This window comes from Orcinus orca, chromosome 9 (genome assembly GCF_937001465.1).
Source record: "Orcinus orca chromosome 9, mOrcOrc1.1, whole genome shotgun sequence".
Classification (NCBI taxonomy): domain Eukaryota; kingdom Metazoa; phylum Chordata; class Mammalia; order Artiodactyla; family Delphinidae; genus Orcinus; species Orcinus orca.
The window spans coordinates 88,416,547-88,488,635 of NC_064567.1; the positions used below are offsets into that span (position 1 = coordinate 88,416,547).

The 72,089-nt window shown below is 40.5% G+C and overlaps 1 protein-coding gene across 4 annotated transcripts; it reads right to left on the reverse strand.

Moving 5' to 3' along the window:
• Window positions 1–4,685: 4,685 nt before the first annotated feature.
• Window positions 4,686–30,425, reverse strand: SYPL1 (synaptophysin like 1). 4 transcript variants are annotated; one of them, XM_033439119.2, is made up of 6 exons: window positions 30,251–30,419; window positions 14,892–14,984; window positions 14,306–14,430; window positions 12,784–12,991; window positions 7,859–8,047; window positions 4,686–6,278 (listed from the first exon to the last, which is right to left on the reverse strand). In XM_033439119.2, the coding sequence occupies exons 1-6, from the start codon at window positions 30,317–30,319 to the stop codon at window positions 6,144–6,146; spliced, it is 819 nt and encodes a 272-aa protein (XP_033295010.2). In that variant the 5' UTR covers window positions 30,320–30,419; the 3' UTR covers window positions 4,686–6,143. The 4 variants fall into 4 exon arrangements, with proteins under 4 accessions (XP_033295010.2, XP_033295018.2, XP_033295014.1 ...); XM_033439127.2 differs by having other exon boundaries at window positions 14,892–14,952; window positions 30,251–30,385; XM_033439123.2 differs by lacking the exon at window positions 14,892–14,984 and having other exon boundaries at window positions 30,251–30,425.
• Window positions 30,426–72,089: the final 41,664 nt, after the last annotated feature.

Here is a 72,089-nt window from a genome sequence, read left to right on the forward strand (position 1 = left end):
CTGCAACAAGAGAAGCCACCGCAATGAGAAGCCCGCGCACTGCAACGAGGACCCAATACAGCCAAAAATAAATTTATTTATTAAAAAATAAATAAAATAAAATTCATATGGAAATGTAAAAGACCTCAAATAGCCAAAACAACTGGAAAAAGAAAAACAAAGTTGCAGGGCTAGGCCTACCTGATTTCAAGACTTATTATAAAAGCTACAATAATCAAGACTGTGGTATTTGTATCAAGATATGGGTCAGTGGAACATAGTGCAAAATGACCCATATGTATATGAACAACTAATTATTTTACAAACATACAAAGGCAATTTGGTGGAGAAAGTATAGCTTTTCAACAAATGGTGCCAGTACCATCAGTTACCCATAGGCCAAAAAAAAAGGAACTTTGGTCAATATCTTGCATCACGTACAAAAATCAACTCAAAATGAACCATAGTCCAAAATGTAAAACCAAAAACAATAAAACTACTAGAGAAAAAAATAAAAGATATTTATGACCTTGGGTTATACAAAGATTTCATAGATACAACACCAAGAGCACAATCTACACATGATCAATTTGAATTCATCAATATTTAAAACTGCCCTTCGAATAAGAATGAAATGACAAGTCCAATAATGGATTTGTATCTAGACTGTATTCTTTTAAAGAACTCTCAAAGCTCAATAAAAAACAAATAAAAGTAGGCAAAAGTTTTGAATAGGTACTTCACCAAAGATATACAAATGGCAAATAAGCACATTAACCATTACAGAAATGCAAATTAGGACCACAAAGATATACACACCTATTAGAATGACTAAAATGAAAAAGACTGACCATACCAAGTGTTGAGGAAGATGTGAAGTAACTGAACGTTCACACTGCTGGTGGGAATTTAAAATGGCACAACACTGCAGCAGTTTCTTAAAAAGTTAAACACTTCAACCATATGATTCTGCAATCCCACCCACTCCTAGCTGTTTACCAAGAGAAGCATATGTTCATACAAAGACTTTTATATAAATGTTCGTAACAACTTTATTTGTATTAGCCCCAAACTGGCAACAGCCCAAATATCTACCAGCAGGTGAAGGTATAAACCATATGTGGTATATCCACACAGTGGAATAACAGCTATAAAAAGAATGAGTTGTTGATATACACAACATGGATCTAAAATAATTATGCTTAGTGACAGAAGTCCAACAAGAAGAATACATGTTGTATGAATCCATTTACATACAACTCTAGAAGATGCAAACTAACAGTTAAAGATCTTTGGTTGCTGGGAAATACGTGGGATGGATGGGTGAGAGGGATTATCAAGGAGAATGAGAAAATATTGAAGGGTGATAGATAATAGGTTCATTACCTTGATGTGGTGACAGTTTCATATCTACATGTATATTTAAATAAAATAATACACATATACATATTGGGTTGGCCAAAAAGTTCATTTCGGGTTTTTCTGTAAGGTTACAGGAAAACCCGAATGAACTTTTTGGCCAATCCAATACTTATTGAATTGTGTTCTTTAGATATGCGTTTACTGTGTATCAATTCTATCTGAATAAAACTGTTTTTAAAGCTCTAAAGAGCTGGGGACTTCCCTGGTGGTCCAGTGGTTAAGACTCAGTGCTTCCACTGGAGGGGGCATGGGTTTGATCCCTGGTCAGGGAATCAAGATTCTGCATGCCACATGGTGCAGCCAAAAACAAAAAAAATCTAAACAGCTGTATTTTTCAAATTTGACTAGCAAGCAAGGCTTCACTTGTAATTATTATTCTTATACACGTAAAATCCAAATTGTAACAGTTAAGAAATAGACTCTGTATGACAATATTATAAAATATATTAGTATTATCTTAATCAGTTTAACTGATAAGTATTTTCCATCTATTTGTCCATTCCACCACACAAGAATTATTGATATTGATCGAATTTTACATATCACTAGAATGACCAATATACAATATGGTGTAAATTTGCAGTTTTGTGGTTAAGTTTACTACACTGAAACAAAATGGCAGCTATTATATTTTCAAGTGACTATATAGTTTTCTTTTTTTCATGGATTCCAATCACAAGTATAATGTAACTATAATTAGAGAAAGATAATAGGAGAAAAATGACTTACTCTAACTTCCAAACACAATGAAGAAACAAAACAATCATTGTTTGCAGATGATATAATTATCCACAGAAAAAGTAGGAGTATATACAAATTATTAAAATTATCAAGAGGTATAGAAAGACTGCCTTGTAGAAAATCAATAGATAATAGAAAAATCCTGTACACCAGCAGTAAAAATTACAATTTAATTTAGAATATAACTTAAGTGTTACTATGTCTAATAGTAACCAAGACACAAAGTAAATCTAGGTCTTTATGCAGAAAATTATAACTTTATTGAAGGACATAAAAGACATAAATGGAGAGATATACTTTGCTCATAAGTACAAAGCCTTGGCATTATAAATATGACAATTCTCCCAAATTGATCTATAAATTCAATGCAATTCTTTTCAACTGAAACCCCAAAGGTTTTTAGGAACTTGCCCAGCTGATCCTAAAATTTCTATGAAAGGGTATAGGGCTCATGACAGCCAAGACCACTGTCAATAACAATAATGATGGTGCTGTGGTGCTTATCCTCTCAGATGGTAATTCTTTCCATAAAGTAACATAATTAAAGGGTGATAGAGCTGATATGATATTGGTATAGAACATAAAGAGCTACAAATAATATGGAAACGATAAATGAAAGAGGGAACAAAAAGAACTTTTAAATTTTTTTTTTCTTTTTTAGGTAAGAAGTGGGTTTATTTAGAGAGAAACACTCCACAGACAGAGTGTGGGCCATCTCAGAAGGTGAGAAAGGCCCAAAAGATGAACTTTTAAATAAAGGGTACTATGAAAGCTGGGTATGAATATTAAAAATTATAAAAATTAGATCCCTACCTCAAACTATATACAAAAATATACTCCCAATGGCTTAAAAACCTAAAAACTAACATTTTCCGAAGAAAACAGGGGTGGATATCTTTGTGATGGTGAGAAGAGGACTTCTTAAGACACAAAAAGCACAAACTATGAAGACAGTGAAATCAGTATTACGATAAACTTTTGTATGACAAAAATCACAAAGTGAAAATACAAGCTATGGACAGGAAGAAGACATCTGCAAAGGATTAGCATCCAGAATAAAGAGCAACTCACATCAATACGAAAATGACAACCACAACAGAAAAAGTGGCAAAGGATATGAATAGGCAGTGCAGAGTCGAGCAAACCTAAGTGGCCAATAAATACAGAAAGGGACCACCAAACTCAAATAGCAATCTAAGAAATACAAATTTAAAAACATCAAAGACACTATCTCAAATCCATCATACTGGCAACAGCACAATAACATCAAGCATGGACAAGAATACAGGGCCACAGGGACTCTTACATATTGTTAGTGGGAGACTAAACTGATACGATACATGCACCTTATTGATCAATTCTGTAATACCTAGGTTACAACTGAAAATGTGAATACCTCACATTCCAACAGTTCTACTTCTAGTGATATGTCCTAGAGAAGCCTTCACACGTTTTGCAAAAGTATTTATTTCAGTGCTATTTGTGCTATTTCTAATAGTGAAAGGTGAGAAAAATCTACTTCAGTAGGGAAAAGGCTGTATCTGTAATGTTTTATTTCCTTAAAAAGACAAAACCAAATCTGACATAAATAAAACAAAATGTTAACATCTGTTTTCTTTAGTGGTGGAGACTTGGTTATATACTATTTCTTATACTTACCCATCTTAAATGCTACACAATTTTAAATTTTTAAATTAAGTGTGAAACATAAAGTACATAACAAGCAACTGACCTTAACATTTACAGTAGACTAAAAATTAAGTATTTTTATCCAAGTGACTTCAATTCACAAAAACATTAGTAATAACGCTGTTTACAAAAAATTCTTTGCAACCTATCACCTAGTAAGTCAAAGCTTTTATTGCTTCTGTCCTGGAAATTATCCTATAAATCACTTAACCCTGTAATGTTGACTCAAAATCAGAGAGTGAAAGGCAACAGAATCGCCTCTTTCCTAGATCTACTGTGATCTCATTAGCTATTAACATTTAATGTCATTAACTTTACGTACATCTAACATCAACAGAAAAATATACATCAAAACATCTAGGACTCTGAGGAATATAAAGGGAGACCCATGTAATCCTGAAGCTCATCCTACCTCTCTGCCCAAGACCACCACCCTCCCCCCACCTTAGCCCTGTGGACTCAAGAATCTCTATCTTACATGCTATCAGAATTTAGTAGTCATAGGCAAAATTTATAAAGTAATGCTAAACACTGTTCCAAGGACTTTATATTTATTAACTCACTTCAACCTCATAAATACTCTGTGAGGTTAGCATTCTTATTCCTGTTTTTCAGATAAGCAAACTGAGGCATACAGAGGGTAAGTAATTTGCCTGAAGTTAATGAGCTAGTAAGTGGTGAAGCCAAGATTCAAATTCAGGCAGTTTGGCTCCAGAGCATACACTCTTAATCAAGAATCTTTGCTGCCAACTGGACAGTCAATTAGAAAAGGTTTATCAGTAAAACTTAATCTGAAAGTTACAAATAAGCATTTTAAAAATGAGATTGAAAGAAAAAAGGATAGAACCAGTGTCTCCAAAGCATTTTTTCTTTTATTTCTTGCCAAATATTAAAAAAAAAACTATTGTGATATTCTATTTCTTGCTTTGTAAATCCATTCCATTTTGCATTGCTCATGCCTTTAAGAGGAAAGTTCCTTTGTAATATAACAATCAGTGCACTCTTTCCTTTAACTTCTTTATTAAGCTGGTTGCATAAAAGATATACATTCTCATATTGACAATGCTTGTCATGAACAAAAGCAACAAAAATAAGGCAATAGAAAGATGTGCTTCACATACAAACAATTATGTGGTAGTAGGAAATCTGGGCCTGTACAGCAAAAATATTAGGTAGCAAAATGTGAATAAGCCCTATATTCAGAAGACACCCAAATGTGTGAGCAAAGACAGCACACCCATAATAGAGCCCCCTTAGGTTCCCTGTTTATTATGTATAATTCCTTAATTATCCATTTGTGAAATAAGAATAACATTAAGAAACATGAGATCCAAATTGCATTCATTTTCACAATACCAATACTAAACTCAAAATAGCAACTTCATTGAATATAAATGTTAAATGTTTCAAAAGTAAAAGGCAACCTTCATTTTTTGTAACCCTATGAATAGAGTCTGCAAAAAAAGGTAGATTATTTTACTGTACTTACAAGGAGATGAGGCCTCAGCCTGCACTGAAGGAGTATGAGCAACAAAGGACAGCAAACAAATATCACTAGGAGTAATGCCCATACATATCAAAACATCTCGGTGAACCATGTTCTACTTATATAGCCAATCTATTAAATAACCAACACAATGGAAGCTTATACCTCATGCAAGAGAATTACTAAATTAACTATACATCTAATAGAAATTTCTAAACCCCACTCCCAAAACAACTTTAGTACACCTGTCAAGTACTGTAGGTCATTTAGAAAAACAGAAATAAAACATACATGCAGCCTTTGTATTAAAAATTTTTCATAACATATAAACAATGTTCAGATATAAACTGTGAACTAAATGTTTTTTCTAAATATGATTTACGTAATCAAGACTTTCTTAAACAAAGACAGGTCTTAGGAATATGATCTGTACAAACTTACAGTAGTGTATATTCCAATAGAGATTTTCTTCCTATTATGATATAACAATATAACTCTTTTCTCAGTGAAGATGTATGTTAAGGCTTAAGGTGTAAACACTTTGGAAGGCAAACAACTTAGTGAAGAAATTATTGTTCATTTAAAAATGTGTATCATCTCATAATAGGCCCCAGAATTTTCAAATTCACATGTGAGAATACATTTACATCTTAAATTTCTAGGAAAGGCACAAGCTTTATGTAAAAAAGCAGCAAAATTTTAAACCCACCAATTTATTGAAAAAGCCATTACTTTTATTAGAAACAAAAAATGCTTCTCAAGATGTTGGCAACAGGTCATAGTATAGACATCTATTTCAAACAGTGTACTGTACTTCTCCCTTCAATTATATTCCAGTTGGAGGAGGAATACCTCCTTGGCTATGGGAAGTAGAAGTATTTGAGGGACTGTGTAAGCTGGTCTCCTTGTACACAAACCATGCATTTCCTCCCCAAAGTATCATATTCAGAAAGCCAAAGATCTAAGAAAGAGAAAAATAAACATGAAAATCTAGTATATAATTAAAATTTCATAACTATCTTTGTTTTCCTGTAAATATTAAATATCTACAGGCTGTCTACCATTATTTCATTTAAAGTTTGAACTACACATAAAGTGGAATTAAAAAAGGAAGACTTTGCATTTCAATGCCAGATTTGGATACATAATGACTTATTCCCAATGAAATCTCTAAATTTGTAACATATAAAATCATGACTAAAAGATACCTTATTTTTGCATGCTCATTATTACAAGATGGGATTAAATTTGAGAAAAGTAACTAAAACCTTCCTTTTATTACTTTATATTTAGACTTCAGTGCTTCCAGGTGAAGAGGAACACAGGAATCCATGGTTCCTTCTTTGGGAGGGCTTTTACTTTTCTCCCATCTGAATGGTTATAAACATCCTTTGTGCATCTTTTCCTATTTCCCTACTTTATCCCCCTACCACCATCTCCCTTACTTCCACAGCTGCAGCCAGAAGAGAAAAGGAGTCACAGAAGAACTTTACTTCACATCCTGCATTAGTCAACCTAAAATAAATTAGCCTTCCTAGGTATAAATCTGAGAAGATTAAAGTCTCAGAGATGAACAAACTGAAGATACCCTATTTTCGGTTTTTTATAAATACAAGAATAATAGTGACTTATGAGGTAAGAGTGAGGTAAAAAGCTTGAGCACTATCATATTACTGAAGGCCAACTGCTTTCTATCTTTTTGTATATTTGGATATAAAAACAACATTTCTGAAACTGTCCATCTCAGATCACTGTCAATATATATATATAAAGACTTTTAGATTACAAAGTTATAAAACAGAAGTTTGATCAAATTGCTTTATAAGGCAGGACTGACTTTATCCACTGGAAAAATATTTTCCTGAAAAGACATGAGACCTCCCTAAAAATAATACCCTTGTTATATTAATAATGTATCTGTATTTGGATAAAATAACAGACAAAATAATATTGAAATTTAAATAGACCAAAATTTTAGGATTTTTTAAGGAACTCTAAAAGTATTTTTTCATACACCCAAAGCAAATCAGATTAGAGAAGGGGCTTGCTTTAAAGTCAGATCTGGTTCAAACCTTGGCTTTGCTAACTTACTAGTTGCATCACCTTGGGTGAATTAACATATGAGCTACGTCTTTTCCCAGTTGTAAAATGAAGACAGTAATACCACTTTCCACATTCCTCTCAGAATTGTTGGATAACTTAAATAAGATATGAGTGTAATGACCTTAGCACACAGCCTTAGTAAATGTTAGTGACTATTATTAGTGCCTTTTGGGTCAAAGTCTTGCCTAATCAATGTTAATGAAAAGAAAGACTCAACCATGATCTTGTTCAAACCTGTTTACAAGTAATAATTTTCTTTAAAAACTTTTTTTTGTTGTTATAAAGGTAAAGACTATATGATAACTAGGATTCTGATAAGGCTGGTAAAAATAAAATACATTCATCCAGAGATTTATTAAAAACTACTGTTTTCTTGAATCACTAATAAGGTTTTTCTAATAAGTGAAATAACATATTTTATAAACACTGCATACTTACCACAGATACATTTAGGGATCCCATACTAGTCACAGAGCCAAAATGACATATCACTCTCTGTTGATTACAAGGCAGAAGTTCCTGGACAATATTGCGACCGGTAGCTGTTTTAATATCTGTAAGAGCTTTAGCCCAGGCTGAAGTGCTCACCAACCACAAAAAAGTGGCAACAAGAGTAACAACAAAGTCCTAAAGCAAAAATAAGTATGAATTAATAATGAACAGTTAATTTAAAGATACTAAATTTCAAATCCATGATGAAGGAACTGAGATCACAATGAACCCTATGGTACTGAGAAATGGCCTTCATGACATACTTCATCAAAAAGGCCACAGTCAACAGAGCAAACACTGCTGTTTACTATTGCCAGCCCAGTGCCTGAGATACAACAGTAAACAAGACTTAGTTATCTCCTGAGGAGTCAGATTTTCACATGGAGAAATCAAAGTTTTACACAGCCCTCACCACAACTTATCTAAGCCTCTCCCTCTCAGGATCATATATTGGATCCTGTCATCACTAATAACTGTATACCTCCATCATCTCTGTTTTAATCACCCCCTCTCCAATATCACCTCTCTCTTTCTAGCTTACTCCCTCTGACACCCCAACCTCAAAAATCCTTTGACTTCACTGAGACCTACAATCTCATCTTATTTCCCTCTTTAATTTATATTCTGAGGTCATTCATTATAATCTCTTACATATACTCTCAATTCCCTTACCCTTCACCTGCTTCCTCATACTGCTCTGGCAAACCTCTAACTTTAGTTAAATCTACCTCTAATAATGAAATCGTGAAAAGCACACATCCTGGATAACTAGTCTCTTTTTAAATTCATGACCACAAAATTTTAAGAATACGCATTATATTAAGAAAGGGACAACAAAAAAAATCTCTCTCAAGACACCTTGTCACTATGTTTTCTAAGAAAGTGTTTGCCACTTATTACATTCCAAGAATAGGACTGAAGTTTTTAATATTTTGGATAATCTTTTACTGAACTAATAAGATAAAGAAAAAAATTTATTTTCCTTAATCTATTCTGCTGGGGAACTAGAATTCTGTCAACGAGTACTGGCTACAAAGGTCTAAGTAACACTTTTTTAAAGTCTGCATTTGGATAGTGTAAAGTATAAGTTCCACCTCATTTGGTCTTCCTTTAAATTAACAACCAAAGTGGGAACAATATAAAATTTGTATCTTTTAATGTTATGTATTCTAAGCATTCAGATATGCTCAAGACTATGAGTTCTTACATATCTGCAGCAAAAATCTTTCCAAGCTCAGAAATGGGTTTTGGAGCTTATCACAAAATTGTTTTGTTTTTTAAATAAATCTGGTTAGTTTTAAATTACTTTTGCCAACGAACTTTTAGTTATTTATGTCGAATAAATACCAGTGGTCATGTATGAGATATAGAAACTGTGATATATATAGCTTGTCCACCGCGTCAAGATGGCACTGAATAAACGTCTTGTAATTAGAGAACCAAAACAATGACTAATTTTACAAGCATGGTGGTACAATGTATTTGCATTTTGCATTTGAGCTCCCCACTGCTACTGGCCCTCTTAAAAAATGTATATCAAAGAGAAAATAGAAACATTATAGCTTAAATATTTTGCACTGGGGGAGTACTCCCTTTCTTGCTGCTGTACTCTGCTGTACTTTGTGCTGCAGGTAAACATTTTCTAAGCACTTGCTAGAAATACAATGCCTTTTGAAGAACTAATAATTAGTATGAGGTTATCACATGTTAAACAAGTTCTCTCTGGGCTAAAGTTCATAGTTTTGACCAAGAGATGTCAAATCCTCTTAATTTTTAGGTTTCTTCCTTCCAAATTCCTAATTAAAAATACACTGTTTTTTTCTGATTATGCTCTTTATGTCCACGTCGTTGATGGCTTAAGGCATGACATTCTTGTATTTCAAAAGCAGGTACTTTTCTGAAAATGATGCACGAAGTAATCTTAGGGTGAGGGGAAGTGGGAGAAATGTGGGCCTCTGAAGACAGTCTGTGCGATTCAGGACTCCAGTTAGTTGTGGAGTTATGCAATGCACAACCTGCCTGTGACAGCCCTAGTACTACCAATAAGTTAGGATATGACTCATAACAGGTCTTTATGATTTGGGACACCCTATCTTTGTTTAGTTTCACTTTATGCTATTTCCGACCCTCCACATGGCCTAGAACCCTTACGCTCCTCCTACTTACCATAAAAAAGTGCTACATTTACTTAAAAACTGAAGTTGATTTTTAAATGACACAGTTGAAATTCTCCTAGAAATACCTTAGCAGAGAATTGAGAACATTGATAAAAGAGCATACCCTCATTAACAAATAGCACTTAAAAAAAAAAAATCCATGTCGTATTTGGCTATAGTTAAAAATTTAGTTATCACACAAAAAATTTTTTTACATTTATACAGTTAAATTAAAAGTAGAATCCAAAATTTAATTTAGAGGCTGGACTTTTACAAATAAGAAGTATCCACCATACATTATACCAACAAAAAAACCACTTACGGAACTAATTCTGGATTATTCCTCTATATGACCACTAATTGATTACTCTGAGGTGAAAAGTTACTTTTGACGCTCTGAATGATACAACTAGATCAGTTTTATAGTTTTATTAGACAGAAAAACCCTCTACAAAAATAGACCTGAATGCTGCTTTAAAAAGTGTCATATTTTTAGGGCTTCCCTGATGGCACAGGGGTTAAGAATCCACCTGCCAATGCAGGGGACACGCGTTCGGGCCCTGGTTCGGGAAGATCCCACAAGCTGCGGAGCAACGAAGCCCGTGTGCCACAACTACTGAGCCTGTGCTCTAGAGCCCGCGTACCACAACTACTGAGCTTGTATGCCATGACTACTGAAGCCCGCGTGCCTAGAGCCCGTGCTCCGCAAGAGGAGAAGCCACTGCAATGAGAAGCCTGCGCACCGCAAGGAAGAGTAGCCCCCGCTCACCACAACTAAAGAAAGCCCACGTGCAGCAACAAAGACCCAAGGCAGTCAAAATAAATAAACTAATTAATTAATTAATTTTTCTTAAAGTGTCATATTTTTAAAGCTTACTAATCAAAATACAAGAAATAAAAAGCTCATTGCTAGATTTAACTTAAATTTGTTGGGATAATGACAAACTGGCAAGAAATGTCTTCATTCGGAATTTAAACTATAAAGAATTTTAACAAAATATAATAACTATATGATCACCATAGTTTTTTTAAAATAAGTCTTGTAAAGTTCACAGAAGTTATAAATTACTGATACATAATTTCTGTTGATTAGGCACTGCAAAGTAAAAAAGTTGATGTCGGGGCTTCCCTGGTGGCGCAGTGGTTGAGAATCTGCCTGCCAATATAGGGGACACGGGTTTGAGCCCTGGTCCAGGAATATCCCACATGCCACAGAGCAACTAAGCCCGTGCGCCACAACTACTGAAGACTGCGCACCTAGAGCCCGTGCTCCACAACAAGAGAAGCCACCGCAATAAGAAGCCCGCGCACCACAACAAAGAGTAGCCCCTGCTCGCAACTAAAGAAAGCCCGCACGCAGCAACAAAGACCCAATGCAGCCAAAAATAAAATAAATTAAAAAAAAAAGGTGATGTCTATCTTTTTGAAAGGCACATAACAACCAAGAAATATTTTATGAAAATGTCAGGTTTGAGAATTTCTTCTCAGATATATGAAATGGAATAAATATGAAGGGTAAAATATTGTTTTATTCCTTACTTACCATCTGCATTCTTATGATCCAGGCAGCAAAAATTAAAAATAAGTAAATAAATAAAACCTGTTATTTAATAATTTGGCCTACCCTTTCAAGTAACTTCACAAATAATAAGCAGATGTCAGTGGTCAGTGTTTTCTCAGGATATAAATGACCCGTATCACGAAAACACCTCTGTTGTCCCTTCAAGTCAGTAACACTAATACTGACTTTGTAGTTATTCTTTGGTAGTGGAGGTCCAGTTTAAAACCACAGCTTATCTCTGGATTGGCCACCAATAATCCAGGGCAATTTTACTAACTAAGTCTCAGAGATTATTTTTATATCTAGCTCAGTAGACCCTGAAGCCAAAAAAGGTATCAGGACTTCAAATCCAAATCCTTTGTTGCCATTTTAAAGATTCAAAATTAGCTCATGAATGCCACTAATGCCAAATTTTATAATTCTTATAGAATTACCTGGGTCAGATTGTAAATTAAAGAATATAAGAACACAGACCAGGAGTCAGCAAACTTTTCCTGAAAAGGGCTAGACAGTGAATATTTTTGATCTCTGTCACAATGACTTAACTCTGACACTATAGCATGAAAGCAGTCATAGACTATCTGTAAATTATTTGGGTATAGTTCTGTTCCAAAAACCCTTTATTTGAAAAAAAAAAACCGAAAACAGTGAGTCAGATTTAACTTGTGTTCCATAGTTTGTGGATTTCTGATATAGACTATTAAGTTGTATTAAGGCATAAAGGGGGTCTCTTTGAGAAGAGAGAAAAAAGATAAGAAATAGGAACACAGTTATGGGACTACTAGCATGGTCAGCAATTCTTCGAATCAAAGGCATTAATTTCTACTTAATTTCTCTGCTACTTGCAACCTAATATGCTCTATCACATATTTGAGTTCTTTCCAGGTTAAAACAGAGTTAGAAACAAACAAAAAAACCTCTGTACTCTAGAGAGTACAGAGAAAGTGCTGCAAACAGGCTACAAGAATTGGGTTAAACATGACAAGGAGAGCAAGCTCAACCTCTTGGCAAGCACAGGTCAAAACACAATGAAACTTGGTTTATGCCAAGAACTTTTTTTTCCAGTGTAAGAAAATCCATATTTAAATTCAAATATAATGTATACTTATATCTTATATAAATTATTTTTTTATAAAAAGAAAGTGATTACTTACAATCATGGGAAGTTTTCGACTATCACGATACAGGTTCATGTAACCAACATAGAGCAGAAGAGCAGCAATGCAGTACAGGAAGACAAAGACTGCAAAAGTAACATAGAATTCTGCAGCAGAAGAGTAATCTCCAATAAGGACATGACTTTTCCAATCTACATCACACACATTTACACCTTGAGGTGTCTGAAATGATGCTTCATTCAACCTATTAAAAAAAAAAGTCTCAAATAAATTTATGAATTACTTGGACTCTTCCAACAGAGACAGAAATACATCTTCTGTATTTCTAATACAGAAGTATTAGAAAGGCAGAATATTGAAATAACATTTCACAAAAATACTCCCCAAATATATTAAAACATTCTTTTAAAAAAATGAAAAATTCAAATATTTAAGTAAATTAAAATTTTCATAAGAAATGTACATAAATCATAAATTATACCTCATAATTGGTTATGATAGACTGAATATAGACTGAATTAAACACTTTCACACCCAGATACTATCTTACTGTAATAAAAACTTAGCAGATTAACAGCGTTGTTACAAAATGGTTTACAATTTGAGACATGATATTCCATTCTAGGAGGGAGAGTCTGTGTTACTAGCACCAGGAGAATCAGTTGTAATGATTCACATTTTAACTCTGCATTAATTAGCTGCTAACTCCACCAAGTCTTTAATTTTCCCTATCCATAAATTACAAAAGCACTTATCACCAAAGAGGCTGTAACTGTTCCTTGTAATGGAATTTTATAAGAGAAGGATTGAGAGATGGAGAGGAAATGACTGATTACCAAGCACTTGCTATTTGACATATCTTTAATGTAAGATTTTATTTAATCATCAAAGCAACCTTAGAAGATTTAAATTTATTGAACAGAAAAATTGAGTCCTGGAGAGGTCAAGTAAGTAGTTAGTAAGTGGAAGAGGATTCACACCCTGACTTAAACACAGGACACACCTAATAAACCTTTTAATGAATACTGAGGTCAAACAGAACTTACAAACAAAATAGTCATAAAATAAATATTCAGAAAATAAAGTTTTATGCTAGTGAAAGAAACACAAGGAGCTCTTCACTTTATATAAATACATGTCTTAAAGCTATATAATGCACATTATTATTTAGTAATTGCAAATACATGAGAAATTTGGATTTTTCATAAGTTGTGTTTGCTTCCACAACATGGCCTCTCAAACTAAGGTGATAGAGCAAGCTTGTTTTGTTCTGAAATTTCCAGTCCACTGTGGCATGATAGAATAAAAGTGTCAAGGCAACATCATATGAAAGTTTCTTAATGCTTACTGTCATTTTCTGTATTTATTTCATCACAGTCCAGGAAAATAGTCTGCAGACAGATACTGGTCCCACGCACCACACTTTCAATAGCAATGATCACTACTTACAAATGAGCATGCAACTAAAAAATTTCTACCCCCCAAGATCAGTAAGTTGTTGGAAATTTTAATGAGTCAAAAAGAGTTGTTAAACCATAAAAACAAACAAATAACTCACCTGAATGGATAACCAAAAGTAGCTGTAATCGTTTTATTGTCAGATTTATTAGTTAGACAAGCCACTTGAATTTCTGTTTTGCCCTTAAAACCTCCACAGGTGGCAAAAGCAAAGATAGAAGCAATCTACACAAAGTGAGACCAAAAAAGAAAAGAAGCATTACTGTACCCAAACATAGGTCATTAAAATTTTAAATATAGTGATTATTAAAAATTGGCTCGCTAACATTCTTAGAATTCTTATTTACAAATTAAGATTGTACAAATTATTTAAAAATTTATTTGTAACTCTCAACAAATATGATTTTATTTTCCCCTGAGTATAACATAGAAACTGGTATAACAGCCCATATAACAATACATTTTAACACACCATTGTAAAGCAATTATACTCCAATAAAGAAGTTAAAAAAAAATACATTTGCTCAAATTACAGTGTACCCACTAAATATTAGTATGAAATTCAGAGGAAGTCTTATTTATTAGTATCAAAATCAAAAGGGGGTAAATTGGAGGTATTTTATTTGGAACCTAAGGGTAACTACAAGCAAAGAAGAGATCTTATTTCATGAGCTTATAAGCCTCACTTGTGGGTATTTCAAGGTCTCAAAAAGTAGTTGGAAATTTGTTTTCCTGGTCATAAATATGCTTAAAGAAATGTAATGGTGTTTTCTCAAATTCTATTCAAACAGGAAAAAAACTGAAAGCATCCTAAATATTGACAGGGAATCAAATATACTGTAATTCAATTCCACAAGGGAACATTATGCAGTCATTAAAATGTTGGGAAATATCTAACGATAAAGAAAATGGTTCAATACATATAAAGTTTGTTTAAGCAATGCGTTGTGCATGAGTCTACATCTATGCATACACACACAACAAAAATTAAAAAGTCTATGCATTAAAATTTTAAGTGGTCACCTCTGAACAGAAGACAAAAGATAATTCCTTTTTCTATTTGTATCTTACGAATTTTCTACAAAACAAAACAAACAAAAAGCCCAGAAACAGTGTAGTGACCAAGAGCTCAATCCTTCAGCAAATGCTGATGGCTCTATTTATAAAATATATTTGGAATTTGATCACTTTTTACCACCACCATCACAACATCCTAATCAAAACTATCACCTCTTGCCTGAATTATATGGTGACAGCCTTTGAAACTGATGCTCCCTACTTCTGTCCCTGCCCCTGCTTCAGTCTACTGTCAACACATCAGCCAGCGTCATCTTTTAAAAATATAAGGCAGAAGGGCTTCCCTGGTGGCGCAGTGGTTGAGAGTCCGCCTGCTGATGCAGGGGACACGGGTTCGTGCCCTGTTCCAGGAAGATTCCACATGCCGCGGAGCGGCTGGGCCCATGAGCCATGGACGCTGAGCCTGCACGTCCAGAGCCTGTGCTCCGCAACGGGAGAGGCCACAACAGTGAGAGGCCCGCGTACCGCAAAAAAAAAAATAATAAAAAAAAAAAAATATATATATATGGCAGAAAACTTTATTGTCTGCTCAAAACTCTCCAATGGCTTCTGAGTTCTCTCCAAATAAAATCAATGTTCATATAATGGTCTACAAGATCCTTTCCTCCTTTAACATTTCTCATCTCACGTTGCTACTTTTTCCCCTGCCAAATCTCTTTACTATTCATTAAAGACATGGGATAAACTCCTTCAGAACCTTTACACTGAACTATTCCCTCTGCCTGGAACACATGGCTAACTTCCTACTTCACAGCTTCCTGTTCCAATGTGACCTTATCACAGAGCCCAGGCCTTTCCCTAACCTCACTATGTTAAATAACAGTGCCCCTCCCACCCCACACTATCTATTCTCTTTATTTGTACTGCTCTATTTTTCCTCCATTGTAATTACCAGTGCCTGACAGTACTTCATTATTTGTTTGCCCACTTTTCTCTAGGATGTAAACTCAAAGAGGGCAGGAACTTTGTTTTGCTCAAGGTCACAGACATCCAGCAAATAGATACAATTCAGTACAGGTCTGGTATCAAAGCCTATACTGTTGAACACTGATATAATGCCCCTCATGGATTCATCCAGGACCTTGAATCAGGCCATAATCAGGATCATAACCATCCACGAAATTTTTTTTCCATGAAGAAGAGATATATGAAAAGGAATCTGGTTATAGATATGAAGAGTTTGGTATAATGTCAGCACATAGTTTGGAATCTTCAGTTAAAAGAGTTAAAAAATAAAGAAAGAAGAATAGATACCCTCTTAGCATAAATGTGCATGAATACACAGAGTGAAAACAGAAGGCCAGGAAATGAGTCTTGGGTATGTACCCACGTTTAGAATTAGAAAAAAGAAACAGGATACACAAATTGAATCAATGGAATAAAGAGGCCAGAAACAGATCTGTGCGTATAGACAAATTATAGCTAACAGAGCTGGCATTGTAGGGCACTAAGGAAAAGAGAATGGTGGTTTTAAAGATGTCACCACAAACTCCTTGATACTCCTCCCCTCAAGAGGTGGAGATTAATTTTCCCCCCTTAAATGTGGATAGGACACAGTGACTTGCTTCTAGTGAACAGAATATGGTAGAAGGACTGGGATGTCCTTTCTGAGGTAAGGTAATAGAGATTACAGCTTCTGTCTTCATTTCTCACTCCCTTGAATCACCTGCTCTGGGGGAAGCCAGCTGCCATGTTGGGAGGATACTCAGGCAACTCACAGACTCATGTGGTAAGGAACTGAGGACTACCATCAACCATGTGAGGGACCTTGAAAGTATACTGTCTGAGGCTTGCCAACAGTCATATTAGTTAACTAGAGGGGGGCGTGAGATGACTGCAACCCCAGCCAACCTCCTGGGAGACCCTGAGCTGCAACAACTCAGCTAAGCCACTGCCAGATTCCTGACCCACAGAAACTGTGAGATGATAAACTGTCTATAGTTTTAAGTGCTAAGCTTGGGGTAATTTGTTATTTGAAATCGATAACTAACACAAGGAAGGACGGTCCAGATGGGCTAAAGTCTTAACTGTAAAAAGTAAGTCTAAAAATTATGAAGACAACATAAAAGAAAACTTGTGATCACAAAGAAGGGAAGAATTTCTTAAGAAAAAAAAAAAGCTAACCATAGAGTAAATTCAACTACAGAAAAAGAGGGTTTTTTAAAAATCAAGTCAGCTTCTGAATGTAAAACAAGCTATAAACTAGGAGAAAGTATTTGCGATAATGTCACAAACGATTAGTATCTATGTTTACAGACCTAACAGAGACTCTTGCTCATGCGTACTACATCATGTGCACAAGAATGTTCACAGTAACATTGTTTATAATATCAAAATATGGGGAGGGGAAGCAACAGGAAAGTAGATAAACTATATTGATATACAGTACTTACAATGGGAAGTTACATAGCAATGAAAATGTACAAACTACAGCTACCTACTTCAACAAGGATGAATTGTAGAAACCTAACGCTGAGTGGGAAAGAAAAAAAGTTGCCTAAGACTACACAGGGGGTATTCCCTGGTGGCGCAGTGGTTAAGAATCCACCTGCCAATGCAGGGGACACGGGTTTGAGCCCTGGTCCGGGGAGATCCCACATGCCGCGGAGCAACTAAGCCCGTGCACCACAACTACGGAGCCTGCACTCTAGAGTTCACGAGCCTCAACTACTGAGTCCACGTGCCACAACTACTGAAGCCCGCGTGCCACAACTACTGAAGCCCGCGCGCCTAGAGCCCGAGCTCTGCAACAAGAGAAGCCACGCAATGAGAAGCCTGCGCACCGCAATGAAAGAGTAGCCCCTCCTCGCTGCAACTAGAGAATGCCTGCGCACAGCAATGAAGATCCAATGCAGCCCAAAATAAATAAATAAATAAATTTCTATTAAAAAAAAAAGAATTAAAAAAAAAAGATTACACAGGGTATAATGCCATTCTTTTAAAAGCTCTGTTTACTTGTCTACATCACTCCTGCCACTGTCTTTGTTCAGGCCCGCACCATTTTTCCCTGGGACTAAACCAACAGACTCCTCCTTTCACTTTTAAACTCATTCCCAACACCGTTCATCTTTTACTGTGGGCTTTAGAGCTGCAGTGTCCAGTAAGGTGCCATAAGCCACATGTGGCCACTGAGCACTTTAAAAATGGCTAGTCTGAAATGAGATGGCTGTAAGTGTAAAATATACCATAGTTTATGAAGACTTAGTATGAAAAAAGAATGTAAAATATCTCATCAATAATTGTTTATATTACTTGTTGAAACAATAATATTTTGGATATACTGGGTTAAGTAAAATGTATTATTAAAATTAATTTCACCTGTTTCTTTTCACTCTTTTAATGTGGCTAGTAAGATGCTTAAAGTTACTGTATGGCTGGCATTTGTAGTTTGCACTGTGTTTCTATCAGACAGAGCTGTTTAGAGTGATGTCACACTGATATGAAATAAAAATCTGGTCATGTCACCCCCCTGTTTGAAGAGATTTCCTCAATGGCTTTCCAGATCTTTTTAGGCCCAAACTTCTTTTTTTTTTTTAAGAAGATGTTGGGGGTAGGAGTTTATTAGTTAATTTTTTTTTTTTTTTTTTGCTGTGTTGGGTCTTCATTTCTGTGCGAGGGCTTTCTCTAGTTGGGGCAAGTGGGGGCCGCCCTTCATCGCGGTGCGCGGGCCTCTCACTATCGCAGCCTCTCTTGTTGCGGAGCACAGGCTCCAGACGCGCAGGCTCAGTAGTTGTGGCACACGGGCCTAGTTGCTCCGCAGCATGTGGGATCCTCCCAGACCATGGCTCGAACCCGTGTCCCCTGCATTAGCAGGCAGATTCTCAACCACCGCGCCACCAGGGAAGTCCATAGGCCCAAACTTCTTAATTTGGCATAAGAGGCAGGGCTGAGGTAGCCTCAACTTTATCCTTCTAGATTTATACGCTATACTCCCTGCCAGGTCCTGTACAACTCTGTCACACTGCACTATATACTGTACTTACTGTTCCTGAAACACACCAAGTATTTATGTCTTGGATACGCGTGTTTATTCTGCCAAGATTCCCCACCTCTGCCCCCACCCTAGTTCTCCAACAAGCTCATCCTTTAAGGTCCTGCCCAGTTCCTTGTGGTGGTACTGTTCTGTCTCCTGGGCTGAATAGATGGACTTGAGTTCACTACTTCTATTATAGGCATTTTTCTTGTGTATCTTGCCTTATTAGAAAAACAAAACAAAACAAAAACCCAAAAGCAAAAATGATAAAAACTAGTTTCCCATTTAATACAAAAATTAGTATATAAATGGCACACTGTACCACAGCTTATTGCTTTTAAGACTACTGCTTTTATCTCTCCCTTGGCAGACTGTCATGTCTTTGCATTTGCTTTTATTCAGGATTTTCAGTGCCTACCTAGTAGGCCTGACATACACCAAATGCTCACTAAATAACTGCTTAATTAAAGGAAAAAAAATCAATTGCCAATAATGTACAAATAAAACCATATTTCAAGTCTTAAATACTCATTATTTCAAGCTTGTCTTTTTGTTATGAGGATAAATAAATGTCATGTTTGCCATTTTGGTCTTTATCTTATGGGAAAAAAGGGATAAGGTACACACTTTTTACTAAATGAAGTACAAACAATCTGAGAGTAAACTATCCAACCATCTCACCTCTCCCTATATTGCACTAGTACTCTGATTTCGATCAGAAGTTATATACTGGCAGCCCATGGGTGAAACCTGGCCAGAAGATAGATTGTGGTTTTCCCAGTATTCATGAAAAATGTGAATTTGTTGTCAATATTTTCATATCAGCATGCTGCACATAAAAATTTGGATTTCCTGTGTGGGTGTGGATAAAGATATGCCAGTATCAGACCTATATCCCCATAAAGCAACAATCACATGGAAATGCATGACAGATGACACCTAAGACAGGGTATGTGCTTTCCAGACTGCTGTCACTCTCTATTGTCTCTACAACCCTCAGAATGCGTGTTAGTTACCAGTAATCAATGAACTTCCACTATTCTTTTTTCTCCCAAACACTTGTTTCACTCATTTACTTTATGAGGGGTTCCTAGCAGCACTTCCGTTTGTACTTCTAGTCTAAAATGAGGTGTTCTAGTATGCTGATTTATATTTCCTTGCCACTTATGAAACTAATTCCCCCTTCTCTCTCTATCCCATAAAGAATGACTGAAACTGCTGATATGAAATTCCACCTGTACAGTAACTAGTAAGAATCCAGGGACAGGATGACAGCAAGCTTCTATTCAGGTCAAAAAGTTCCATATTCATTATGACAGTCTCAAGTTCTACTTATCTCTCTGCCCACTGGACCCACATTAGTGACACAAGACATGCCTCACTAATTTAGATATCTAGAATATCTATATTCTGTATCTAATATCTGGTCCTCTAGAATACTACTCTCTAAAATAGACTGGAGTACTCATCTAACTGGTGTACAAGAAGAAAATATGCCTATTTATATCTACTTTTAGACTTAAACAAGGAAATAAAGCTTTATTAAAATTAACATACTGCTGAAACCCATGCTGGGTCTGTATGTCAGAGAGTCAGATGTCGGGGCAGTATGCTGGTATCCTGAAGGTAAGGAAGTCCTATAACAGGGAAGGACAGACAGTGACACCTTCACCTATTCTTCCACTTTTAGAGTTCATTTAATAATGTGAGTGTGCCTGGCTAAGTGTCTTTATGGAATAAATTATTTACTTTTAACCAAACTAACCTTCACAAAATGGACTGGTGGCTTAAAAATGTCTTCACAGGGGCTTCCCTGGTGGCGCAGTGGTTGAGAGTCCACCTGCAGATGCAGGGGACACGGGTTCATGCCCCGGTCCGGGAAGATCCCACATGCCGCGGAGCGGCCAGGCCCATGAGCCATGGCTGCTGAGCCTGCGCGTCCGGAGCCTGTGCTCCACAACAGAAGAGGCCACAACAGTGAGAGGCCCACGTACCGCCAAAAAAAAAAAAAAAAAAAAGTCTTTACAGAAACTACTGAGTGATAATACAAAACCTCATGTCCAAAAGAGAAAGTAGAAGCATTAATACCCTCTATGAGCTGCATTCATGAGTCACATTACCAGGTAAAAACAGATTCTACTTAATCAGATCAGAAGTTGGCAAAAAAAAAAGAAAAAAAAGAAGAAAGAAAAAGAGAAAAAGAAATTATTAGACAAATATCTGAAATAAGGATTTTTTAAAATTTGAAATATGAATGAAATTTACCCTGAGTGTATATAAATAATATGCCTTAAGATAATGACATAGTAAAACATGCATCTAAATTATAGATGCATACTAGGGCTTTGTGTATAAAATCTTACAATGACAGAGTCAGCCAGAGTTCCTAGTTCCTATTCTCAGACCCTGCTCAGCTCACAGAGGGTTCTACTGGGGAACACTGGTACTCATCTAATTTATGGGTATCTTTCACGTTTCTAGTTGCAGGGTCCTCACTGCTATTTAATTTCATGATTAATCTGTTCAGGAAAATGATGTAATTGAAATCTTCAGAAATATTAATAGATCGAAAAGTATATTGTATATGAGGGTTTATGTGCCAAATCAAATGCATGCTGTTTTACTAAATCAAATGATCATTCAGTACTTAAATGAACTATCATAGCATGTTTGCCTTTACAATCAGTCAGATTAGAATGCCTAGAGCCAAGGTATTGATTTTTCTAAATCAAAGTCTGAAGCATTTACCAAAGATATTCATTTTAAAAAACATTTTGTTATTGACGTTAATATTTCAGTTTACTCCCACTGTGCACTGAGCAGTGAAGTCAGTTTCAAAGTTCTTCAATTTCACTCTTCTATTATTTCCCTCTGCTTGGAAAGTACAATCATAGAAAGCTCTAAATAGCCTTCTAGTACAGTTCCAAAACCCTTAAGAATTTGGATCATGAGAAGTAAACTTGAGTTCCTGCTGAAATAAATAGCTAGAAGATTTTTGCTAGCTCAATTATTACTGTTGAAAACATCTTTATGTCACCTTTATTCTTAAACAATTGTTAACCTGAGTATGGAACTAGAAATCTCTGAGGAACCTAAATATACTTATTTTAAAATCATTTCAGACAGTTCTATTATTTTTATGTCTTTTGGAGTGAATCAATATTCTGATTGTTGATCTGGATGGCTATCTTGAAGTGAGTCTGTCACTTCACAGAAAACTGATAGTATTTGTTGCCACTGATATAATTTGAGCTTTTAAGCAAACATTAGTTTTCTTCATGTATTTTTTTTAGGATATTTGATGTAAGCTCAACTTGAGAGTATGTTATTCCCCGCTTCCCCATCCTGGTCTAGTGGTTTTATAAGTCATCTCCCTCCCAGTAGTTTTTTGGTCATTTCTACCAGGCCTTCTTAATCCCCTACTCCAGCGGTCCCCAAGCTTTTTGGCACCAGGGACCAGTTTCGTGGCAGACAATTTTTCCCTGGACGGGGGTGGTGTGTGTGTGGGGGTGGGATGATGGCTCAGGTGGCAATGCAAGCGACAGGGAGTGGAAGATGAAGCTTCGCTCGCCCGCCCACCGCTCACCTCCTGCTGGGGTTGGGGACCCCTGCCCTACTCCACAAATACCTTATCCTATAATGGGACCGCAAACTACCAACATAGGAGAATATTGCAGTTAACACAAATCCAGACCTTAAGCAGGTAGGTTGATTCAGGTCTTTGTTAGGGGGCCATTTCTCTCTCTCTCTACTTCTTTAAGTACTCCACTCCATGGAAGTTATAAAGCCAAACAATAGGTTGAAGCTTTTTCTCAGATTTATTTCCCAGATCCGGGAACAGTCCTTCTCCCACCCATATTTCCATTCCATTGCTGGTCGCCAATGATGTTTATCCTGTATTAGAAAAGCAATTCTCAATGTGTGGTCTGTGGACCCCAGGGAATACCCAAGACTCTTTCAAGGAGTCCATGAGGTCAAAAATATTTTTACAATATTATTACAACATTTTTTGCTTTTTATACTACATTGACATTTGCGCTGATTTGCGCAAAAGCATTGGTGGGTAAAACTGCTGGGCTTTAGTAAGAATCAGCAAAAGCATCAAACTGTTATTTCACTGCCATGCATTTGCAGTTAAAGAAAAAAAGCCAGTTTTACTTAAGAATGCCTTCGATGAAGCAGAAAAATTGTTATTTTTATTAAATCCTGACATTTGAGTCTTCTTAATATTCTGTGTGATGAAGTAGGATGTGCAAATACTTTTATTACTGAAAAGACAACCTACAGACTGGGAGAAAATATTTGCAAATGATGCAACCGACAAGGGCTTAATTTCCAAAATATACAAACAGCTCATACAACAAAACAACAAACAACCCAATCAAAAAATGGGCAGAAGACCTAAATAGACACTTCTCCAAAGAAGACATACAGATGGCTGATAGGCACATGACAAGATGCTCAAGCTAATTATCAGGGAACCTCAAATCAAAAGGACAATGACGTATCACCTCACACCAGTCAGAACAACAGTCATCAAAAAGTCTACAAATAATAAATGCTGGGGAGGATGTGGAGAAAAGGGAACCCTCCTACATTGTTGTGGGAATGTAGACTGGTGCAGCCACTATAGAAAACAGTATGGAGGTTCCTTAAAAAACTAAAAATAGGGCTTCCCTGGTGGCGCAGTGTTTGGGAATCTACCTGCCAATGCAGGGGACGCGGGTTTGTGCCCCGGTCCGGGAGGATCCCACATGCTGCGGAGCGGCTGGGCCCGTGGGCCACGGCTGCTGACCCTGCGCGTCTGGAGCCTGTGCTCCGCAGCAGGAGAGGCCGCGACGGTGAGAGGCCCGCGGAAAAAAAAAAACAAAAACTAAAAATAGAGTTGCCATATGATCTAGCAAATCCACTCCGAACAAAAAACCCCACTTTTACGGCATACCTAAATACAATGGTGGTCTGCAGGGAAAGCATTTAAACAACTGAGTTCTTTGCTGAACTAGTCACTTTTTTCGTTAAATACTATTTTTACTTGAAAAAATAAGTAATAAACAAAATATAGGTATTCAGACTTGCATATTTGTCAGATCTTTTTCTTGAAAAAGATGAGGCTTTCACTTCAAGGAAAACCAGCAGCATTTGTTGCCATTGATGTAATCAAACTTTCAAGTGATTAATTATCGTTATTTAAAAAAAAAATTTTTTTTAATGTCTCAGCTTAAATTTCTAACATGGTAAGTATCAATTGATACAACCCCATAAACAAAAGCTCTTTGAGGCACTCAATATTTAGGAGTATAAAGGGGTTCTCAGACCAAAGTGTTTTGAGAACCACTGTATTAAAGCACTGCTGTTATCTTAATTTTCCCTATAATGTTTTATAAGAGATTGCTATTTGTATGTGTGAAGTGAGTGTGTATGTGTATATATGTACATTCTAAAACCACTGACAACACACACACACACACATATATATATATATATATATATATATATATATATATATATATATATATAGTCTATGAAAAAAACATCTAGTATATCCCATGAGAGGGTTCAAGGCAAACACTAAGAGGATTCCGGGTAGAAGAAACAGAGAGCAAAGGCATAGTGGTAAGTCAGTAAGTCTATTACAAGTTTTACATGTATATAGAGTCCTGGTAGGCACAAAATGCCATTTGAAATCCTTTTTTCCCTTTCTACAATAGGGGAAAAAAGTGAACACAAATGGCAAGGTTAAGAGAAAGGTAAGTTTCTTAAAAGGTAGTCTGTGCCATAGACAGCCTAAAAATTTAAGTATTAAGCAAATGGATGAAAAAAATATCGTTCTGAGTATGCCTCATCCCCTATACTCTGTAATATCATTTGTATTTTCTAGGCTGCTCCTCTGTGCTATGTTATAACCACAAAATTAGAATAAAACATGGTCCCTGTTTGTAAAAATCCTATAATCTACTTGGGATGACTAAACTTTTAGAGTATTTTAGATAAACTAGTACGTATTTCTGAAAGTTTGTTTTTTAAACAAATTGATATATGTAATGCTCAAACGGTTATGGGTTTTCTTTCTCATCGTTTTTCACACTAATTTTCCTGGATAATAATTTACCCCAAAGTAATGTTTTTAAATGTTCTTTTGAATTTGCTCATTAATTATAAGTATAAAATCAGAAAAAAATTCAAACTTGATAAATGAATCAAGAAAACCCTACTTGTTTTTAACTCCTCCTAAGATCCTGTTATAAACATGCATGTAACAAGAAAAAAATTACTTCAGGTACCTTATGTTTTTGTTTCTTAAGCCTGAAATTTTGGGTAATCTCTTCATTAATTTATTAAAAGACCAATCAGAAACACAAAGGTAAGTTACTGAAAAGACTAAGAACAGACTGTTTGAGTCCAGGATGTAGTAATCACAATCATGGGATCTGAGTACATTACTTAATTTCTCTAAGCCTCAGTAACATGGAGATGACAACGGTAACATGTAATATAGAGATAACAACCCTCATAGGTTGTCAGAAAATTAAATGAGAAAATACAGGTAAAGCCCTAGAACATATATTGAACTCAATAAATATCTCCTGTTAACACTGAGAGTAAACTTGGCCAGCACAAAAATATTCATAATTCTAAAATTCAACTTAATTAGTCTGTAATTCCTTTATATACTCCCAAACAGTATCTCTTCCACAATTTTGTGTGTGTAGAATTAGGAAAGCATATTACTTAGACTTATTTAGAGCTAAACATTTGACCAGTGTTCACCCTAAGTAGCAAAAAAGTCCAAAACACAGTGTTCAATATTAAAAGGAGATAGTCATTTTAATGAAAAACTTTAATCTAAATACTAGTGATAACTGACTACAAAGTAAGATCCAAATTAAAATTTACTAGAAAAATATTAAATAATTGAAAAAGCTGCTTTGATAACATTAACCCTTGCCTTTTACTTCCATGTTCAACTCCTACACATGGGGCATCTAATCTCACCTAAATTTTATCTTATTACCTTGACAGGCTGCTAAAAGCAGGAAAACACGCAAACAAATGAAAAGTCTACAATAACCATTTCTAAAGTTTAAAATATGTAAACGAGAACTTAGTGATCTTGAAGGACCGGAAGATATGTTAGTCATATAGGGCTCAAATTGTATCCACTGTCTGGATCTAGTCTTCCTAGAAACATAGCATTTCAGTTCTGAAGAACCTACTAAGACCTGTTCAAATACATTATCATTAGTCACATATTTATAACTCAGTCATTCCAACAGCCCTGTGAAGTATTGCTATTCCCATATAAGTACAACAAAAATTCAACCTTTACTGAGTACTTATTACACAAACAGAACTAAGGCAATGTCACTGCCAGGCACTGTAACTAAGGGCCAGAAGTAGATTAAAGTAGATTCATATATATATATATATATATAGAGAGAGAGAGAGAGAGAGAGAGAGAGAGAGAGAGGCATGGTGGCTACAGTTCAGAAGCAAAATAGAAATGCTTCTGCTTTGGTGACTGTATTTTTATTTTGTCAATAAATATTTACTGGGTACTTGCCTTCAAGTCTATGAGGCCTTCATATTTGTGACCCCTTGAAAGTTACATATTATCAGGTTATATCTTAGTCTAACATCTTCTAGAACATTGCTAAAGGTAAGCTGATTTGGGGAATTATTCTTCTAGTTATATGGATAGTAAGCAGCCTTTATCTAAATTTTAGATTTGTTTGTAAATGTATTTATTGACTATTTTTAGAGGTAATCTCAATCAACACCTTATGAAACTTGACCAATTCATTCAAAACACATTTAAAAATTCCTACTATGAGCCTTTCTCCTCTAGAGCCTTGTCTTATGCCTCTCTGCCTCTGTTTTAGACCTTCTATTCACAAGTCTCTTCTCTACAGCGCACACACACATTCACTCATTCCCATCTTTAAAATAGGTTACCACCCAATCTCTCCCATCTTCACAGTCAAATAGTGGTTTACTCTCATTGTCTTCTCTTTCTTACCATACATCCATTCAGCCTACTACCATCTGGTTTCTGATTTTACCGAAACTGCTCTTACTAAAGCCTCTTGATTACCCAAATCAAGGGATGCATTTTAGTAATTATTTTTCTTAACCTATTGCACCTAATATTGCTGAGTACTCTCTTCTTGAAATATCTCTAATAGTGATGCTAAGATGTTATTTCTCTCCAACTTCCTAACAATACCTTTTTCCTTTGCTGCCAAATACCTGCTGAATCTCCAGTCCATACTTGTCTTCTAAACTCTAGATCCATGTATCTAACTGCCTACAGGATACCTCCACTTATATGCTTTAAAGAGACCACAAACTCAATCATTCAAAACTTACTGACCTTCCACCAAACATCTGCTGCTTCTCCTTAGTGATCTGTCTTAGACAGATGTGCCACTACTAATCCGAGTCAGAAATATGGCAGTCATCTTACAGCCCTCTCTTTTCTTCACCCTACAAATATATTCAAATTTCTAAACCTCTCTTTTCTAGTCCCACTGCGATTAGTTTTAGGCCTTCATTATGTTTCAAATAACAGATTTCCCTTTCTTCAATTATGACCGTTCCTCTCCAATTCATTCCGCACACTGCTGACAAAATAAAAACTTCTAAAAGGCAAATATAATTATATTATTCACTTGTTTATTTACTCTTGAATGAGTGAATCCACCCTACACGGTAGGAATTCTGGGCTTAGATGGAAGCTGTACGATAAACAACCCCAAATTCTGTACCTGCACATATGCATTTTCTTAAGGAACGGGCCCAGATTATCAAAGGTTAACCCAAAGGATTAAGAACCACTGGCCCATAGGATAAACTCCAAACTATTCTGCAAGCCCTTTGAAACCTTTCAGAATCATCTCAAACCACACCCTCCCTCCCGGTATACGTTCCAGTCAACCCCAATTACTTTTAAATTCACAAATAGGGTTATGCTGCTTCAACTTTTCACACCACTGAACGTAAGATTCTCTTTGCCTGGAAAGCCACTCCCCAACCATTCCCCAAGTGAACAAGTACTCATCCTTCAAGTGTTCTTTCATCTGAAATTCTCTCTAGCACCTCCAAGCAATCGATTTCTCCTTCCTTTCACCTACTACACTTTGCCTATACCTTTATTATAGTATTGGCCATATGGCATATTCATATTTGTTTTCATGTTTTTCTTATTAGGTCATGAGGAAAAGACCATGTTTTATTCACATGGTCTAGTGCTAGTGCTTAGCTCAGCACCTGTATATAATACACATTCAAATATTTGAATAAATATTCTCTACACCATGAACAACGAATACTCTTTTCATAAAAGATTCTCTTGTGTGATAGTAAGTTGTTCAAACTGAAAGTAATATTTCCTTAAGCTTAAAACGGACATTTTTCAAAATATGTCAGACCTATGATCACTAATAAACTTATCACTGTTTTAAAATATTAAGAAAAAAATTAAGTCTACATTTAAAAAAACTGACGAATAATATAAGCATAAATATAAACAACTGCCTCTTCATTTATTTAAGTGAAATTTTAAGTTAATTATAAATTTAATTATAATCCTCAATGATATTAAACTACTAGGTATAAAAGACTTTTTCTTAAACCTGATATTTGATTAGCTCAGTTAAATGTGTTTTTCATCCTGCAATTTAAAATTTTTATATACTCAAATAAGAATCTTCTTTATATTTAAATCTGGGCTTAGGCTTAACAGAACCCTAAATATATACATTTAGGTGTCTTTAAAGTAAACATTTGTGTGAAATTAGCACTATTTCAGCTTTCAGAAAACACCAAGTAAAACTTTGGGGGAAACGTAGGAACCCTTGGGTGCAGGAAGGAAATCAGGACTGAGCACCCATTAGAGAATGTGAGCTTCTGTGTTACTTTTAAAAACATCCTCGTAGGTTATTTAAAACAGAAAATCCTAAGTTCTTACTCTTCACCACTTTATCACTAACATACGGGGTTGAAGAGTTACGGATGTAAATGCTGCTGGCTAAACAAGCAACTTGCCTGCACGCTGGACAGATGCCAGCTGCCTATTAATACAGGCCTGAAAACCACCACTGGAATATGTCCTAGGCCACGAACTCCGAAGGCACTGTGCAGTGCCTGGTGTATTCACCAACTCCTCCAAAGTGACTGATCATCACCAAGGTCGAAGTAATAAATCTGCTTTGATGCTAATGACTGAGAGTGTTCCCAGGGAAGGACTAAGAGCTGACTGCAGGATGTTGCTGGGAAATACCTAAAACAAACTGGATGGCGATTCCTAACTTGTGTTTCAGTCGACCGGACTAACAACGCATTTTGCTTAGACCTTCTCCCCTACTCCGCCCACCCCCGCCCGCTTCCCTGACCCACAGTTTATTTTTATCCATTTTTAACTTGGGGCCAATCTTAAAAGCAAATTAAGACCCGAGAGCTCGTCAGATCACTTAGGGAAGGCACACCAGCTTTCGACGGAGCGCGGCCTCCAGTCCGCACGGGGCAGAAATGCACGGGCTCTACCGGAGGCGCAGAGGCAGCGCCGGCCGGGGTGCTACTCCGGCCCGCCGGGTTTCGGTTAGACCGCAAGAGGAAGTTTTCTCTTCCCTTGCGGAAAGCAGTGAAGCCAAAGAGAAATTTAAACCACCACTCCCCGAGGGATACCCAGAGGTGAGCTTCGGTGTGGCAGGGCGGCTCCGCCTGGGACGGAGGCAGCCGAGGGACCCGTGATTCGACGCCGACCGCGGCGTCCCCGCCCCGCGCAGGCCCAGGCCGCGGCCTCCTGTCCCCTCCCCGCGCTTCCAGTCCCGTCCGGTCCCGTCTCGGGGACAACGGCGGCTTCGCTCCCCCGCGCGGAGCGAGCCGCACCCCGTCTCCCGGAGCCCCCAGCCGCCCCGCCGAGGACGCCGGCCGGGCCGGAACCGGAGCGGGAACGGCGGCGCGATTCCCCGTCCGGGGGTCGCAGGCTGTACTCACCCACTCGAGGACCTTGATGAAGCCGAGCGGCTCCTTGAGCGGGTTGAGGTTGAGCTGGAAGGAGGACATCCTCTGAGGGAAGGAGGGAAAGAGAATCAGGACAGCGGGGCGGAAGAGGAGGGGGACCGACAAGACAGAACTGCCCTGCCGCGAGAAAGGGCAAGCGGGGAGGGCTCCGGGAGGCGGGCCTGGGAGGCCGCGGGGCGGGGCGGGGCGGGGCGGGGCGGGGCGGTGGCTGTTGAGCAGCACGCCGAGGCGCTGGGGCGGAGAAGGAGAGGGGCGGCCGCTGGAGGCAAGGGCGGGCAGAGGCAGGGAAGGGGAGGTGTCTTCCCGGGCCACACCTGGCCCAGCCGGCTGATCCGCTGGCGAACTAAGTAGATGTTGGACGCCATGCCGCGTGCTCCGCGCCCCCTTCCCTCAAATCCAGCCCGCGGCGCTCGGGTTCCTGTCGCGCATGCGCGTGCCCAGTTCCAACCCTGCGTAGCGGGGGCCGCTGACCAGCGCGAAACCCCAGGATTCAGTTAGGTCTCGTCACGCCTCTCCGGGCAACAGCTGTCTTCCCCTGGCTTCCCTTCACAGTTCCCAACTTTTACCTGGATTTATAAAATATTAATACAGATGAAGCCGTGATTCAAGGCTGGTGTTAGGGACCTTTTATTAAAATGGTGGAAAGTTATTGCAGAACAACGGACTTTGAGCGACCTTGCCGTAGGGTCTCTCTCAGAACCGTGATTCACCAAACATTCTTAGAGAAATTAATTGTCAGAATTATCATTGGAGTCAGGGTTGGAGGAGGTACAAGGAAGGTTATACCTAACGGAAAAAGGCTTCGCCGGACAGGCGTCTCCTGTTACCCAGCTCTCCTACCCAGTCGGTCCAGTTGTCTCCGTGGGGCGCTCTTGGAGTCTTTCTACAGAAGGCTAATGCCTGCTCCCCCTTCGAGAGTCGCCTTAGGTGACGCCTCCCTTCTGGCACCCAGTTATCAGAGCCCCGAAGAAGTGATCTTCTTACTGGCTTCCCCAGTATCCTGGAAGTTATTGGAGAGTTGGAATGCTGGCCTTCTGGCGTGTTTGATGAGGGGGTTGACACCACGTAACACTAAGTAAATAAGGAAGAAAGGCGTTTAGCAATGGAATCTCAATATACCAACTTCGAAGTACCTACCTATATATACTAACTGATTTTCCAAGCACTTACCTATGAATTAAGTTCCTTGTCATTGAAGTTATTCGTTACTGACCATCTTTTTAGGAAGCTAACCCTTTCTCATTTGAGACCTATTTACCTCCTTGTTTGCTTCCCAGAGAGTACAAAGAGCATATTTCAATTTCCTGGTCCACAGAGACAACCTTATCCTTTTGATCCTGACTTCCATTCCTCCATCCCCAGCACAGTGCCTTATGTTCAGTGGGCACCTGCTGAATGACTGCAGATTCCTCTTACTTAAAAAGAAGGCATCAGAAACACCCCTCAGGGCAGAATCAGTGGAAGGTGACCATGCATTGGTATCCAGTGCACCTGAGACCAGTGTAAGTGATACTTCAGGTCTTCCTGCTTCCCCCCCTTTTTAAAAATTTTCTACTTTGTTTCTGCACCTTTTCTCCTGGCACCCAGTTATGGGAGCCCCAAGGTAGTGATTTCCTTACTACTCTTCTCGTTGTATTCTCTTTAGTCCATTTTTCTCCCATTCTGTTGAGGCTTTTGGGTTGGCACTGGAGTTGGGTTGTGGATAGCAATGCTATTTGGCTTGGCCTTCATATTCACCAAGATTCAAATTAGACTCGCATGTTATATCCAAATGAGATGTACGCTGACAAATCAGAACGATGCTCACTTTGCAGCTTATACTGTAATGTAGTAACCCAGTTTGGGCATTTCTCCTTTTTTTTTTTTCTTTTCATTTTTTGAAGGTCTCAGAAATCGGAATTGGCCCGGCCCTTTCTCAACTTCTGAGAAGCTTAACTTTCTGTTTCCTCTCTTCTGCCTCTTTTTGCTTTCTCTCCTGCTTCTGGTTCACGCCCACCAGTGGAAAGCATGGTTGTTTCTCTTCAGGAAACCCTTAGTGCCAGAGTATGCACCTTGAACATTAAGAAGTTCTCTCCTCCTTGGCCATGTGCCACTAGTTTGGAAAAGATAGAGATCACTTAAGGTAGCAGAAGAGTAGTGTCTGGTCACTTATCAGAACTCATTTACAGGCTCTGACTGGGCAAAACCAAGCAGGAGTGAGCTACTGCTGTTACCCTCAGTGATGTATAGCCCAGCACTGCTTGTGCCAGTCGGGTGAACTCAGAGGAGCTCCTACTTTCCTGAGAAGGAGCTGGTACTGGCTGGCAGAGCAAGTGAGATCTGATTAGGCCACCTGATAGTTGTGAATTTTTTGAATGCTGGAAAAACAAGAGTGTTTAAACAATAGCATCTCACTGAAGGCACAACTGTTCAAAATCTGGGAAGAATGTTCAGATGACTCTATAACATTGACTACAACACTGGTCATAGTCTGATTTGTTCTTCAAATCTGAGGAAAGAGACAGAAGTTCTGGGCACAGCATCTTCCACCTTCTACCAGGGCCATAATGGAAAATAATACTTGTAATGCAATATTTCCTTGGCTGAGGTAGTATTATTGAGAATTATCTCTGGTAGTATAATTATGGCTAAGTTACCTCCATAATTTGTTATTATTTTACTCTCTCTTTGCTGTTTATAAAACATGTGCCAGGTTATGATATTGGGATTTAAGGATGTGCCAGAGGTCAGGAGGAAGCTGTGTTTAGGGAAATCATATCATTGGCTAACTATAACATTCTTTTGTGTTTCTCAATGGCAATACAGTGTTCTGATCATTTTATCGGGAAAATGAGACAGTAACTCATTCTCAACCAATGTTTATCCTTTTTTTTTTCTGAAAAGATAGTGTTTAATACCAATGAGTTCAAAATCTGAGTTTTGCCTTTAAACACAGTTCTTTTCACTGATGAATTCAACAATCATTTTTAGAAAATTCCAGAAATCACTCTAAATTTGTTTAAATTGTACAAGCGACTGTAGACTGACTCAATGGACCCAGTAAATTAATCTCAAAATAATTAAACTGAAGTCTTTTAAATTTTAAATGTAATTTTAGATTTAAATATAATTTTAGATCTAAAATATAATTTTAGATCTAAGTCTAGATTTAGATTTTAGATTTAGATTTATAATTTTAGATTTAGATTTAGTTGCAAAATACAAAGGGTTCCTGTATACACTTCAGCCAGTTTTCCCTAATGCTAACACCTTCTATAACCAAGATACATTTGTCAAAACAAAGAAATTAACATTGGTATATTACTGTTCTCTGAACTACAGAATTTTTCAAACGTCACCAATTGCCCACTAATGTCTTTTTACTGCTTCAGGATCTGATCCGGGATACCACACTTAATCTAATGAGCTCTTTTTGAAGGGGTATTCAGGAGTGGAGGGAAGTGTGTGAAACAAAATCATTTTACATTCTGTTGAAAATTGAACAAAATGTATGAGAAGGTTTCAGTATATGACAAATTGCATTGAGCCCAGTAGCCCCCTGCTCTGTGGCTGCTGCCTGGGCGTCAGCACCTGCCCCACTTTGACTCTCTTAGGTGATGGTATCCAAATTTGTGGCCGTGACCTACTGCAGCATATGACTGATTCAGGCGCATGCCTAAAGCATGGCGTCTGCTCTCATAGCCCTGGGCCTCACCACCCATTGTACTAAGTGTAAGTTTCTGGAGAGCAAAGGAGCCCTCCCATTGCTCTGCAGTCCCTCGGAGATGTGGTAAAACTCAGTGGTTAGCGGCAGGGCTGTGTTCTCAGATGCCTGGCTTTAAACCCTACCTCTACTTTGTGACTTTCAGCAGGGGGTTTAACTTACCTAAGTTTCCATTTTCTCATTCTTTTTTTTTCCCCCTATTTTTTTCATTTTTATTTTGCAAAGAGGAAATGAAAGTTGTAGTGAGGTTTAAATTTTACAATCTTTAGAGATCATATAGACGAGTACAGAGTAAGCACTTAGTAAGTGTTACCTGTTATAATCACTGTGTTCCAGAAATAGTGGGTGGATCAATCTCCCAGCTGGGTGGTTAAGAAGCAAAAAAGACTCAATGCGAGAGGCGAAAGTCATTTAAGGAAATCAAACTTTCATTTATTGGCGAGAAGAGAATTAGAGTTCTAAGGAAGACTATTTTTTTTAACATCTTTATTGGAGTATAATTGCTTTACAGGGGTGTGTTAGTTTCTGCTTTATAACAAAGTGAATCAGTTATACATATACATATGTTCCCATATCTCTTCCCTCTTGTGTCTCCCTCCCTCCCACCCTCCCTATCCCACCCCTCTAAGTGGTCACAAAGCACCCAGCTTAAGTAAGACTATTGCATTAATGAAAGAAATATGAAACTTGGGAATAGAATTCCAGAAAACAAAGAAAATGCAGTTTTTCACTACTGAAAATCGTGGGGCAAAGGTCATGCTAATCCTCTCTGTACGGGTCCAGTTTTAATCTATTTGTAGCTGAAGTAAGCACAGTTCTCATCACGATTTTAAGTTTAGCTCACATTTAAGCAATGAAAAATGAGAAACATATTCTACTTTGTAGAGGCTAATTTCATGCTAATCATCACAAGTACTGTAATTAGGTTTCTAAAGAAAAAAGGCTTATTGTATAATAACTTTTATAATAACCTGGAGTTTATATAGTGTTCTGTGTTTTTCAGAGACCGTTCATAGTCATTTTTTTCACGTGATCCTGGAATGAAGGGAGGGTATAGGAATTATGATCCACATTTTGCTGAGAGGGAAGCTCACGGGGAAGAGAGCCTATCAGGAAAGGCCTCATAGAAGAAGTGAAGCTTGAGAGATGTGAAGGGAGTTCCACAAGTAGATGAGGGGGTTCCCTACAGAGGTGCAGCAGAAGGTAGGGCATGGTGGCAGAGAAGAGGGGAGTATATTGAGGCACCAGATACCTCAATACGGGTAAGGGGAGCAGTGTGGAGGCAGGGCTTTATATGCCAGGCTAGGAGTTTGGACTTTATTCTCTGTCAGTGAGTTGCTCTGAGGCAAAGGAGAGAAACATGGTCAGATTTCAGTTTAGGAAAGTCACTACAGCAGTAGTATAGAAGATAAACTAGAAAGATCTTTAGCAGATAGGTTCAAGAGAGCTGATATTTTCCAACTCTATTGGTCATGAGATCTCAGGTCCCAGATGTGGTGACTATGAGGAAGAGCAGACAGCAGGTTTGCACCAACAGCGCTATACTGCCTGCAGCAAGAGCGCAAGATTTAGATGCCCGGACCACTGGTTCCTGCCCTGGCTTTGTCAGATCTACAGATTTTCCTGGAGCATTACCATTTGATTTCCTTTGGCGTACTTCTGTTTGATGGGAGTATTTGTAAGGCACCAACTCTGCATATGTTGATAATATCAAAGGAGTACTTCTTTTTATTTTTCTTAACATTTTTATTGGAGTATAATTGCTTTACAATGGTGTGTTAGTTTCTGCTTTATAACAAAGTGAATCAGTTATACCTATACATATGTCCTCATATCTCTTCCCTCTTGCGTCTCCTTCCCTCCCACCCTCCCTATCCCACCCCTCTAGGTGGTCACAAAGCACCGAGCTGATCTCCCTGTGCTATGCAACTACTTCCCACTAGCTATGTATTTTACATTTGGCAGTGTATATCTGTCCATATATACACTACTGCTCTCTCACTTTGTCCCAGCTTACCCTTCCCCCTCCCCGCATCCTCAGGTCCATTCTCTAGTAGGTCTGTGTTTTTATTCCCATCTTGCCCCTAGGTTCTTCATGATCTTTTTTTTTTTAGATTCCATATATATGTGTTAGCATATGGTATTTGCTTTTCTCTTTCTGACTTACTTCACTCTGTATGAAAGACTCTAGGTCTATCCACCTCACTACAAATAACTCAATTTCGTTTCTTTTTATGGCTGAGTAATATTCCATTGTATATATGTGCCACATCTTCTTTATCCATTCATCTGTTGATGGACACTTAAGTTGCTTCCATGTCCTGGCTATTGTAAATAGAGCTGCAATGAACATTGTGGTACATGACTCTTTTTGAATTATGGTTTTCTCAGGGTATATGCCCAGTAGTGGGATTGCTAGGTCGTATGGTAGTTCTATTTTTAGTCTTTTAAGGAACCTCCATACTGTTCTCCATAGTGGCTGTATCAACTTACATTCCCACCAACAGTGTATGAGGGTTCCCTTTTCCAAAAGAGTACTTCTGGCAATAATTAGGACTTGGGAATGAAGCCAAACGTGAAGATATCACAAGCTGGTCTCAGAATCATATCCAGGGATGGAGGGGTAGAGGCAGCCTAGGCTATGTAGCATGGTGGATATGGAGATTTTAGAGTCCAATTCTGAGCCGTTTTTAGCATAATTAGTTATTTTTCCATATTTTATTGTCTCCCTGGAAAGCAGAGTGCCCCCTAAGTTTTACACAGAGATTTTAAGTTTAGTATTGTATTTTACTCCCTTGAAATCAGGTGGGAAACAAAACCCAGAATGTCCACTAGTTCTGTATGGATGGTTTGTTTATTCTGTTTGAAGTGCAGAGAGCTGACTTTTCCTGCCAGGGAAAGAGCAGGGCTTGATAGATGTGGAAGAGTAAAGTGAGCAGATGGAATGCTTTGCTTTTAGCAAGCTGGACGGGCTCGCCTCAGGATCTGAACTTCCTGTACCTAACATAGGAAACCCAAAGAAATGCACGGGAACCCTTCCCTCGTGATTCTTGCCCTGTCGATTTTGTGTCAGGACCACCATGATCTTCTGAGTGACACTGTAGCATTTATTAAGAGAGAACAGATCACCAAAATGACCACTTTCAGTGTTGACCAGTCACATGCCCAGGAAGTCTGTCATCTTATCAACAACAAAAACCAATCTTCTAATGTGATACAAAAGGGTAAAGAAAGGCCCAAGCAGGGACTGGCCAGGAAACATCTGACGCTGATAGAATGATGGCAATGGAAGTTTGTTTATAATTTCTCTAGGAGGCAGAAAGAAGTGTTTTATGCAGTAGCTTGTTTTCTAGAAAGTCAACTGTAAATGTAATTTTTGTAAATGTAATTTTACTTTAAATACACTTCAAGAGTTGGCCATTTAAAGTATTCTTTTGGAGAACCTCCTTGTGATCATTCTTTATGCTTCATAGGTTTGTATTTTTTATGCTCTCCACCCATCCCAATTTTTTTAAAGCAACAATCACTTGTAGTTTTCTTACAAGGTAAATAAATTGGTCTTTCCTTTCTGAAACAATTTCTTTGATTATTGTTGTTATTTTTCTTGAGGGAAAAGCAAAGTTTGTTGTTAAATTCTTCTGATTTCTTATTTGTCTTCATTTTTATTTCATTTCCTAGAATGACTAAATGTTGAGAAGCCTAGGACTTTATTGACTTTCACTTTGTTATCAAGGCATAACCCTAAGAGAATGAGGAAAGCGCCAGCCACCACCCGCCCCCCAACACTGGAGAATTATTGCATTAAATAATCTATTACAGCATAGCACTTTAATGGAAAATTATCTGATTATTTTTTTCTCCTGGCAGTGAGAAAAATGGGAGTTTTAAAGGGAGTGTAGGAAAGAAGGACTAATCTTAGAATCTGGGGCACCATCCCAGGAGGACAGTCTTAAATAAAGAAAAGGATCCAGGCTGCCAAGGAATTGCAAAAGGGATTCTGAAAGCCTGGGAAGTATGGTGGAGAAGCAGCTCAGTGTTGAAGAAAAGGAAAATGAGAAAGCAGAAATAAAGCAAACTTGGATTCCTGCATAATTTAGTTTAGGGAAGACTGAATTTTTTTAGCATATGTAATTTCAATGCTTGCCAATCATTTGAGAAGGAGACCTGAAGAGATACCTATTCCTTCCAATATTTATTGATCACTGATACGGACCAGGCACTTTGCTCATTTTCAGTCATAGAAAGTGGAACAAGATAGTCTTGTCCTCAAAGAGTTTACTTTCTAAAAGGAAAGATAGGCTGAAAGAAAAAAGTGGTAAACAAAAATATTTTTTCAAGTTGTGGTATGTGCAATGAAGAACACAAAACAGATACTTTTTATATTTCTTGTTTTCTGTTCTTCAATTTTACTGCCCTGCAAAATTTGTGGTAAAACAGAAATAAGTTGGCAATGACTGCCATCTTCATAATTTACATAATCAACTACCGTTGGCTTAGATCCTCTGTAAGTTAGGGCCTATGTAAGAAATTCCATGTAGGATTTCCAGGGATAACAGATGACACTCACAGAATCTTTTGATATTCTGTAGACTTAACATTTTAAGCACTGAGGGGCTCCTCAGAGCCAATTCTAATTATTAAGTCGGTGAGGATGACTGCTGCCTGTGAGGTTTATATTAAGACCAACTTTCAGGGACTTCCCTGGTGGGCCAGTGGTTAAGACTTTGTGCTTCCAATGCAAGGGACGTGGGTTTGATCCCTGGCTGGGGAACTAAGATTCCACATACTGTGCAGTGCGGCCAAAAAATAAAAATAAAAAAAAAAGAACTTAAAAAAAAAAAAACCTACTTTCTGTTTGCTAGCCCCACCACCAACAATGCCCATCCTTTGACCAATTTCCAGAAATTTCAGGGTTGAGAATTCTAATAGACTGTCCTGAAGGAGAGGAAAACAGAGAGGTGTTTAGTCATATGCTGGTGACAAGAAAGAGAGAGAGGAATAAGGAATATACCCAGAGCCCCACAAAAAAGAAAACTGACTGAAAATGTTCCATGTAGGAGAGTGAACTCACAACAGTTCCAGAGGAGTAACCAAGGTAAAGAGAAGAGGCAGAGTGGAGAAGAGAATTCCTCCTAAACTGAAGGGTAGAGTGTGGGGAGCCACTTGTGGTCCCCGCTCGCTCAGCTGTTAGAGGGGACTGAAATATATACTATGGTAGGCTGCAGGCACAGTCCTAAACATCCTTTTATGCATGTGATTACTAAAGCTATTAGAAATAGGAAGATGACTTATGTTATTTTTATATTGGAAGGATAATTGTGCTGTAGTTGATAGAATGCCGAGGGACAGCATCCTTTTGGGAGAACACATCCTCCACCCTCATTCCAAAGTATTCCTGGTCAGGTGGTTTGACCCAAGGATGGCTATGTGATCCAGGCTCAGTCAATCAGAGTATTTTATCTCCCTAGTCACCGTGACTGGCTCATGAAAGAGTATGTGATATAAGTTGTACCAGTCAGAAGTCTTTCTGGGTATTTCACCAGCTATCCAGAAAAATACCCTTCTCTAGGATCACAGGCTCTAAGAACTCTAGAGGTCTGGGACAGCCAGTAGTTCATCTTTCGGCCACATGGAGTCAACATGAGGATGAAGCCCAGCAGAGGCAAACAATGGATAGGGAGTGGGGGAAGAGAGGTCCTAACTGTTACTATTGATATATCCATTCTAAGAGATTCTTGTGTGGGTGAAGCTGAGTAGAAGGCCAGGTTTCTAGCAGTCTCTGAGGATGGGGCAATCAGGGCTGTGGCTCACTATAGGACCAGTTGTCCTTGTCAGGAAGAGCTGAGCTCTCCCAGGAAATCTACAGCGGAAGGGGACTGATGATAGCAAGTAACCAGGATGGGACTGTTTGAAGCTACTTGCCTTTGCGCAACTTCAAGATTAGTGTATACCTGCCTACTCTCCTTGAAGCTTTCCTGTGTCCCCCACTGCCTTATGTCATCCAGAATTACTCTACTCACCTGGGAAAGTTTGTGAAGAAGAAATAGGAAGACCAAGATAGCATCCAAGGCCAATATAATTAGTCTACTTATCTTTCTCACACATCAGACTTTAAGATGTTTGAAGGCAGGTCCTGTACATCCCACTAGTGGATTTTCATGCCTAGCACAGCCCCGGAACTCAAGCATTTCAATGAAGCATTGAGTGAGTGAATCTGATATAGTGTATAGAGTTAGAGGCCCTGAAATATTCAGCCTGAGAAGTTCATTGCTTTGGATTAAAGCACTGCCTCTCCAAGCATCCTCTTTAAAAATGCAAATACCAGAAGAGACATGAGGTATTTCCCTGTCAGCCAGCAATTCTCATTTTTTGGCAGCTATCAGAGCAAGGGGAACTATAAAAATTGGATTTTAGAGAACACTCTTAGTGTGATTAGAAAGGGCACAAATTTGTGTAGCTAATTTGGAAAACACTTTGGCATTATCTCCTAAAGTTGAACATTCATATACATATGACCCAACAATTAATTCACTCTGAGGGATGGACCCAGGGGAAACCCAAGCAGATATACAGCAGGAAACATGTGAAAGAATGTTCATAGTTGCACTGATCACGATGCAAAAACCTGGAAACAACTCAAATGCCCATCAACAGGAGAATGGATGGATAAATTGTGATATATTCACACAACTGAATATTTTATGGCAATAAAAACAAATGAACTACACTAATTCTCAGCAATGTGGATAAATGCTAGCAATGAAACAAAACATTAAGTGAGGAAAGTAAATGCTCAAAATATATACAATATGATATAATTTTTATAAAGTTGAGAACAACTAATATGAGTATACTTTATAGAAAAATATGTAGATGCAATAAAACTATATATCTGAAAAAGCAAAGGAATTCTGGATCATGGTTGTATTTGTGTGGGGAAAGATGGGGAACGGGATGGGAAACCACATGGTTAGATGACGGTTATGTCAAGGTTCTAGCATTTGTTTTGAACGGTAAGCTTGCAGCTACTTATCACATTATTAAGAACCATGAAATAAATACACAAGTAAGTGAAAACAAAACCAGAAAGCCTGGGTTCCCTAGGAAACAGCCTGATGCTGGTGCTTTACTTAGAAAGTTCAATCTCAGAGTAATGATGGTAAGGGAAAAGGGAAGGGAGGCAGGGAAGGGTGGGAAGTGATGCCAGGAATGTTTTCACGAGCAGCTCTGAAGACACAGGGCCAGTGAGTCCACAGGTGTGTCTGTTTAGCCACATGGGAAGTCTTCAGGGAGGATGTTCAGAGAGTCTGTGCCTTGGAGCAGTCCTTGGGAGGGAGGAGAGACAGGAAAATTGTCAGTCTGAGTCTCTCCAAAGGGAAGGTAACTTTCCCTGGGCACCACTTCTGGGTTGCTTCTCTGGCCCCTTTTGGTGGCAGTTAGGGAAACCAGATTTCACAGCCTGCATTTTAGCTAAGTCCAGAAGTGGTGGGAGAAGAAGCCAAAATCTCAGGGCATGTGGCTTCTTGGCCCAGCTGCCCAACAGTAGCCCGGGGCAGGTCCTGACCCTCCCAGGCAAGACTCTGGTTGACCCCAGGTGGAGTAAGTTCCTGTGCTGTGGAGGCAACTGAGCCAGAGCTGGTGGCTGAGTATCCAAGCCAGGATGGCACGGACGGAGTCCGAAAGTGCACGAGACATGTCGCATATGAGCAGGGGCTTGAGAGTCAGACCCAGGTTTGAATCCTGTGTGAATTTGGATAAATTCCTTAACTTCCTTTGAACCTCATATGGAATATGGGAATAGTGACAACTGCTTCCAAGGGTTGTTGTGAGAACTCAAAAGAGATCATGTTTATAATGCAAACAGCAGAATCTTTGGCACCTAAGAAGTCCTAAAAAGGTGGTATTCCCCTTGATCCTGCCCCACGGCATCAAGCAGAATTGAGACAGTACGGGGTGCAGGAGCAGACCTGGCTTCCTTCCCCTTCACGTCTCCTCATCCCACCTCACCCTTTCCTGACTCTGGGCAGCCCGAGGGCACTGGGCACTTGTGTGTTAGGATGAGGGAGAAAAGACAATTTTTACCCCCTTTCCAATACCCGTAGTCCTGAGGCTGTACCTCTCCTCTGCATTCTCAGTTTGAAAAGCTATTATGTTTACAGAGATGGGTGCTTCAAGCAGGCAAATAATCTGCCACCACCTCAGAACAATATTCTTCAAATATTTGTCCAATATTTACTTTGGTTGCGGGCAGAACTGGCCATCTTTCACCAGTGTAGCCAGAGTTGGACATGAGAATCTGAGGTCACCAATGGCAGATTTCCAATTCACTTCAAGGATGTGTTTGCCGTTGATGACTTGCTACCCTGGCCACCTGTCCACCTGGTCATTCCTTTACGTGTCTAGAGCCCCTCAAAGGGTGACTAGGTCAGCTGGACCCCTTGGTAGCTGATGGGCATCCCTTGAATTCAGGATCCCCTTTGTTTCTGGTCATTTAAGAATATCCATTTCCTGAGTTGCTTGCCTTATACAATGAAGTGCAGTGCCTCTCATAATACCTCCAAAGGTTCTTGTGTTTGAAAACTTGCCACCGACTAAAATAAACACACACTGCTCTTTTGCTGGTAAAATATAGTATTGCAGAAGTGGAGGTTTTAATTTGATAGGTTCGAGCAACTTAAAATTTTCCTTTCTTGTTCTTAATTTCTTACCTACTTTGTGGGGAAAACGAAGTTACTTGGGGGCTGGAAGAAGCTTTCAAAAGGAGCTCTCCTTATCATTAATGCATATTTTACACATGCTGCAACTCTGAGACACTCCTCCTGAGAGGCTTTCTGAGGACAGAGAACATTCCTAATCGCTAGGTTGCCTCTCTTCCCTTGGAATTAACCCTGTGGCCTCCATAAACGTGTAAATAACTCTGGAGGAGTGGCACTGTTGAATGCTCTTCACAAATTTCCTTCAGCCTCCCCCTCCTGGCTCACATCCTACGTCTACAGATGCATTTGGCTGCCATTTTTCTCTAGTGGGCAGGGGGCAAGGGGTAGGAAGTCATTTGAAGACCTCATACCACTGACCCCAGTATTACCGGAGAAATTATTTTCTGCCTGTTCCTGTAATGTCTCTTGGGCCCTCAGAAGCATGGAATTCTACTACCAGAACTTCTTTCCTTTGGCTGAATTTTGATTGTTACTAAAAACCAAGTGCACTGGAGGACAGCTTTGATAGCAGCCATCAGGACCTGTTACAGGCGGCAAGATACATTTGGACCTTGATTTCCCCCTCTCTTGCTGGCATAGCTGTTCCCTGCCTTTAACTTTCAAATTAGAAATGTTTGTTTATGGTAACCATGGAAAATGGTGTAGATTAGCGAAGTCAGCAGAGGTGGGGGAACCCATAAAAAATAAAACACCAGAAAAGTGTCACCCAAAACGCAACATAAAAAAAAAAAATTGAACATTGAAAAAACCTGAGAGGGACTTCCGTGGTGGTCCAGTGATTAAGACTCTGTGCTTCCACTGCAGGGGGCTCCGGCTCAATCCCTGGTCGGGCAACTAAGATCCCACATGCCACGTGGCACAGCCAAAAAAACAAAACAAAACAAAACACCTAAGAGCCAGGAAAAAAGGCTCCTCAAAAGAAGAAACATACACTATGATATTTTCTGCCCTCACTTTTTTAGTTTTTGCCCCGTGATATTGGGCCATCTTTTATGAAGGTCATTGCTTATGAAAACCAATAACTCTAATGTTAGGATGTCTCCTGATGCAACATGAGATAATATGGTAAGTAAACAGTAGGCAGTTGCTGAATCAAAGGAAGGGCTCATTCAGGAATGAAATTGGCCCAGCACAGGAGCCCCTTTTAAACATTTTGTTTTGTTTTGTTTTAATTAATTAATTAATTTTATTTTTGGCTGTGTTGGGTCTTCGTTGTTGTGTGCGGGCTTTCTCTACTTGCAGTGAGCAGGGCCCACTCTTCGTTGTGGTGTGCCAGCTTCTCATTGCGTGGCTTCTCTTGTTGCAGAGCATGGGATCTAGGTGCGTGGGCTTCAGTAGTTGTGGCACGTGGGCTCAGTAGTTGTGGCTCGCCGGCTCTAGAGCACAGCTCAATAGTCATGGTTCATGGGCTTAGTTGCTCTGCGGCATGTGGGATCTTCCCGGACCAGGGCTCGAACCCATGTCCCCTGCAATGACTGGCGGATTCTAAACCACTGTGCCACCAGGGACGTAGGGAGCCCCTTTTAATCAGACTCTTCACTCTCTGTGGGGCTAACCCTTTGGCCTGGACTTTATTTAGGCATGTGAGTCAAGCCTCATTTTCTTCCATTTCTAATCTTAGAGAATCCATTTATTCCTTTTGTCAGTTGTCAGGACTAGACCCAGAAAATGTTAAGACTTCGGTGTGGATAATAATTACTAATATTATATGGCTCCTTGTAGGGTGCAAAGCATATGTACATGCATTATTGCATTTAGTCCTTTCAATCACCCTGTGAAGTAGGCATTATTATTACTATTATTATCACAATTTTGCAACTGGGGAAACTGAAGGTTAAAGAGGTGATATGACTTGTCTAAAATCATAGAGAAAGGGAACGGGTCTAAACTCAGATTTTCTCACCCCGAGTCCTGTTGTTTGTGTTGATTCTACACCCCGCACTCTTACATTATTACTAAGAACAGTGGTATGGTGGCTGGCATTTGGGGTAGTCACAGGATGACAGGTACATGTCATTTAATCCTCATACCAATGCTATGATACGGACTTTAAACTTATTTTACAGTTGAGAAAACTGAAGCTCAGAGAGGTTAGGTATGTTATCTCAGGCACATAACTAGTAAGTGATGGAGACAGGCTTCAAACCCAGGCCTGTTTGATTCCCTAGCTCTTAATCACTCCACTCTATGACCTTGCTGTGTCCTTTGGTTTCTCTTTCAAGGTTTCCAGCTCTTTCCAAATGTTTGATTCAACAGAGCAGAAGCAAACAGTGTGCTCTCAAGGGCAAAGAACTGAATTACAGGCTGTGGGAGGATACAGAATGAACCATGTGTCCTCCAGGACTTGTTTTGGTGGGAAACATAACTGACCAGTAGAGCAGAGCTACAACATGAATGCATTAGTCAGGAGGGGCATGGAGCCCAGTGCGGGGACAGGAAAAATGGGGCTGAACAGTGCACGATGAGGCATTAAGTCCCCCACTAAGGGACTTACTATGGATCCTCTACCCTGAATCGTTTGCATTTTGTAGGCAGATGGGTTGCTTAACACCGAGATACCCTTTACTAATGACCTATGGCTCAGCGGGTATAATGTCATCAGCGGGTGTGAAGGCAGCAGCCTGTTCTGAACACGGCAGCACAGACTGAGGATTGTACGATCCTCTGGTTGGTTACAAACGCTCCAATACTGAGTAAACCCGAAAAGATAAACTTCTTGGAGGTAAAGGCCTTAATACCCTTAAATGCAACTTAGGAGTTTGCGTTAATTAAAAACCATAAAAAGTTCTCAGTCACCTTTTCAAGATATTTAGCTCATTCCCTTGCTGAGCGATGCTGGCAGAGGGGTGGGGGAAGTTGGTGAGAGAAGGTCTGGGAATGAAGGTTTGCCCAACCCCATGAAGATCTGGAGGAAGTGGGAGCACCCACGTGTCTCTCATTTTCCTCCATTCTCCTGGGAAGCAGTAGAGCTCCTTTTCTCCCCGTCATGGCTCGCGGTTCTCAACCTTGGCTGTACATTGGGATCACCTGGAGGGCTTTTAAAATCTACGTGTGACTGGGACCCACCACCCAAGGATCTCTAGTATTGTAATCCCAGGTACTTGTAATTCTTACAAGCTCCCCAGGTGATTGTGAAGCACAGAGGGTATTAGTGCTCTAGAATTTCACAATCGGAAACAAAGAACTGCCGCAAGCGTCCAATTAAACTTTCCACCATTTTGATGAGTTTGAAAGGGAAAGAGCCATTGCAGACTGATTTTAAAGACAGGGAAGAGAGGCACAAAGAAGAGAAACAATTTGCCAAGGCCAGAGGGCTGGTGAGGGCAGGGCTGGGGTAGGAGACATCCTCCTTTTCTCTTAGTTCTCCCACATCCTTTCTTCTGGAAGTATATTATAGTATCAACTGTACTGATGGCTTTGTTTGCACACACCCAGGAGTGAGATTTCTTCTCTTTTTCCGGACGGCCTTTCCGATTAGACCCATGATCCTGTTTTCATGTGTTTCCTGGTATGGAAGCCCAAATCTTTCTTTTGTAATTCTTACCACTTTGCCAGCCCGAGCAGTGGGTTATCTGTTTAGAAGGGGTCAGGGACCGCCCGTTTGGTGTGTTCTGTACAGAGCATAACATGTGAACAGTGAAAACCCATCAGTGAGGGTGGAACTCACACCTAACTCAGTCTCAGCTTTCAAGCCACTGGATCTACAACAGTTAATTCACTTAGAACACAAAGCTAAATCCCCGAGGAGGCCTGGCCTGGAGAGGCCACCTGAATTGCTGTCTGCTTAAAGGTGCACTCATGTTTCTTGATTTAACTGGGTTAGTACGTGTGTTTATTTTTGCCATTTGACTTCAGGGCAGGGCTGGTTCCTGTGTGCTGGCAGTTCCCAGTGAGTGCAGGCTCTGAGTGACTGGGGCAGGTGTGCAGGAACCCTCAGTGACTATTATTTCATTTGGTTCCTCCCCCAGCCTCACAGTTTATGTATGAGTTGTTATGTGACCAAGTCCTTTTTTTAACTGCCAGCATGTTCTGTTCAACTGGAATCATGTTCTTTAGACACTGTAATATGCAGGCTGGCTCCCAATTTTGCCAGGAGTGCTAAACTCAACTGTGACAATTCTCAGCCGTAGTCACCGAGCCGCCCTCAGTGAAGCAAACAGCATGCTTATTTGCTGCAAGATAGAGTTGCAGTAGTATTTAATAACTGTCTATTGCTACCTGAGGAGAAAGCTATGTCTGGCCACTTCGATCAGCTTCTCTCATCTTGTCTCCTGTCTAATCCCAGAATAAATCCTGTGGGCCTTGGGGGAGGGCATTAAAAAGGCTTCTGGGGAAGAAGATTAAACTTGAAACAAGTGGCACAAGCAATGTAATGCTCATTGTGTTGTATCTTCTCTGGAGTGAGCAGGAGGGAAGGTGGTTTCAATGGAAGGCATCCAGTTGAGGAGTTGCTCTGATGTAGTGTCCCAGCTGAGCCATTTACTATCCAATTTTGGACAAGTCCACTGGTCGGTTCTCAGGTTTTTCCTTGGGGTAGTCACAGAGAAGTGTCTTTCAAGAACTGCACAGAGCTGGGATCTTTTCCTCTGACTTCTTCTGGAGGACTAGCATCTGGCTTACCCAAGATGACCCAGGGAAGGGGTAGAGCTAGCATTCTCTGGAGGGAGAATGTTAATATCACTTAAGACTCTTTGGTGGCAAGCAAAAGAAATCAACTCTTTAATAAGAGTTCACCTACTTAAGAAGAAATGGACTTGTTAGAAAATAAGTTCGGAGGGCTTCCCTGGTGGCGCAGTGGTTGAGAGTCCGCCTACCGATGCGGGGGACACGGGTTCGTGCCCTGGTCTGGGAAGATCCCACATGCCGCGGAGTGGCTGGGCCCGTGAGGCATGGCCGCTGAGCCTGCGCGTCCGGAGCCTGTGCTCCGCAACGGGAGAGGCCACAACAATGAGAGGCCCGCGTACCGCAAAAAAAATAATAATAAAAAATAAAGAAAATAGGTTCCATGAGCGCAGGGGCTAGCTTGTTCACTTCTGTTTCCGCAGTAGGACAGTATCTTGAATACATAGTAGTCATTGACTATTGACTATAATACGTAAATGTTTGTGGAACTAAAAGAAGATAGAGGGTGGATCAAAGAATTGTTAGGAAGACTGAGAACCAGCTTCAGAAAAGGATAAAAATGAGAATATCTCTGGAGGGGTTTAGGTAGCAGGAACTCAGTCCCTGACAGTTCCCATCAGGACACCACTGCTGGAATGAATGCTCTCCAACTATTCTTATATTTTTGAGTGTCTGTACTTATGCATCAAAATCCAGAGGGAGAGTGTATTAGACAGAGTTTTCCAGAGGAAAACAGAATCAATAGGATCGATCGATCTATCGATCTATCTCTCTCTCTCTCTATCTATCTAGAGGCAGAGAGAGATTGGTTTGTAATAAGGAATTGACTCACACGATTATGGAGGCTGGCAACCCCAATGTGCAGCTGGGCTGGCAGACTGGAGTTGGAGACCCAGGGACAGCAGATGTTTCAGTTCAAGGGCTGTCAGGCAGGAAGCGTGATGTTGGAGATGAAGCCCAGAGGTAGTATGATGGAGAATTCTCTCTTACTCGGGGAGGTCAGTCCTTTTGTTCTGTTCTGTTCTATTCAGGAGGAGGCCCACCCACATATGGAGACCAATCTGTTTTACTCCAACTGATTGAAATGTTAATCTCACCCCAAAAGACCCTCGCAGAAACAACCAGAATCGTGTTTGGCCAAATATCAGGGCACCCCACGGCCCAGTCAAGTTGACACATAATATTACTCCCTACAGGGAGGACACAACTGGCCTAGCTGGAGTCACGTGACCACCCCTCCGGCCAGCACAAGGCAGGGTGTTTTGTTTGGTGATTCTGGAGACCTTGCACAACGGGCAGATTTTATTTCCCGAAGGGGAAGTGGGAGCTATTACCAGGATAAAGGGGAATGGTTACTGGGGGGTCAGCTGGCTCTTCTCTCAGGAGAGTCTCACTTTGGCAGTTGCTTCGGTGGGACTGACATCAAAACACAGTCCTCTGTTTTGTTTTGTTTTGTTTTTGCGGTACGCGGGCCTCTCACTGTTGTGGCCTCTCCCGCTGTTCCGGACGCGCAGCTCAGCGGCCATGGCTCACGGGCCCAGCCGCTCCGCGGCATGTGAGATCCTCCCAGACCGGGGCACGAACTCGTGTCCCCCGCATCGGCAGGCGGACTCTCAACCACTGCACCACCAGGGAAGCCCCCTAGTCCTCTGTTTTGACAGCCTCTTCTGGCCCTTCTCTGTGGGAAAGGAGAGCAGTCAGGATGAAAAAAGAAATAATTTCTGTGCCTTTGCCCCTTCACCTCCAGTCACGAGTAGAGGAGACTGTTAGAGGGTAGACAGTCAGCTCTGGGCCCTTACCCTTAAAGGCTTGTGCTCACGATTCAGCACTCAAACACTGGCTCATTCTGAAAGGTTCCCACCACACTGTAAAGGCTGCTCCCAAGATACCTCTGCCTCAGAAGAGTTTTAATCGATTGTATTCTGTGTATTTCTCTTCTTTTCTGTTCTTTACCTACCAGAGGTGTCATATAGTTGTGGCTGCTGCTAAGCCATGCAGTGTGGAATTAAAAAGGCACCCTTTCCTCATGATACTTTACATTCATGGGTCAGAAACTGTCATAATGTACTGATCTAGTTAGAACAAGATGCTGCTATATACCAGAAAATTGACATAATAAAGTCATACCATAACTATGTGAACAATACCACCTTACTTATGGCCCCTTGTGCAGTGTACAGTCTGTTCACCTGTCCATGGCAGGTCTGACTACCAAGAAAGAGGGAGACCACCAGAGGCCAAGGAAGCACAACTTGTTCAATGCTCTTGTGAATGGTGTATATGTGTGTGTGTGTGTGTGCGTGTGTGCAGGGGCAGGGGTGATGGCGTGTTCCCTTTCTTTGGGTTCTGACCAATAGCTGAGCCACTGATCAGATTTAAGACTGTGAGTCTAAGACTCCTCTAGTATGACAAGTCCACCATACTCCCCAAAGAAACTGCCTTCGAGGAATTAGGAACCACAGCTCTCTCCTCTTGGGTAAATTCCAGGGAGACATGCATAGCTCAGACTGGACCAGCAGGGAGAGGCAATGGGCAGGTCTTGCCAATCGAGGGAACATCTGCTGTGGCATTCTCTTCAGAGATTTGTAAGCCTGACTTCTAATTAGTACATTATACAGGACTGACTCACTGTAAATTCCATGGATCCATGGTGAAGTAGACAAGATCAATAGTCTAATATGAAAACAGATTAGATAAAAATAAATAGAAATTCTAATTTTTTTCACATAACTTAATGAATCATGTGGTACACATCCTGGGGGGGGAGCACAGCTCACTTTGTGGACCACTGATTTAGAAACTTACTCCCCTTACAGCACCTGCGCAGACACTAACTGATTACAATCCTCCCCCTGAGCTTGGAGGCATCTTGATACTCCGTTACAACACAGTGGTCAGTGGTTGCTAGAAGGGGGGCAAGTTGGCAAACTATGGCTGGAAGGCCTTATCCTGCCTACTGCCTGTTTTTTTGTTTGTTTTGTTTTTTGGTCGCGCCCTGCAGCATGTGGGATTGGATCTTAGTTCCCCAACCAGGGATTGAACCTGTGCTCCATGTAGTGGAATCATGGAGTCCTAACCACTGGACCTCCAGGGAAGTCCCTACTGCTTGTTTTTATGAATAAAGTTTTATTGGGACACAGCCACCCTCACTTGATTATGTATTGTCTGTGGCCACTTTCCTACTCCAGTGGCAGAGCTAAGTAACTGCCACAGAGCCCATACAGTCCAAAAGCCTAAAATACTTATTATCTGACCCTTTACAGAAATGCAGGAAAGCTGATCCCTGCTCTAGGAAGCCAGTATTGATCACTGTGTGTTGGTAATGAAAGGTACACTGGTGTGCCATGCCTGCTCTGGAGTTAGGCTAGAGTTTAGAGAATAGCTCATAGTGCTAAAGAGGCCAAGTTTGGCCTTGCTGTCTTCTGTAGGTACTTAATCTTTGCTAGCTCTCTTAGAAATAGAATCCATTGGTCACAAGGACACAGAGAAGTGAGTGTGGTTGAAACTGGTCACCTAAAGTCCATGTCCTACACAGTACGGTCAGCAGTGTCCACTTCACCCTCTGCTACTTGCCTCCAGGTGGATGTACGTGCCCCTCAACACAGGTAGCACCAACAGCCCGGAGGCCTCCGCCGCTAGAGGGCTGCAAAGACGCTGCACATCAACTAGGGGCCGCGGGAATCTGTGCCGAAATGTTTAAATTTCTCAAGAGGAATTTTTTTAAATTCAAGATTTGAGGTAGCAATTGGGAAAGGAACTGAAATGGTTTGTTTCCACTAGTTCGGACAGTTTCCAACTCTGACAACACTACCCTACCCCTTCCTCTTTGGCTTCGGCCACTGCAAGTAGGAAAGAGAAGAGAATCAGTAACAGCTGGTACAGGAGGTGAAGAGAAAAGGAAGGCAAAATAACAGATAATTATGTTCTGAAATATTAAAAGTGTTTATATATACTAACGTGGTTGAATTTGAACCTAAGTAAAGTCCACCCCTGTCGCGTTTGGGCAGTTCTCACAAACTGTAAGGTACCAGCCTAAGTCCTTACACAGAGGCTAAGAAATCTCCCGGGAGAGAAACGTCATCCGGGAAGAGCGCAGCAAACGAGCTGACCTTAACCTGCTGAGCGCAGAGTGTGGGCCACTAGGAGCTGAGCGCGGGAGGCCTCCTCCCCTCCCTCGCGCTCGGCCTCGCCCATTTCCCCGAGGCCCCGACGCCCCCACGCGCCGCGTCTGCTTTCAACTTTGAGGAGAGGGCCCGAGAGCTAGAATAAGAACGGCAAAATCTGCTCCTTGAAAGCTGTCCGACCCTGGGTAATAAGAATACCGTTTTGGGCTTCCCTGGTGACGCAGTAGTTGCGAGTCCGCCTGCCGATGCCGGGGACGCGGGCTCGTGCCCCGGTCCGGGAAGATCCCACATGCCGCGGAGCGGCTGGGCCCGTGGGCCATGGCCGCTGAGCCTGCGCGTCCGGAGCCTGTGCTCTGCAGCGGGAGAGGCCACAAAACAGTGAGAGGCCCGCGTACCACAGGAAAAAAAAAAAAAAAAAAAAGGAGTACTGTTTTGGCCACGCCTAATGGACTGGAATGCAAAGAAAAGGGCGGGAGCTCCCTGTTCCCTGGGTGGCCACCTGTGGCTGCAGACATCACGTTTGAGGACCTCGGAGATTCCCCTGGCAGCCGCTCTTCTGTGACCCCAGGAGGCAACGGCAAGGCCATTCGCACAGTTTAGCAGGAGCAAAGGGCTTGGCAGAGGGTGTTCCTGGAGAGAGCCAGGGCAGGAAGAGAGCAGTGGACACTCCATTTCCTGACGGGATCTGCTGTGCGCTCACAAGGGGACACTGGTTAAGGTACGACCCCGCTCCAGCTAAGTTAAGGCTGGGCCATACCTGATTTTGTTATGTTTTGTTTTTGTTTATGACTGCAACCCCTCTTTTGGGAGCTGCCACTTTCCTCCATGAGGCTCCAGTGGGGCTGTTAATCAGGTGGCTTTGGCTAACCAGTCACAGAGGTGGTCAGTGTTGGGAGACAGGGTCCTCCCTGAGGCTCCAGTGGGGCTGTTAATCAGGTGGCTTTGGCTAACCAGTCACAGAGGTGGTCAGTGTTGGGAGACAGGGTCCTCCCTGGGCTTCTTGTGCTCACACGCTGGGCTGCGCCTGCCCGGAATGCAAAGTCCTGACCAGTGTATTATCTCAGCCATTTCTCACGCTGTTTATGTGGTTGGTAACCTTGTGAGACAAGATATTTTCTCCTTCTGGACAAAGAGCAGGCTTGCTTGCTATAAAACCAGTGGGTTCCCCAAGCTCAGTGTTCCTCGGCTGTGGTGCACACAGCTGCGTGCGTGGTGTCCCTCTGGGTTATGTCATCTGGCTGCTCCCATGAGGCTGGGGGAGGCCCAATGCAGTGATGCTGATGTTTACGCTGCATGCTGTGATGTAATTAGGTCTCTTATCTCTGATCTGTCTCTTGTCTTTTGGCAGCATGAAAGAAACAGCAACAGGCTAACTTATCAGCTTGAAAATAGGGTAAAATGTAATCACAGAGAGGGTGGACATTTGGTTTCCAGAAATGGACCCAAACAGGACTTCTCTCAAGTCCTTTTTAGAGATTGATGTGGATTTAGGAGAGAAAATATTGTGTGCTTCCCCGAGTTACTGCCTGTTACTCAGATTCCTTCCCATTAGAGCTTTGGTGGGCTATAAGTTACACGTATGAAGAACGGGGATTCAAATGCTAACCTTCTGTGTGCTCTCCCTGCCCCAAACTAGCCCCATCTCCACCTGTATGCAATGAACACCACTCCCCTCCTGATTTTTTTCCTGTTAGCAAGGGAACTTGCCCCCCTGAGGTCCGAGAGAAAGCTGACCAGAGTGTAAAAGTGGATGCCACAGCAGAAGTGACATTTTGTACCCTGCATAGCCTAGAGTACATGTCCACAGGCACTGAAACTGCCATGCCATTGAACTTGTGTCTGAACAGCTCGGCACCTGCCTCTGTGGGGACACCTGCCACACTCCCTTTCTCCTCACACACCCAACTTGGGAGTGAACCCTCTGAGCCCATCTGATGCATTGCCTAGGTCTTGCCAGGAAATGGACCTCTAACTATTTAATTTCCAACAATCACTGTGGATTTGGGATGGTGGTCATTTTAACTTCAGAATTTAGGTCCTAGGCTTCATATAATTCAGATTTCAGTACTATATGAAAAACTACTGAGGTTCATTTGAGATGTCTTGACCACCTTGTTGAGTATGATAGCAACAGCTATAAAACCAGGTTTGGTTGGTGGGGTGTTCATCAGTAAACCGTTCATCCAGGGGTGGAGTGAGTCCTGTTTCACCTGCTCAGAAGGACGCCTCTCTTGTACTTTGCACAAAGGCGCCACATGTCCTAATGCTGGCCCTGGTTTGGGGCCACAAAGAAAAGGCTGAGAGAATAGCAGTGGTATCCTGTCCCCCACCCCACCCCACCCAATCATTGAACCCACACCAGCAACGACTTACCTGAAGATTCATTGTTAGATGAAAGAAAGTGAAAACCTCAGCTGGTTCCACTGGTTGCCATTACCCACAGCTGAATAAAATTCCTTAATGATGAATGAAGACATTAAGGAAGATCTCCAAGGGGACAGAAACAGGAGAGAAGCTTTCCTTCTAGGAGCATGGGCGATGCATCTGGCCTGGGTTTGAGGTCCCGATCTGTTATCCTGTTCTGTGCCCCTGAGCCTGTCACTCTACCCCCGGCGCCCAATGTGCAGGCAGGACCACCTCCTTCTGAGCACCAGCCCCCCTCAGTGGGGTGATGTCCTCTCTGTTTTGCCTTGGGCTCCAGGCCTTGTGTATAACAAATACGGGAGATTTTCATCTTCCCTCACAAAGCTTATAGGCTGGAGGAATGAGAATTACCTCTCTCGTAGGATGGGCACAATTCCAAAAAAAATAATTTAGCTTACATCCTAGACACCAAAACTCAAAGTCTGGTGACAGCTATCCTATTCCTCTGCAGCAAGGCCAGTGGAAAGGCTTTCCCTGAAGGAGCCCAGAAACCTGTGGTTTCATTTCAAAAGCCATCTTCTGCCAGGCAAATATGGTGCAAAGGACTTCTGTGCAATAACATTGAGAGATTTTAGGCCAGATTTTAATTTTTTCTGCAGACGGTTTTTGCAATTTACTTTAAATCTCTTCATTGTGAGCTACAGCAGTCATAGAGAAAAGTATATTAAACATAATATACGATTTAATTTTTTATGTAAAGTAAATGTAACAGGTCAAGAAATAAAACACTGCTAGCCCCCTGGACCCCTCTTGCTTATCCCTTCTCCATTGTAGTTCCCCCTTTCAAAGATAATCACTGTCCCTACTCTTATGGTCATTCACTTCTTTGCTTTTCTTTAAAATTTGACTAGGTAAATAGACATCCATGGACACTGTTGTTTGATTTTTATATCAAACTATTTAAGTGTATAGAAGTGGATCCATATAGTGTGTGTTCTTTGTATCTGACTGCTTTTACCAACATAGTGTTTGTGAGGTTCCTGCACGTCATTGCACGCAGCTGTAGTTAATTCATTGTCACTATTATTGGATTGAGTAATCAACAGGTGTTTACAAATCCACCTAGTTGTAGACATCTGCTTGTTACCAATTTGGGGATTTTATGAATACATCAGCTCTGAGCATTCTCATCGATGTCTCCCTGTACTCAAGTACACACATTTAAGTAGGGTAGATACCTTGGAGGAGAATTGCCAGGTCATTGGATATGTCCAGGCAGGTTGTCTTGAAGAAGCATCACATTCCGCGTTTGTCTGATGTTGCCTCTTGGTGTCTCACTTGTTCTTCCCTGGTATTTTCTATACATTGGAAGTTAGGTGTAAAGGCTTGATTAAGCTAGTCTCATTGTGGTTTTAATTCACATGTGTTGGATTTCTAACAAGACTGAACACCTTTCCATATATTTGTTGGCCGTTTGGATTTCTTCCCTTGTGATGTGTCTATTCAAGTCTCTTGCCTACTTTTCTGCTCTGTTGTTTCTCTTTTTCTTACTGATTTGTAGGAGTTCCTTATTCTAGATATGTGTTGTGTCAAGTGAAAAAAAATGCACAACCTAAAAGTTGAGAATTATCTTTTATTTGGTAGATAAACTGAGGACTTAAGTCCAGGAGACAGTCCCTCAGATAGCTCTGAGGGACTGTTCCTAAGAGGTAAGGGAGGAACCAGGATACACAGGAGTTTTTGCAACAAAAACCAGGTGGTCAGAACATCAAAAATTATTGCTAACTAAAGAAAAAACAGACATCTCAAGTTAATGAATTTAGCGCTTTTCTGTGTATGGGAAGATGCAAGAGTCTGGGTTCACTGAAATCATTCCTTTGATATGCTCCTTAACTTTCTAGGACTGGTATCCTGTTTTCTTCCATCCTGTATCCCCTGAGGGTGCACAGTCCAGGCAGTAGTGGCTGATGGCTTGATGGCCTTACTGATACGGCAGGTGACATTCTTTGTCAACAGTTGAAAATATCTTATCCCACTTCGTTGTTTGCCGTTTTACTTTTGTAAGAATATCTTTTGACGAGCTTAAGTTTTTAACTTTAATGTCCAATTTATCAATATATCTATGACCTGTTTAAGGAACTTTTCCTAACCTGGGGTCAAAAAGGTATTCTTCTAGATTTTCTCCTCAGTTGCCTTTAATCATTGGATCTAAAGTCCTCTGGGAAGTGTTTTTTGTGTATGGTGTGAGGTACAGGGAAGATTTCATTTCCTCCCCACAACACCATGTTTATTAAAAAGATGGTCCTTTCCCAGGTACTCCATAGAGCTACCTTCGTCATGACCCAAGGGTCCCTATGTGTGTGGGTTGGGAGATCTCCATTCTGTCCATTGTCCTATTTTTCTACCCTTGCACCAACACATTTTCTTAGTTACTCTAGCTTTATACTAAGTTTTGACATCCAAATGTTCAAGTTCTCCCTCTATATTACTTCGAGAATGCCTTGGCTAAGATTTTGACATTTTGCACAAGAACTGTCTCCAATTTGGAACTTCCCTTTTGGAATAAGGATCATGGGGTTATTATTCTTTCCTGGGCTATGTTCTCAGAAGTGATTTACCTAAATACCCAGTTGGTCCTTTCCAGGAACTTTGCCATCTGTGTCCTAAATAAGTATCTGATTTGAGTCCATGCAAGTCCGATGTTTGGAATCCCCATATTTGTTACATTCTACTTCTCGGAACAGGCTGAAGTGTAGCAACTGAATCTGAAATAGCTGGTGAACTTTTTAGGACAAAGCACCTGATCTTTGGAAATGGATGGCTGACTGAGAGGTCATCCTCCCCTGGGGACTGCACCCTGGAGAGAGAATGAGCTCTGGAGTCAGGTTTTTGGGTTCACTTCTCGGCTATACCAACTGCTAGTCTTGTGACCTTGGGCAAGTTAGTCAACGTCCCCATCCTCATCAGTAAAATGGGATAATAATAGTATCTACATCATGGGTGTTTGTGAGGATTAAATGAGATAATACATGAAAAGTTCCTAGCATAGAATAGGTGCTTGGTAAATGTTAGCCATTGTTCTTTTTGAGAAGAATTCCTCTTCCCTCCCAGGGCTTTGAGACTCACATAGGAGAATGGAGGACCGACATTCCTCTTGCGTTTCTAGATGCAGAGGGCTTTCCTTTGCACAGTCATTGGCAAGGTGGCCTAACATTACTATCTGTCACTCAGCAGTATGAAGGGAAAAAACAGTTGGTTTATGTCCTTGGCTGAAAACTACCTAGCACACTCAACTCCTTCAATTCTTTGAACTTAATGTTTCCAAGGTCATAGAAATTACAAGTGGAGAGAGTCAGGGTGATGCCCCAGGGTCCTGTTCAACAGCAGTTTCAGATCAGCCCTTCCTTACTTATTGGTGCAGTGGGGTATTGACTGCCCTGGGGAGCTCTCCCACATCAGGGGTGTGTGCACCGCTTCAAGGAGAGTCAGGGTTGTTAGGGCTGCTATATATGTCAGGGAGAAACATAGAGTGTACGTTTAGTTTATTATTAGGGAACCAACATGAAAGAGCCCTGTGGAGCAGAGCAATGAGATTATACCTCTGTCTGGAGAGCAATGAGAGAGAGAGACAGAGACAGACAGACAGAGACAGGGAGGGGGCGTGCCCTGGAGCACACTGGAGAGGGCTAAGGGCCTGGAGGAGGGCAGAGGTGTGATCCTAGGGGAGTCAAGGGGCTGGGGTCAGGAACTGCACTGCGTAGTTGGTGTCGGCCAGAACAGCCTACACGCCCAGGGGCAAGCCAGCCAGCCTGCCCCTCCCCCAAGCCATACCAGTTGGTAACAGTGCAGAGAAGTGGCTTTGGCTGTCCTGGCCTCAGGGCCATCCCCTGAAGGTCTCCACTACCTCCGAAGCCCTTCTAGAAACAGAGAGGGAGGTGGCTGTATGGGAGGGACAGTTCTAGGTCCAGTATCCGGGTGGAGCTGGACGGAGGAGGGTGCACTTTTTGCAATGAAATGGAAAGATGTTTGCCATGTCCTGAACAGGGGTTGCAGCTACACAATTATACCTATAGCATGATCCTATCTAACGATAAATGCATGTATTGATATGTGCATCTGTCTGTCTCAAAGGATCCGAGAGGTTATTTCCATGGCATAAAAGTTACTGTTTCTGGGCTTCCCTGGTGGCACAGTGGTTGAGAGTCCGCCTGCCGATGCAGGGGACACGGGTTCATACCCTGGTCCGGGAAGATCCCGCATGCCACGGAGCAGCTGGGCCCGTGAGCCATGGCCGCTGAGCCTGCGCGTCCGGAGCCTGTGCTCCGCAGCGGGAGAGGCCACAACAGTGAGAGGCCCGCGTACCGCAAAAAAAAAAAAAATTAAAAAAGAAAAGTTACTGTTTCTGGGTGGAATTATTGGTGCTTTTTTATGTCCTTCTGTTTTCTGCATTTGTAGTATGTATCTGCAGATTTTTGTAGTTAAATGGGTTTTTATATTATTTTTGTAATTAGAATAAAAAGGGAAGGAACATTATTAGGACGTTTCCTTTAACTTGTCTGGGATGAGGGTGGATTTGTGGATTCTCATTAGAATCAGCATTTGGAATCAAGCCTCACTCGTATTATACACGTAATAAGTATCATTCACTTACACACCTGTAACAGGTTTACCTCCACATGTTGGCCACTGACCAGCTGCTAAAATGTGGGGCTCCTTCCAGTTTTAGGCTGAGAGCCAAAAGATCCCTCTGACTTCCCCCCGACCCCAACTCCTTAAATGTTCTGGCTAAGGTTGTTTGCATGGCAATATGGGAAAAAAATAAAACCGGAATATTATGTCTATCTGGATTGGGGAAAGACTAAGGGGGCATCTTTTGTCTAATTATCCTCAATATCTGGCAGTGATGTTTGTTATAACATCAGTCAGCACTGCCTTCTGCAGTTGTTAGTGGAGGCTAATGTCAGTGACCCAAGAAAATCAGGGGTCTCTTCTCTCAAGTAGCAGAAGGAGGGAGGAGTCCAGGGCTCGTGTGGTGGCTCCAGAGATCCTCAGTGCCCAAGCTCCTATTGTCTCTGCCTCACCACTGGGCTCACAAGACCACAGCTGGACCTTCAGCCATTGTGTCCTTGTTTAGGCTGGGACTGGACGAGGGAAGAGGAAGACATGCCTTCCAAGAGGCCTCACCCCAAGGCTTGCACTTGTATCTGGTGACATCCAATCCACACAAGAGACTCAGACTTGTTAATTTAGTTAATTTATTTATATATAAACAAATATTTATTTATTTTATTTAAATATTTATATAGGTAGGCAAACAACCTGGCACATAGCCCTGAGGTCTGTTACTAAAGAAGGAGAGAGACTAGGCCCTAGGCAGGCAACTAGCAGTCTCAGATATTCTAAAAGCTTGTTTATTTATTTTTTTGGCCACTCCCATGCGCAGTGTGCGGGATCTTCCCTGACTTGGAATCTAACCTCTGTCCCCTGCTGTGGAAGCACGGAGTCTTAACCACTGGACTGCCAGGGAAGTCCCTAAAAACTCTGGGGTTTTTTGCAGCAAAGTCCATAATTTATAGTGTTCCAGAGATCTTAGGATCAAGGTGGACTTTGGAAAAACTGGGGAAAACCAAAGGTGTCACAAAGAGTCCCCTGGGGAGAGTCTGCTCAACAAGATGGTTCTTTTGCTGCAGTTGGTCAGCCCCATGTTCCCCCTCAGGGCAGAGTGTCGCTGATCCGCCCCTGGGCTGGCATCTGTCAGTGCTCAATGGTCTCAGTACAGATGATCAAGGAGAGCTAGCACAGGAGCAGGAGATTCTTATTTGTCATTCCCCTGTTCCCTCTATTCACATATGGTTGGGCCCCCTGGCATTCTTTTGACAGTCACTAAAGTAGCAGACATGCTTGGCATTGCAGTTTTTAGAGGGAACACTGTACCCTTTTTGGGGGTGGGGAGAGCCTTGAGCAGTGAGACCCAGGGACCCCCAATGGCCAGAGATGGGCTTCGTGCAAAAAGAAGAACTGTCATGGAATCTCTCTTTTAAACATGTACTCCTTAAAGTATGGGAAAAAAATTGTGCGAATATACATTATCTGGGCCTGAAAATAATGATGGTCCCTTTCAAAACCTGGGTGGGACAGACCTTAACTGCAGAGAACCTGCTGACCAGAATCAGGTAAGGCAGGGGGCAGTCCACGGAAGAAAACATAAGGCTGCTTCACGAACTGGCCCTGTTCTTAGAGAGCATAGGGAAGCTGCCCCTAGGAGGAATTCCCAGGGAGAGGCAGGATTTAGAAGGAAGATGGTTTTCTAGGAGGCCAGTTTTGAGTCAGGAGGAAGGTTGCTTCAGGATGTTACATAAGAGGAAACGGAGCCCTCTACTCCACTCCCCCCCAACCCATCCTCATCCCCTGCAGTCTAAACTTTGATTAAGTACAGATCACATCAGGGCTGTGATCGCTTTGAGATCTAAGAGGCTCGTGAAGCATTCTAGCTTTGCTTATTCTCTAACTCTGGAAAACTTCTGCCTTGAAATGGGAAACTCAGGACTTCCCTGGTGGTCCAGTGGTTAAGACTCCATGCTTCCAACGCAGGGGGCATGGGTTCGATTCCTGGTCGGGGAAGTTCTGCATGCCCCACGGCCAAAAAAAAAAAACAAACAAACTAAAATGCCTCCGCCCCTCATCGATCTCCCAAATGCATACTGGAGCCCTCCAACAGGTTACTGCCCTTCGCTCGGCCCTCTTCTGCCCTCTGCTGGAATGTTACTGCCAGCACCACTAGAGTTTACTCTCAAAGCTTTCTAGAGCTTTTGGTCAATTCTTGATACTTCTTTTTGGTCTATAACAGAGAAGCTGACATACAGTTACAGACCTTTGTAACTTATAACTGTATACTAAGTAAAATCAATGCTATATTTACACAGAATGAGTAACATCACTGTTAACAAGCAACTGATGAAGACGGTTGCTTTTTAACTGAACTTAACTATCAATCAAGAAAAAAGAGGGGCTTCCCTGGTGGCGCAGTGGTTGAGTCTGCCTGCCGATGCAGGGGACACGGGTTCGTGCCCCGGTCCGGGAAGAACCCACATGCCACGGAGCGGCAGGGCCCGTGAGCCATGGCCGCTGAGCCTGCGCGTCCGGAGCCTGTGCTCCGCAACGGGAGAGGCCACAACAGTGAGAGGCTTGCGTACCGCAAAAAAAAAAAAAAAAAGAAAAAAAGAAAAAAGAGACAGTAAATTTCTTGTACTTAAAAGAAATGCTTATTGATGGCTATACTATACAAGATATTGTGCTCATCCTTAAAGGGACACATAGAATGAATTATACAGTTTCTGTTTGCAGTGAGTTTATAATCACATAATTCAGGAGGAAGGGAAGTAATTATAAAACCAGACGGCTCAAGGTAGGTCCCATGAGACAGTACGAGACCGTGATGGGGCTCAGATGACGGAGTGCTCAGGTTCAGTTAGAGATCAGAGAGGTCTTGGACAAGCAGCAAATGCAGGTAGGCTGTGAGGAGGTGTGAGTGTTCCAGTGACAATGAACAATAGGAACAGGTCTCAACAGAGGGGAGAATGGGCTATCTTGGATGAGCTGTGAAGTGGAGAGTGGTCAAGTGTGTCTAGAGAGTAGAGCACATGTAGGGTGGCAGGGAGAAGCTGGGGAAGGCAGGTAGGAATGTAGTTCTTTTTTCTCTCTTTATTCCATATTCTGGTATTGTTTGAAGTTCATGGTTAATAAACTGAATTTACTTATTGTCACTCTACACACATACACACTCACACACTTATATAACACATGCATATATATATATATATATATATATATACACATACACACACACAAGTATAAGAGACCTATATATATATATCTGTGCCCATATGTTAGTAAAAGAGTGGAATGAGATTGTCTTAGCTTTCTTAGAGACTAATGCTGAGATCTATCAAATAGTTCATGTGGGATTGGATCAGTAAAGGCTATGCAATGAGATAATATTTTGAGATAGGAATCATTTCCCCCCACTTTTATATTTTTATTGTGAAATGAAACCAGATACAGAAAACTACAGAAGTATAGCTTAATGAATTATTACAAAGTGAATATCCACCTTATATGAACAAACATCCGAACACAACTGCTTCCTCCCCCTGAAAGTAACCATTATTCTTCTATAGCATTTATCCATATTTCCTCATGTTTGTCTTTCTAGTTTGTCAACCAGGTGTGTAATTATAGACACTGTAGTTTAGTAGTGTTTCCCCTTTGAAAGTTTATTTGATATATCAAGTCACTTTTAATCTACAGGTTCCCCCTCCATCCTTTTCTTTTCCTTAAAATTTATCGGTAAGGGCTTCCCTGGTGGCGCAGTGGTTGAGAGTCCGCCTGCCGATGCAGGGGACACGGGTTCGTGCCCCGGTCCGGGAAGATCCCACATGCCACGGAGCGGCTGGGCCCGTGAGCCATGGCCACTGAGCCTGCGCGTCCGGAGCCTGTGCTCCACAACGGGAGAGGCCACAACAGTGAAAGGCCCGCGTACCGCCAAAAAAAAAAAAAAAAATTTATCGGTGGAAGAGCCTGGGCCACTTGACCTGTAGTTCGCGGGGTTTTTTTGTTTTTGTTTTTTTGTTTTTCTTCTGGCCACACCCCGAGACATGCGGGATCTAAGTTCCCCGACCAGGGATCAAACCAGTGCCCCCTGCAGTGGAAGCATGGTGTCTTAACCACTGGACCGCCAGTGAAGTCCCTTGACCTGTAGTTTTGACCCTGTGATGGCGTGTGCATGGCATGTCTTGTATTCCTCTGGCCCCCGTGTTCCCTGCAGATTGACAACTGGATCCAGAGGCTCGATCCCACTTGGGTTTGAACTGTTTGGCAAGATGCCAGGTGGTGAAGCTTCTTTTATCTCCTAACCTTTGACTGTGTGATGTTAGTAGCCATTGATTCTCAATATCTAGATCCACTAATTTGTTGGGCATTACGAAATGGTGATATTCTGCAACTATCATTTCTTTTTCATTTCATTTATCAGTTAGATTACATCTATAAGGAGATGCTTTCCCATGGCAGTGGTTCTTTGAGAAGGGTACTGCTAACATGTAATCCTCGAATATTCACACCCTCCTAAGTCCGACCCCTTAGCAGTCATCTCTTGCAGGACTTCGCAGAGCCCAAACTGGCCCTAGAAACACTTGCTCAGTCTTTGTCTGGCACTGGCCACTGGTGGACCCAGCATCAAAGGAGCCCTACCCCCTTGGTGACCCACTCTTTGTGGGGTGGGATAGCTGTCTCTGTTCATATGGTGGATTAGATGCTCTAAATGATCTTCTAGTTGGAAAACACCAAAATGCTAAGGAAATATTTTTAAAGTATGTTGTTGAGATTCCCTAAAATCTGCAAGGGTCAAAAAAATGAAAAGAAAGCAAGAATCTTGTGAGGTAATTGAGTGACGAAGCTGTCTTCTGCACAGAGAGTTTCTTTCTTTTTTTTTAAACTTTTATGTTAGAGTATAGTTGATTTACAATGTTGTGTTAGTTTCAGGTGTACAGCAAAGTGATTCAGTTATACATATACATATATCCATTCTTTTTCAGATTCTTTTTCCATATAGATTATTGAGTAGAGTTCCCTAAGTCCTTGTTGATTATCTTTTTTTTTTGGCCCCAACCCCGAGACATGCATGATCTTAGTTCCCCGATCAGGGATAGAACCCGTGCCCCCTGCAGTGGAAGCACAGAGTCCTAACCACTGGGCCACCAGGAATTCCCTACTTTATATATAGTAGTGTGTATATATTAATCCCAAACTCCTAATTTATCACTCCCCCCACCTTTCCCCTTTAGTAACCATAAGTTTGTTTTTGAAGTCTGAGTCTTTCTGTTTAAATAAGTTCATTTGTATTCTTTTTTTAGATTCCACATATAAGTGATATCATATGATATTTGTCTTTTTCTGTCTGACTGACTTCACTTAGTATGATCATCTCTATGTCCATCGATGTTGCTGCAAATGGCATTATTTCATTCTTTTTTATGGCTGAGTAATATTCCCTTGTATATATGTACCACATCTTCTTTATCCATTTCTCTGTCCATGGACATTTTGGTTGCTTCCATGTTTTGGCTATTGTAAATAATGCTGCTATGAACATTGGGGTGCATGTATCTTTTTGAATTACTGTTTTCTCTGGATATATGCCCAGGAGTGGGATTGCTGGATCATATGGAAGTTCTATTTTTAGTTTTTTAAGGAACCCCCATAGTGTTCTCCATAATGGTTGTATCAAATTACATTCCCACCAACGGTGTAGGAGGGTTCCTTTTTCTCCATACCTTCTCCAGCATTTATTATTCATAGACTTTTTGATGATAGCCATTCTGCCAAGTGTGAGGTGATAACCTCATTGTAGTTTTGATTTGAGTTTCACTAATAATTAGCGATGTTGAGCATCTTTTCATGTGTTTGTTGGCCGTCTGTATGTCTTCTTTGGAGAAGCATCTACTTAGATCTGCCCATTTTTTGATTGGATTGTTTGGTTTTTTGATACTGAGACGCATGAGCTGTTTGTATATTTTGGAGATTAATCCCTTGTTGGTTGCTTTGTTTGCAAATATTTTCTCCCATTCTGTGTGTTGTCTTTTCATTTTGTTTATTGTTTCCTTTGCTTGCACAGAGAGTTTCTGCTAAAGGGTGGAGATCTTGACTTTCCTCTTTGATAGCTGTGGGTGGCTCAGGGATAGGGGATAAGGCTAGGGCATGCCCAAGGGGGAAGTTTGTTAGGAGACCCTTTTGCTTAAGGTTGGGAATCCAACAGGTTACAATCTAAGGGTAAGTGTGAACAAGAAATAAACCTGATGTGCTACAGACGATGGCAAGGAGACTTGCCTGTTTCAACCTTGCCACGAGGAAGGAATAAAAAGTCTCCCCTGAGAATCTCTAATGACAAGCTGGTTTTCATAGAGTTATGATCCAAATTTATGTAACCTGTGTGGTTAAAAAAAAAAGTGAAACATATAAATTAAGAATGGTTCATGGTTGATTGTGTCTTTAGGAAAATGGTAGAATTAAACATAAACCCTTTCTGGAGGCATACAACCTCAACAGCTCCAGAGATTTTCTATAGTGAATTTCTTCATTTCTAAGTAAGTGAGCAGTTCAAGGTCAAAAATTATTTTTTTAAAAAAGGGGCTGGTGGATATGAGGCACATGACTGAGGTCTAGTTGGAAAAATAGATGTCAGAAACAGACCTGAAAGACTTTGGATATTGTAATTTATCAGATGCAAACTATAAAATAGATATGTCTAATGTGTTTAAATAAAATAAGCCTGCAAATATGATTAGAAAAGAGACTGTAAGTAAATTTGAAAAAGGAACAAATAGAATTTTAGCACAAAAAAGATAATCATTAAAAATTAAAATTCCAGGGATGGTTTAAATATCAGATTTTAGAGGAAGCTGAAGAGAGAAATGATAAACTGGAAAAGAAATTCAAAGAAATTATCCGTAATGCAGATCAGAGGCACACAGACAAAAAATGAGACAGGTAACAAGACTTGGAGGAGAGAGAGGATCTAACAGATGATCAGCCAGAGTTCTAGAAGGAGACAGTGTCAATGAGGTGACATTCAAAGAGACAATGGTTGAGAATTCTCCACATCCGATGAAAGCAACCAATCCTCATACTCAGGAAGCCCAGGAAATCCCAAGTAGTATAGATAAATCTTCCAAGATACATCATAAGCAAACCAAAATAGTAGCACAATAGCTTTAATTTGCTAATAGAAAATAACTTTCAAACTAGAATCCTGTACTCAAAATATACCTCAAGTATTAGGACAGAATATTTTCAGAGAAACAAAATTTGAGAGTTTACCAACAGACCTTCATCAGAATCAAATTAAAGGAAAAAGTTCTGGGGCTTCCCTGGTGGTGCAGTGGTTAAGAATCCGCCTGCCAATGCAGAGGACACAGTTTCGATCCCTGGTCCGGGAAGATCCCACATGCCACGGAGCCACTAAGCCCATGCATCACAACTTCTGAGCCTGTGCTCTAGAGCCTGTGCTCTAGAGCCTGTGAGCCTCAACTACTGAGCCCGCGTGCTGCAACTACTGAAGCCCACGCAACTAGAGCCTGTCCTCTGCAACAAGAGAAGCCACCACAGTGAGAAGCCTGCGCACAGCAACGAAGAGCAGCCCCCACTCGCTGCAACTGCAGAAAGCCCGTGTGCAGCAACAAAGACCCAACACAACCAATAATAAATAAATAAATTTATATCTAAAAAAAAAAGGATAAAGTTCAGGAAGAGAGGAAAGCTTCCAGAGATGCAAAAAAGAATGATGAACAAAAATAACTGTATGGGTATATATAAACTAATATTGGCTCCTTAAGATAATGATAGTAATAAGTGTATATTTGTGGAGGCAAATAAAACCAAAATACTGAACAAAAGTAGCATGTAAGTTATAAGTGTGTGATTGGAATTAAAACGTTCTGTTCTTCTTATGTGATTTGGGTGGTTAAGGATATTGATTAATGTTAGTCTTTGTAAAAATGCGCATCTTAAAACATCTAGGGGTAGTCATTAAAAGAAGATAGGGAGAGTGAAAGAGAAGTAAATGGACTACAGTATAGTTAAAAGATACAGAATGTCAGCCTGGATTAAAAATAAAATCTTACTGTTAAATGAGACATAAGGATACAAAAAGGTGCAAAGTCACAGGAGAGTAAAGCTGGTTACTGCATAATGATTAAAGATCTACTTCACTGGGAAGTTATCTAACCTTATATGTATCTGATCACACAGCATCTCAGTACTTAAAGCAAAATGACAAATCTACCAGGAGAAAGTGACAAATCCATTATTACAATGCAAGATTTTAACACATCACTTTCAGTAAGGTTTGGATGAAGTAGTAAGATATCTGAGATTTGAATAGCATGATTAGCAAGCATTATATAAAGAACATATGTGAACAATTGGAGAATACGCATATTTTTAAAAGAATGTATAGAATTTGATAAAATTACCCATATACTAGGTCACAAATCCAGCTTTTACAAACTTCAGAGGTTCAGTATCATATAGAACACATTCTCTGACAACAATACAATTGTGAGATGTAAATGGAAAACACTAAAAAATCATCTGTATCATTCAGCATTCAGTGATTCAAAAATCTCTATTTTAGGCAGAAAAGGAATTAATACTGGGAATTAGGTGATTATGAAATTGTTGAAAGGGATGGAGAAGTGAACTATAGGTGGGGCTTCCAGAGACGATTTCCAGAACAGAAGCCCTGAGTGGACCTGCCTTCACCTCTGCCACAGGCAGTAGGGTGGGAAGCAGAGGTTATGCAGGTGGGGACCTGTGGCAGTCTGTTGTGGCATTGGGACTTTTGAGGTGAAGACAGACCACCAGGCTGCAATCCAGGGATCAGGAAGCAGTCCCTGCTGCTGTCACAACTGTCTCCCCTCACCCTGAAGCCAGGGGCTGGATGTGAGAACCCTGAGTTCAGTGCTACCACCATCAAGATGAACTCTCAACACTCAAAAAGATCGAGACCAGACAGACACTGGAATGCTGCTGAAGAAAAACCAAACATTCTGTGAATTTGTCAGTAGAATGATGATGCTTACTACTTGTTTTAAAACCACCCCCAGCTTTATTAAGATATAATTGACATATAACTGTATAAGTTTAAAGTGTACAATATGTTGATACAATACATTTATATATTGCAAATGATTACTATTATAGCTTTAGCTCACATCTCTATCACATAATTACCGTGAGATCATTTAAGATCTACTCTCTTAGCAACTTCCAAGTACGTAATATAGGATTATTAACTATAATCACCATGCCGTGTATCATATCCTCAGAACTTATTCATCTTATAACTGGAAGTTTGTACTTTGACCAACATCTTCCCATTTTTCCCACCCCGCCCCTGTCCCCTCCCAGCCTCTGGGAACCACTATTCTACTTTCTGTTTCTAGGAGCTCAGCTTTTTTAGGTTCCACATATAAGTGAGATCATCTAGTATTTGTCTTTGACTTATTTCACTTAGCGTGATGCCGTCAAGGTCCATCCATGTTGTCACAAAAGTAGGATTTCCTGCTTTTTTATGGCTGAATAATATTCCATTGTGTCTGTATACACCATGTGTATACACCACATCTTCTTTATCCATTCAGCTGTTAATGGACACCTAGGTTATTTCCATATCTTGACTGTTGTGAATAATGCTGCAATGAACATGAGAGTGCAGATCTCTCTCTCTTTTTTTTTTTTTTTTTTTGCGGTATGCGGGCCTCTCCCGTTGCGGAGCACAGGCTCCGGACGCGCAGGCTCAGTGGCCATGGCTCACGGGCCCAGCCGCTCCACGGCATATGGGATCCTCCCGGACCGGGGCGCAAACCCGCGTCCCCTGCATCGGCAGGCGGACTCCCAACCACTGCGCCACCAGGGAAGCCCTCTCTCTTTTTTTTCAATAAATTTATTTATCTTATTATTTTTGGCTGCATTGGGTCTTTGTTGCTGTGCACGGGCTTTCCCTAGTTGCAGCAAGCGGGGGCTACTCTTCATTGCGGTGTGTGGGCTTCTCATTGTGGTGGCTTCTCTTGATGTGGAGCATGGGTTCTAGGTGCACAGGCTTCAGTAGTTGTGGCACTCGGGCTCAGTAGTTGTGGCTCACAGGCTCTAGAGAGCATGCTCAGTAGTTGTGGCGCATGGGCTTAGTTGCCCCGCAGCATGTGGCATCTTCCCAGACCAGAGCTCGAATCCATGTCCTGTGCATTGGCAGGTGGATTCTTAACCACTGCGCCACCAGGGAAGCCCCAGATACCTCTTCAAGAACCTGTTTTCATTCCCTTTGGATAATGTACCCAGGAGTGCAATTGCTGGATCATATGGTAGTTCTACTTTTGATTTTTTGAGGAACCTCCACACTGTTTTCCATAGGGGCTGCACCAATTTATATACCCACCAGCAGTGCAGAAGGATTCCCTTTTCTTCACATCCTCACCAACACTTATCTCTTGTCTTTTTGATAGCCATTCTAACACTGTGAGGTGATACCCGATTGTGGTTTTGATTTACACTTCCCTGATGATTACTGATGTTTGGCAACTTTTTATGTACCTGTTGGCCATTTGGATATCATCTTTGGAAAAATGTCTATTCAGATCCTTTGCCCAGTTTTTAATCAGATTTTTTTAGCTATTGAATTGTAGATGTTCCTTATATATTTTTGACATTAATCCTTTATCAGATATATGATTTGCAAATATTTTCTCCCATTCAGTGTTGTCTTTTTGTTTTTTGGATGGTTTCCTTTGCCATGAAGAAGCTTTTTAGTTTGATATAGTCCCATTAATTTAGTTTTGCTTTTGTTGCCTTTGCTTTTGGTGTCCAACCAAAAAAAATCATTACTAAGACTGATGTCAAGGAGCATTTTCCCTATGCTTTCTTCAAGGAGTTTTGTAGTTTCAGGTCTTATGTTCAAGTCTTCAATCCATTTTGAGTTGATTTTTGTGTATGGTGTAAGATAGTGGTCCAGTTTCATTCTTTTGCAGGTAGCTGTCCAGTTTTCCCAGCATAAGTTATTGAAGAGGCTACCCTTTCCCCATTGTGTATTCTTGGCTCCTTTTTTGTAAATTAAATGACCATAAATATGTGGGTTTATTTCTGGTCTCTTCTGTTCCATTTATCTATGTGTATGTTTTTATGCCAGGACCATCCTGTTTTGATTACTAGAGCTTTGTAATATAGTTTGAAGTCAGAAAGTATGGTGCCTCCAGCCTTGTCTTCTTTCTCAAGATTGCTTTGGCTTTCCAGGGGTCTTTTGTGGTTCCATACAAATTTTAGGATTCTTTGTTCTATTTCTGTTAAAAATGCCATTGGAATTTTGGTAGAGATTGCACTGAATCTGTAGATTGCTTTGCATAGTATAGACACTTTAAAGATATTAATTTTTCCAATTTGTGATCATGGACTATCTTTCTATTTATTTGTGTCTAATGTTTCTTTCATCTATGTCTTATAGTTCTTAGTGTATAGATCTTTCACTGCCTTGGTTAAATTTATTCTTGAGTAGTTTATTTATTTTTTGCTATTGTAAATAGTATTGTTTTCTTAATTTATCTGTAGATCATTGTTAGTGTATAGAAATGCAACTGACTTTGAGGAATTGTTTTTGTATCCTAAGCTTCCTGAATTTGTTTATTAGTTCTAACGGTTTTTAGGTGGAGTCCATAGAGTTTTTCTATATAAAATATCATGTCATCTTCAAATAGAGACAATTTTACTCTTTCCTTTCCAATTTAGATGCCTTTTAATTCTCTTTCTTGCCTAATTTCTCTGTTTAGGATTTCCAGTACTATGTTGAGTAAACGTGACAAGACTAGGCATCTTGTCTTGGTCCTCATCTTAGAGGAAAAACTTTCGGCTTTTTACCATTGAGTGTGATGTTAGCTATGGCCTCGTAATATATGGCCTTTATTATGTTGAAGTACATTCCTACTACTCAGTTTGTTGAGAGTTGTTGTTGTTGTTTTTACCATGAAAGGATGTTGAATTTTTTCAATTGCTTCTTCTACAAGGATATGAAGAAGGATATGATTTTTATCCTTCATTTTGTTAATGTGGTGTATCACATTGATTTTGTGGATGCTGAAACATTTTTGCATCCCTGGAACGAATCCCACTCGATTTTGGTGTAAATCCTTTTAATGTACAGTTGACCCTTGAATAGATGGGAATTAATCCACATATAACCTAGTTGGCCCTCTGTATCTGTAGTTCCTCCACATTCATGAATACAACCAACCATGGATTGGATAGTACTGTATTATTTACTATTGTAAGATATTCCCGTTTAAGTGGACCCATGTGGTTCAAACCTGTGTTGTTCAAGGGTCAACCATACTATTGAATTTGGTTTGCTAATATTTTGTTGAGGATTTTCGCATCTCTGATCATCAGTGATATTGGCCTGTAATTTAATTTTCTCGTGGTGTCCTTGTCTGGTTTTGTCCTTTTCAGAGTAATGCTGGCCTTATAAAATGAGTTTGAAAGTGTTCTCTCCTCTTCTGTTTTTTGGAAGAGTTTGAGAAGGATTACTATTGGTATCTTCTTTAAATGTTTGGTAGAATTCACCAGTGGAGCCATCTGTTCCTGGACTTTCTTTGTTGAGGGTTTTTGGTTACTGATTCAATCTCCTTACCAGTAATTGGTCTGCTCAGATTTTCTATTCGTGAGTCATTGTTGGTAGTTGTATGTTTCTAGGAATTTATCCATTTTTTTCTAGGTTGTCCAATATTTTGTTGTATAATTATTCATAGTAGTGGCTTCTGATCCTTTGTATTGCTTGTGTGGTATCAGTTATAATGATTTATTATTTTAATTTTCTCTTTAATTTTTAATTTAGGGTTCTTGTTTAGTCTAGCTAAAAGTTTTGTCTATTTTGTTTATATTACAGAAAAACAAGCTTAACATTTCATTGATCTTTTCTATTGTCTTTTTAGTCTCTATTTCATTTACTTCTGCTCTGATCTTTGCTATTTCCTTTCTTCTTCTAACTTTGGGCTTAGTTTGTTCTTCTTTTTCTACTTCCTTTCTAGTTATGTTGTTTATTTGAAATATTCCTTGTTTCTTTCTATTTTTTTTTTTTGGTTATTTTTGGCTGTGTTGGGTCTTCGCTGCTGTGCATGGGCTTTCTCCAGTTGTGGTGAGCAGGGGCACGTTGCAGTGCGTGGGCTCCTCATTGAGGTGGCTTCTCGTGTTGCAGAGCACGGGCTCTAGGTGCACGGGCTTCAGTAATTGTGGTGCATGGGCTCAGTAGTTGCGGCACACGGGCTCTAGGGCTCTCAGGCTTCAGTAGTTGTGGTGTGCGGGCTCAGTATTTGTGACTCATGGGCTCTAGAGTGCAAGCTCAGTAGTTGTGGTGCACGGGCTTAGTTGCTCCGCGGTGTGTGGGATCTTCCCAGACCAGGGATCGAACCTGTGTCCTCTGCACTGGCAGGCATTCTTAACCACTGCGCCACCAGGGAAATCCCAATTTCTTGTTTCTTAATGTAGGCGTTTATCACTGTAAACTTCCCTCTTAGAACTCCTTTTACTGCATCCCATAAGTTTTGGTATGTTGTTTTCCATTTTCATTTATCTCACAATATTTTTCAAATTTATCTTTTGATTTCTTCTTTGACCTATTGGCTGTTCAGGAATATGTTGTTTAATCTCCATTTATTTGTGAACTTTCCAGTTTTCTTTTTTTAATT

Coding starts and splice junctions, on each gene's coding strand:
- SYPL1 (XM_033439119.2), bottom strand. CDS start 30,319: ATGTCCTCCTTCCAGCTCAACCTCAACCCGCTCAAGGAGCCGCTCGGC. Junction 14,431..14,891: donor AGACCTTGAAATACCCACAA/GTGAGGCTTATA, acceptor CACTTTGTGTAG/ATTGCTTCTATCTTTGCTTT. Junction 6,279..7,858: donor GATCCCTAAATGTATCTGTG/GTAAGTATGCAG, acceptor TCTCTTTCTTAG/ATCTTTGGCTTTCTGAATAT.